This window comes from Cavia porcellus, unplaced genomic scaffold, assembly GCF_034190915.1.
Source record: "Cavia porcellus strain 051 isolate PalLab524CR breed Dunkin Hartley unplaced genomic scaffold, mCavPor4.1 scaffold_28, whole genome shotgun sequence".
Taxonomy (NCBI): domain Eukaryota; kingdom Metazoa; phylum Chordata; class Mammalia; order Rodentia; family Caviidae; genus Cavia; species Cavia porcellus.
The window spans coordinates 51,782,952-51,844,861 of NW_026947511.1; the positions used below are offsets into that span (position 1 = coordinate 51,782,952).

General features: G+C 55.6%; 4 protein-coding genes and 1 long non-coding RNA gene across 15 annotated transcripts; 1 reads left to right on the forward strand and 4 right to left on the reverse strand.

Annotated features, from left to right (window-relative positions):
• Positions 1-1,330: 1,330 nt before the first annotated feature.
• LOC134473767 (uncharacterized) lies at positions 1,331-5,286 on the reverse strand. The gene is made up of 3 exons (XR_010044196.1): positions 5,089-5,286; positions 3,483-3,683; positions 1,331-1,476 (listed from the first exon to the last, which is right to left on the reverse strand). It is a non-coding gene; the product is annotated as an uncharacterized LOC134473767 (long non-coding RNA).
• A 2,524-nt stretch (positions 5,287-7,810) lies between these two features.
• On the reverse strand, positions 7,811-17,009 carry Muc21 (mucin 21, cell surface associated). The gene is made up of 4 exons (XM_063239304.1): positions 17,005-17,009; positions 9,006-9,058; positions 8,395-8,951; positions 7,811-8,100 (listed from the first exon to the last, which is right to left on the reverse strand). The coding sequence occupies exons 1-4, from the start codon at positions 17,007-17,009 to the stop codon at positions 7,954-7,956; spliced, it is 762 nt and encodes a 253-aa protein (XP_063095374.1). The 3' UTR covers positions 7,811-7,953.
• Positions 17,010-20,339: 3,330 nt separating this feature from the next.
• On the reverse strand, positions 20,340-31,339 carry Mucl3 (mucin like 3). The gene is made up of 3 exons (XM_013156620.2): positions 31,087-31,339; positions 21,749-25,581; positions 20,340-21,322 (listed from the first exon to the last, which is right to left on the reverse strand). Exons 1-3 carry the CDS (start codon positions 31,211-31,213, stop codon positions 21,176-21,178), a joined length of 4,107 nt encoding a protein of 1,368 aa, XP_013012074.2. The 5' UTR covers positions 31,214-31,339; the 3' UTR covers positions 20,340-21,175.
• Positions 31,340-37,753: 6,414 nt separating this feature from the next.
• On the forward strand, positions 37,754-38,582 carry Sfta2 (surfactant associated 2). The gene is made up of 3 exons (XM_003473766.5): positions 37,754-38,056; positions 38,166-38,254; positions 38,359-38,582. The coding sequence occupies exons 1-3, from the start codon at positions 37,993-37,995 to the stop codon at positions 38,443-38,445; spliced, it is 240 nt and encodes a 79-aa protein (XP_003473814.2). The 5' UTR covers positions 37,754-37,992; the 3' UTR covers positions 38,446-38,582.
• Positions 38,583-41,050: 2,468 nt separating this feature from the next.
• Gtf2h4 (general transcription factor IIH subunit 4) lies at positions 41,051-59,269 on the reverse strand. Of its 11 annotated transcripts, none has more exons than XM_063239243.1 (42): positions 59,089-59,268; positions 58,394-58,536; positions 58,071-58,175; positions 57,485-57,616; positions 57,156-57,252; positions 56,979-57,067; positions 56,632-56,743; positions 56,468-56,536; positions 56,247-56,330; positions 55,934-56,066; positions 55,623-55,753; positions 55,012-55,059; positions 54,733-54,869; positions 53,957-54,416; positions 53,183-53,264; positions 52,975-53,075; positions 52,615-52,736; positions 52,438-52,504; positions 52,243-52,340; positions 48,148-48,229; positions 47,869-47,988; positions 47,320-47,431; positions 46,741-46,829; positions 46,278-46,368; positions 46,059-46,186; positions 45,858-45,961; positions 45,681-45,762; positions 45,407-45,483; positions 45,237-45,312; positions 44,886-44,991; positions 44,695-44,765; positions 44,498-44,623; positions 44,298-44,402; positions 44,129-44,197; positions 43,934-44,012; positions 43,708-43,835; positions 43,478-43,630; positions 42,668-42,874; positions 42,005-42,116; positions 41,694-41,869; positions 41,469-41,597; positions 41,051-41,372 (listed from the first exon to the last, which is right to left on the reverse strand). In XM_063239243.1, exons 2-42 carry the CDS (start codon positions 58,531-58,533, stop codon positions 41,277-41,279), a joined length of 4,725 nt encoding a protein of 1,574 aa, XP_063095313.1. In that variant the 5' UTR covers positions 58,534-58,536; positions 59,089-59,268; the 3' UTR covers positions 41,051-41,276. The 11 variants fall into 11 exon arrangements, 9 of the variants coding, with proteins under 9 accessions (XP_063095313.1, XP_063095314.1, XP_063095315.1 ...); XM_063239244.1 differs by having other exon boundaries at positions 59,226-59,245; XR_010044185.1 differs by lacking the exon at positions 41,694-41,869 and having other exon boundaries at positions 59,089-59,269.
• Positions 59,270-61,910: the final 2,641 nt, after the last annotated feature.

Consider the following 61,910-nt stretch of genomic DNA (forward strand, 5'->3'; position numbering starts at 1 on the left):
CACTCCTGGGCCGGGAAGCCAAGCCCAGCCCGGAGCACAGTGGGGAGCCCAGGGTGACCTGCTCCTGTTCAGTTGGAAAGGGGTCGGATGTGAGCACTAGGCTCTTCTGTGGCCTGTGGTCTGGGTGACGTGGTCCTCAGCAGCCCTCTGTCGCAGGGGGGCCAGTTCCTCTTGCCTTTAGGGCTGACCCGGTCATTTTGGCCTGTTCCTGTTCAGGACCATCTCATTTCCCATGTGTTGCTGATTCCCTAAGGCTCCTCCCTAGCTAAATGGCACAACTGCTTGAGGACTGTGGCTGGATTTATCTAAGAACCACCCTCCTTTCTGGATTTAATTCTAAGAAAGCATATTCCATGAGGAATCCTCTTAGCTCACAGTCTAGAGTACCCAGAGTTAGGTCACACCGTTGGAGCATCTGGTCACCCAGCCTTTGGTCCAGTCCTCCCAGGCCTGGCCTCTCCCTGACCCTGACTCGGCACCCCAAGCTGCTCTGGGAGCACCCGAAGGCCTTGGCCTCCCTGCAGTCTCCTCTCATCCACATGCCCCGGCGCAGGTGACCAAGGGAGGCGGGAACTGTGACTCACAGCAGAGATAAACTTCGGGGCACCTGGAGGAGCAGAACGGGAGGCAGGGGGGCTCCAGGCATGTGGGTGGAGCTGGGGGTGTGGTGTGGGTGCGGCCCGGAGGGGGCTGCCTGCAGCCGAGCTGGGAGTAACCAGCCCGCACCTGCCCGGCTTCAGGGCTGGGAGTGTTTATTCTCAGGACTCAAACCAGCCCACATAGTTCGGGCCCATCAAACCGTTCTTCCCTACCTGCTGTTGACTCCTGAAGGTGCTCTAGCAGTTCTCTCGCTTCTCAGCAAAGCTGAAATGCAGAAACTAATAAAATGTAAATAATCCAGAGCAGTGCATTTTTTTTCATTTTAAGTAGTATTTGTTTTTAAAATGTTTTATTTTATTTGTGCATGCTTGCGGTTCATGTAGTTTACAGTTGTGTCGGGAAAAGGCTAATGGTGCGCACTGTGGCTCACGCCTTTCTTCTCCTCCCCTTCCTCCCTCCCCCTCCTCCTCCTCCAGTTCTCTTGTCCCACTTTTCATTCCTGTTGATATCATTGATCTGGGCTCAGCTGTGGGGTGGTGTTTGCATAAATCGGGGTTATCAGGGCCCTGTACTGACGCATGTTTATTCCTCTCCCCTCCTCCTCTTCTCTCGCCCCTGTTCCCTTGGGTCACTTCCCTATTGCAAGAGACCCATCCCTTTGTCCCATTCTGTCGGTCCTTTATCCTTCTCTTTACCCTTTGCCTCCCTCAAATGAGAGCTACGCATGGTATTTAAGCTTCCGTGTCTGGTTTATTTCACTCAACATTATATTTCCCAGGCACATCCGTTGTCCCACAGATGGCTCTAATTTGTCATTCTTCAAAGCTGAGTAGAGTTCCATCACATACAGATACCACATTTTCTTTCTCCAGTCATCTGTAAAAGCAGTTCATTGAGGTGATGAGAGAGAGACAGAGACAGAGAGAAAAAGAGAGAGAAAGCACAGGACTCCCTTCCTGAGGCAGGAGCTGAGTACATGGCAGGGCCTGGAGCTTCCCAAGGTCACTGCCTGACCCACAGCTGTGCTTGGGACCTGCCCCCCACCCCCAGAGCGTCCTTCTCCAGGCTTCCCAACCCTGTCTCTCCTGGCCCTGGGGAACCTTCATCCTCTCTCCCAAATGAGTTGCTTGCCCTACTCCCAGCGTGGAGGCAGCAGCAGCAGCAGGAGGAGGAAGAGGAGGAAGAGGAGGAAGAGGGCAGAGGAGGAGGAGGAGGAAGAGGAAGAGGAGGAGGAGGGCAGAGGAGGAGGAGGAGGAAGAGGAGGAGGAGGAGGAGGAGGAGGAGGAAGGATGCGACTGAGCAGTTCCTTCTTTTCCCCTGAGAACCCTCTCCGCGGAAGCCAGGACATCTTTCCCTTCCTCCTCTCCTGCTTTTCAGCCTCGTTCAGCCTGGCTGGGATTTGTGTGCCGCTGCCCAGGAAGCCCAGGCTGCTGCAGGGCGCTCTGACCCCCGAGGGAGGAAGGGGTACCGGAGCCACAGGGCCGGGAGACAAAGATGCCACGGGCTGAGCAGGCTGCACTTCTGCCTCGGGCGCTTCTCAGGGATTGGAAGCGCAGACTCTCCCTTTCACCCCGGCTAATTTTGAAACTGGACAAGCCACAAAGGATGAAAACCAAATTTCCCGGAAGGAAAAATATTCTGTGATGTGTTCTTACAATGATCCTCGTCACCTAGATACAGACATTTTTTATTTATTTAAAAATTGTTTTCAGGAGGGGCTGGGGATTTAGCTCAGCGGCCAAAGCGCCTGCCTTGCACGCAGGTGATTGGGAGTTAGATCCCTGGTACCGATTAAAAAAAAAATTGTTTTGAGAAGGGCTCTTGCCATGCAGTACAGCCTGGCCTCGAACCTGCCTTAATCTTCTGCTTCCACCTCCTTAGTATCATAGAAAATTTTCACCTGATGCATCTTCGCAAAGGAGCGGCGGCCCTGTGGTAGGCTTGCCTTCCCCAGTCTCCACCTGCCTCCCTCCGAGCCCACCCGGGCAAACGCAGCGATCGTTAAGCGCAGGATCGCTGCACACGGAGCAGCTTCTGCAGCCGCCGCCCAGCTCTCCCTTCCCTCCCCCGCAGGACGCCCAGGAACGCAGGGTTCACTGAGGATTCCGCGCCCATCTGTCACTCACTGCAACCCGCAGGTGCCGGCTGCTCTGCGCCTTAGCTGCCGTCAGACCCCCACTTTTAAAGTGGGGAAACCGAGGCACAGAGCGGCCTCCATGCACCTCTCTCGGGCTCCTGAGCCCTGCAAGGAGCAGCGTTGGAACTGGAACCGGGCAGTCTGGCTCCTGAGCCCCGACCCAGATCTGCGGAAAAAGAAGCTCCGCGCGCAAACCTTGCCCCATAACCGGGCGATCCCCTCCAGGCCGAGGCTTCTGCACCTGCGCCCCCTCCTCCAGAGATTGGGGAGCCTCCCCCAAGGCTGAAGGGCTCCTCAGGGTCAAACCCAGAACAAAACGGTATTTCACGGGGCGGGATGCGGGGGGGTGTGCCAGGAAAGCAAGTGACTGAGACGAAGGTCCCCGGGGCACAGCTGTGGGCACTGCACAGGAGCGGGGAAGCCCGACCCGGGTCAGAAATTCTAGAATTCGAACGTGTGCTTATAAATAGAAAAATCACAGAGGCGCAGTAGAACTTTGGATTTTTTTTTTTTTTTGGATCCAACTTTGGTCAAAAAGATTTTTAAGAGTTCTTTTAGGAATAACCTATATTCCTGATTCCTTCGGCCCTGTCCTAAAGTTTCAGCGCGATCTGATTTGGATCGCTTAGGACCTCTAGACGAGGAGTCTGCCCACCCGAGCCGGCGCTGACCGCTGTCCCCGGCTTCGGGCACCTCACTGCAAGCGCCACCCTGGGCCCTGTAGCCGGACCCCGGGGACACCGACCTCGGCTGCTGTCCGGCGTGCCCCTGGGCCTGCTTCCCGGGAGGGTCTGGGGCGGCCCCTGCAGTTCCCAGGCGACCTGAAACCGTTAGCTGCCACCGACATCACCACCTCTGCTTCCCCAGCAGCTCCGCCGGCGCCTCCTTCCTGGATTCTTTGCCTTTGAAACAAGATCTCTGTGTTCGCGAGGGAAGCTGAGCCGCTCTGTAGAAAGAGATTCCGGGAAAGTGACCTTCCAAAGGGGACCTGGGAGCGGCTGACTCGAAGCCGGGGTGGCTTCTTACTCCTGTGAAGTGTGACATCTGCAAGCACCGGACACGGAGGGGCTGCTGGCTGAGAGGGATGCGCTGGAGGGGCCGGGAGGGAAGCATCCTCGGAGTCCAGCGTCAGCCAGGGAGGCGAGGAACCGGGTGCTGCCTCCGGCTACCCAGAGGACACGCCCACCTACGAGGACACGCCCGCTTACTCGAGGCCACACCCGCCCGCTGAGGCGGGGCTTACAGAATTTAGAAAACAAGGGAACTCTTGCCCCAAGCTCACCGCGGGCCCCGTCGCCAGACATTTCCCATGTTAAGTAGGAGCCACAGCAAAGCCTGAGGTTTATTTTTAGTAGACTCACTGTAGCAGAGCAGGGAGCTGTTTGAGGCTGAGGGGCCCTGAGAGGGGAAGCCCAGTGTGGCCCCCGAGCTGTGTGCAAGGCCTCCGTGAGTCCTCAGGACAAGAGACCAAAGCTCGGGTGTCCACTGCACCTGCATCCCCACCCTTTACCCCCCAGAGTCAGTCCAGCCACTGAGAAAGGCAGGCCCGGCCTCACGTGACTGAGGGTGGTTCTGCGCATTCACAGCACCACAGCTGCAGCACCGCCCCCCACCGGGGGAGCCCCAAAGGACAGCCCGAGGGGAGCACTCTGGGGCGCAGTGTTGACCCATAAGTCTGTGGGCCAAGACATGAGCAGCGTCCCAGCTTCCCTGGTCAGCGGCAGCTGCTGACGGCTCGGTGCAGAAACCGACGTCTACAAGCAGATGGTGGACTGGGGGAGAGGCCTTGGAATAGTGTTTGGGGAAGGGTGGAAGGGCGAAGGCCAGGCATTTCCTACGACTGGTTCCCCTGGGCGGCTCGCTCAGTGCATGTCGGCAGAGCGTGTTCTCTGTGGGCTCCCGCACAGCGCTGGCGGGGGCTGCATGCAGCTTGGGAAGGCGGCCTCCCCCATCGGGACCCCCTAGGAACCCCCCTGCCAACCGCGCAGACCCCACTGCAGGTGCTGTTTCCAGAAACCCGGGGTCAGGCCGGCCACACCGAGCCCCTCTCCCCCCAGGCGCTGTCCTGACATCCAAGTGGAAACGGCCTTGCGCTTCTGGCACAGAGCACCCCCACCCTGCATCCCAGCCACGTCCCCCTCCGTGGCGATCACGATGCTGTGCGGATTCCTTTTTCATGTTTTAAACTGAGGTGAAAGTTCCATACAATAAAATACACAAATACATATCTATCCCTGCCGTCACCACCCAGGAAAAGATGCTGCCCGAGCTCATCCCCGCTGAGACCTTCTCCCACTCAGTTCCTCCAAAGGCTGCCACAGCTCCGACCTCTAACCCTGCGGTCCCCACACCTGAGGATGGGACTGCACGGCGCCCTCCTTTGCTCTTCTTCCTTCTGCTCAGCGCTGTGTGCTGGGACTCACGGGGTTACTGCACAATGCGCTGGTCTGTGCCTGGCATCCCCGCACCGCACCGTGTGACTGTGTCACCGTGACTGTGATACCGGGCTCTGCCTCACGCTAACGCGAACGGACTCCAGTAACTCCCAGTGCGCGCCTGGAGAGTAAAGCGCCTCCCTGTGCATGGAGGCCTTCGCTGCTGCTGGGCGTACATTTATACACTGGGGGGGGGGGTGTCGCTGGCTTATAGGGGGTTTTAGTGTTGCGGGCCACTCTCCCAGAATAATGGTACCGGTTCCACTCCCACTAGTGGTGACGAGAGTCTCAGCTGCACCCTTGCCTGCCTGGCGTCCTCAGTCATTTAAATCCTTGTGGGTTTCCTGTGTGCACGTGCTGTGTCTCTGTAGGGTTTTAACTTCGTTTGTCCAATTAGCAGTGCTACTGAGTACTGTTGCAAATGTCTGCTATTTTGGTGCCATTTTTTGTTAGGTATCTTTCAACTGCTTTGCCTATTTTAAGTCACATTGTCTTTTCTGATCCATTGCAGTCCTTCTGTGCTCGGAAACGAGCTCCTGGCAGAGGTCTTGCTGCACGCGGTGCCTTCCCCTGTCTCTGAGTCCTCTGAAACACACAGCTGGACGCTGGACTTCAATGAAACCTCAGCATCAGATTTCTCAGTGCTTCTGTGTTAAATACCTGTCCTACTTCAGGGTCCCAAAGAGCTGTACCTCACAAGAGTCAGCTGAGGGTGTATTTAAGGGATCCTCGGACAGTGCTCTGGATGCAGCTTGCAGTTAAAAGAGAAAAACAAACAGGAAATGCACTAGCATGTGCCTCGGCCGTGCATTTGCTGTGTGACCTCATCCTGTTGGGGGGCTGTGGTGACGCTGACTCCCTGGGGGATGCAGGGAGGGAAGTGTCCCCAGAGAGAACACCATGGATCCCCATGACAGAGGCTGGGGTTCAAGTGGGCTCAGGGAAGCTCTGACCCACTTCATCTCCCAGTGTGGAGGAGACGTGTGCCCCCTCCATCTCGGCCCCGCTCCATCTTCCCTTCCTCTGAGGTCTGGGTGCTGGTTCTTGTCTGAACAGCTCCAGAAAAAGCCAGCGAAGGGTGCTGGGAAAATAGGTGTCCACGTAGAAGACCAGAATGATGTCTCTCTCTTTCCTACCCAGCTCCTCAAATTCAACTCAAAAAGGCCTAAGTATGAGCCCTGAAAGTCTGAAACTGCTGGAAAAGAGCAGAAAGTGAGAACTCCAAGACAAACACACAGCCAAGACTGCCTGAAAAGGACTCCAGGGCTCAAGAAGAATCAATAAATGGGATTACAGCAAATTAAAAAACTTGTGTGCAGCAAAGGAGAGAAAAAGCAGAGACAGCCCAGGGAACAGAAGAAAATCTTTGCCAGCTGCGCTTCTGACAGAGGAGCAGACTCTCCCATGGGGACTCTAGGTGAGGAAAGAGGACACAGAGCGGGGAGAGGACCCCCGGCGGAGGAGGCAAGGGACAGTGACAGGCGGGTGTGATGGAAGAATGTTACATAAACGTCACGTGAAGCACAGCAACCTGTCATTGATACGTGCTAATGAAAAAGGTTTTAAGAAGCTCTGCTGTAGGCATCTGAAGCCTAAGTTAGGGAGGCTTTCCCGTAGTCTCTCTACTTGATGTCTGATATTTCTCTAGTGCAGACTTATTTACGTATTTATTTAGGGTCTTTTTTGAGGCAAGGTTTCCCCATATGGTTCAGGCTGACCATTTTGTGGCCTAGGCTGATCTCAAACGCGCAGCTATCCTCCTGCCTCAGCCTCTCATTGTTATACTAAGATGCTGAAAAATTAAAATAATTGATTAAAAGATAAGTAGCAAAAATAGTTACTTAAAAGGATAGTTATTAGCAATATTGTCATTCTGTACTGAACTCGTTACCCTAGTAACCAAGCACCAACCACATAGTTATAAATTAACTGACCATGTCGTTCTGCTGTTCTGTAATGCGTCACCCCCCCGCCTTAGTAACCTGTGTGCTATGTCAACTTTTGTTCCCCTTGTAAGACACAAATGATGCTGTGTCAACCATTGCTCCCTTTATGAGAGACAAATGTCCCTGGAGTTGGCAGACCAAGGGCCATGAGTTGGCTAATCCCCCACTGTGAAATGCCTCTGCCCTCACGCAAAGGGGAACAAAGGCCCACCTTATTTCTGTTTCTCATCACTATGTACTTAATGGTCAATGACCTAATCATAAATGAACTATAAAAAGCAGTCAAAACTCTAACTCAGCCGCACAGCTTTGCAAATTCCATCTGCACTGTGTTGCTGGGCCTGCTAAAATAAAAGCGCTTCTTCCAAAAACGACGTCGTTCTGCCCCATCTGTTCCATCTCAGGGGTTTTTCCCATTTTTCATCTCAGGGGCCTTTTTGGGGAAGTGCAACACTCATGTGCTGATATGACCACCGCACCCAGCTCAGAGACCTATTTAATGAGACAGGGATTAGAAAGGAAGCCTGGGTTTGTAGTAAGTCGGTTGGCAGCGCGCTTGGCTAGCAGGCAGAGGGCTGGCGTCTGACCCAGCGCCACTGAAAGTAGCCGAGGATGTAAAGGACAGTCAAAAGTACGGCTGCCCCAGACCACTTATGAGCAAAAGAGTAGAAGGAGACAGTACAGCTCCCAGACACGGTGGTGTATTTACTTCTTAGGTAGGCGGCCAGTGCGTCCCCCCTTTTCCTTTGAAAAAGGCGTGGGAGGGAAGAAGCACCCTCCTCCGGACTCGGGGACCACGCGAAGTCCAGAGGAGCGAGAGGCTGCTCAGGGCCACTCAGGGCCCACTCATCTCCACAGCCACAGAGGCCGCTGGTCTCCTCCAGAACCTGCTGGGGCTCTCTGCGTGGCCCGGGCCGGTGTAGGCGCCATGGGGGCGGTAGAGGGCTGTGCGGAAGGGGTTCCTCAGGGACCGGAAACTTCTCTAGAAAAAAGTCAGAAGCTTCAGAATTACATTCCTCTGTCCCCTCCCTCAGGGCGGTGGAATTTCCTTCCCGGACCACACTCTCTCAGCCGGGCCTCCCTCCAGCCCTCACCCCTCTCAGCGCCCTTCCCTTGCAGGTCGGTAGTGGCTCTTTGGTTGCAGCTGCCACCTCTGGCATCTCGGGGCCTCCCTCTGGCCTTCTCCCCCACCCCCTTGACTCGAGGGCCCTGCAGGTCACATCCTGTTGTCCCCATTGCTCCTTCCCCAGGGTTTTCCTATACACTAAGCGCTCACCACGTAAAAGAAGAGCCCAGCAAAGAGCCCTGCAGCCACTAAGACCGATGCCAAGGTGATGAGGAAGGTTTCCCATGGCTTCAGGCCCCCACGGCGCTTCCCCGCATTGGCTGAAGTGGCTGCTCTCCTGCTGGAGGTTGTGTGTGTTCTGGCTGAAGCAGGTGTGCCAGAGCCCGTGGAGGTCCTGCCGGATCCAGAGCTGGGGGTTGTGACGGTCTCACCGGAGGTCCCACTGGGTGCGGTGCTGGCAGCTGTGCTAGTCCCAGGAGAGCTCGCACTGGAGGCAGCGTCGGAGGTCACACTGTGGACGACTGTGCTGGCCTCACTAGCAGCCACACTGGGCACAGCGAGGGAGGTTGAATTAGTCCCAGTATGGGTCAAGGTAGGGGCGGCGCTGGAAGCTGTGCTGGTCTCACTGGCCACACTGGAGCCAGTCCTGGTGACTGCGCTGGTCCTAGAGTTCACGCTGGCTACAGTTCTGGAGCTTATGCTGGTTCCAGCAGAGTTCGTGCTGGACCCGGGGCCGGCAGGTGTGCTGGTATTGCCGAAGGCTATTCCTGAAGAGGATCATAAATAATGGTAAGTGTATACTGAACATGTATGACCTCTACCTGCACTTGTGAGATCCATCACGCGGACATTGGACTTGGTGCTCCCTGCAGCCCTTTAACACAGACACTGTCATCATCACCAGCTGAGAGGCGGAAATCCAGGATTAGGGCTGTGGAAGGCTGCCCGTATTTACACAGCAGGTGAGTAGTCAGACAGGAAATCGAATCTAGGCTTCGGAATCTGTACTTCTAGGCACTGAGGAAAGCCACCCTCCCAACCCCGCCCCACACCAGGGTTAGGTGACCTAGTGTCACTGCTGAGTAAGCCTGCTCCATAGCCTGCTGGAGGAGATTCAACCCAGATAAAAAGTGTCATAAAGGGACCGTAAGGCTGGGGGAGCTCAGGCTCACTTGGCATGACACGGCCCTGGCTCTACCTCTGAAGAGGGGAATTATAAGACCAGGTGAAGGTGATATGTTGATTTGGTCTTAAGGTAGTAGTGCTCCCTTCTTAGAAAGCACTTCTCAGGGCTGGGGATTTAGCTCAGTGGCATAAGCGCCTGCCTTGTAAGCAGGCAGTCGTGAGTTCAATCCCCAGTACCGATAAAAAGGAAAAAGACAAAAAAAAAAAAAAAAAGTACTTCTTTATATATACCGAGAAGCTGCCCACATCCAAATCACTGGATGAGTTTGTGGAAATGAAGATTCCTAGACTCTGAGTGGGACTCTGAGTGGGTAGGGGTCTGAGAGGGGCCCAGGAGCCTGCACATTCAGCCAGAGCTGGGTGACTCCACACCATTAAATCCCAGGGCTCCCGGTCACTATGGCCAAGATTGAAAAACAAGTTACGTGCCACTCAGATCCGTAATGGCAAGAGGTGCAAGCCGAGGTGGCAAGATGCGGGAAGGATTTCCAGCCCCTGAGCGGCTCCGCCACAGCTAGGGCGATGCCTGCCTTGGCACCTCCCTACCCGGCACCTCGCCCTGACACCTCGCCCTGACACGTCCATCTTTCTTTCACCTCATCTGAATTAACTAACGTAGAGTTACAGTGGAGCTTGCTCTGGGTCAGGTGCCCCCAACTTCAGTGTGGCACAAATGACTGTTAAGATCAAAATTAGGAGTAAACTAAGTGAGTGAGTGGCCCAGAGGTGATGTGAAAGAGGGAGTGGAGGAAAGTCGTGGAGGACAAAATAAACTACTCAGAGCAACAGGAGACAGAATTTTGTTCCCCCCACGACTCCTCACAGCCGTGCTGCTCCCCTGGGCATCGTGAGGGCTGGCAGCCGCTTCTGGGGTCGGAGCTGCCGACTACCGGGGAGTCTGTCTGGTTCTTAGGTTCTGTTTGATTCTTAGAGTCTGTTCTCGGGCCTGAGGTGACTGATGTGGACTCGGGGGAGAAACTGAGTTTGTAGAACAGAGCAGTGGCGTTTTAAGAACAGCCGGCTCCTCTTGTTCCGGGCCCCACCATATCACACAGGTCACCCATTTCACAGACACAGAGCTGAGGCACAGGGAAGCCGCTCATGATGGCACAGATTTGGTAAGCAGGGCTCTGATTTGGGTACAGGTCCCTCTCTGCTGTCACCGCCTCCATGGTGAGACAGTGTTCCTCTGAGGTGAGGCAGTAAACTGAGGATTCTCACTCTACGGAGGAGAAGCTGAACTCATCCCAGAAGTGACTGCCTCTCCCACAACCTCTCGTCTGCTTTCAAATAACATCACTCACCATTCTCTAAAAGTAGGAGGAGCACTAGGAGCCAATACATAAGGAGAACATCTGGTTTCTGCATCTTCCCGTGTCCCCTTGCAGCTGGAAAGCAAGATGCCTGGGTCCCAGATGTAACTAAGACCTAGAGAGCAAAGAACAGAGGACTCCCGAGAAAGGAGAGCGCAGGCTGAAAAGATCCAGGAGTTTGGATCTCCTGAGTGCGTACTCTCCAGAAGAACCCGGAGCTTGGGGGACGGGTGGCTCTCTGCTTGGGTTCCCCAAGCTTCCTCTGCGTGAGATCCTTGTCTCTCTCTGCGGAGGAAGAGCTGCAGGGCTCCTTGGAGCTTCCCATGGGCTGGGGAGGGTTGGGCACTTGACCTGAGAGTCTGCCAAGCGTGAGCAGCTCACAAAGCAACCCTGAGCCTGGGAAGCCACAGACCAAGGATCAAGAGTGGGGTGAGGACCAGACTGACATGATCACACCTGGCAGGTCACTGGGCAGCATTAGAACAGGAAGTAGGTGGGAGTAAGGAGATCAAGGCTGTCAGAGCGAAGCGGATCCACCCTCCAAGGTGTCAAGATGTGTCTTCAAGCTCAATCAAGACTTTGTTTCTGGGTCAAGAAGCCAGGTGCTTGGGCTCAGCCTGGAGGGGCCCCTAATGAACTTGGCTGGGAGATAGCAGCCCTCATCTCTGAAGCAAATGACAATGTGACACTCAGAACAGTAGCCAGGACCCCGGCTTCTGGCTCAGAGGAAAACAGTGCTGCTGACTATGCTGCAGGCACTCACAGGGGCGCACTGGGCTGAAGGGAGGAGGAGAGGCCCAGGTGCGGTGAGGCTGCTGTGGGGAGTCTCTTTTACTCCAAGATACCCAAGGCTGGGCACTTCCTACAGAGAGGAGGTTGATTTAGCTCACAGTTTGGAGGCTGAGAATCCAACACTGAACCTTCCTGTCGCCCAGCTCTGGTGGGGCCTTTCCGGCTACATCACAAGATGGTAGACGACATCCTAGCAGGTACTACTGAGAGGGATAATCACATGGTGAGAGATGAAGAGAGAGTCAGTGGAGATGCCAGATTCTCTTATAGAAACTTGCTATTTCTGGGGCAAGAAAAGCATTAAAGTCTTTTGAAGACTCAGCACCCTCTCCCTGGGCCCCACTTTGTAGTGGCTGTATAACTTCCCGACACTGAGGCACTAGAGACCAAGTTTTAGCATGTGGACCTTCAGGACCAAATTCAAATTACAGAGCATTCAAATTACAGTCTCTGGGGCTCAGGGTGTGTGTTAAATATGCAGAAATAAACCGCCTGTCAGACTTAGAGTAGGGGAAGTAGCGCACAGCCCCCTCTGACCCTCAGCCACAGAACTGACCTGTCTCTCCGGGAGCTTCTCCACCCCAAGAGCCTTCCGATGACCCTGCTCATCACACCACAGGGAGAGCACAGGCGTGACTTCCTGGGTGACTTCGGGTCTAATGGGAGGAGAGACAGAGCCTGAGTCCTCTAGCAGCTGCTTCAGGCTTGGTCTGGACACTTGGATGTGACAGCAGGAAAGTAACCTAGCCAGCTGGACAAGCGTGACCAGTGAGCAGAGGGTGTGAGAGCTCGAGGGAAGGGTGGCTTGTGATGGGCTGGTGGGCGTTCTAGTGGTCGGACTGTGTTATCGCAGCAAGCGTCTCTCCTCTGCAGGAGGGTGCATCTCAGAGAGCTCGTGTGTAGGTGAACAGCGTTCTCCGCGTGCAGGGCCTGTTACGGGGCGGTGGCTGCAGGGGTGGCGGAAGGCATAGGGAGCTCGGAATGGATGCGACTGAGAAGAGTGGGGGCTGAGGAATGCTGGGAAAGGCTCGGGCCTGGGCTGCCTGGCCGCTTCGATGGCAGAGCCTGAGGCTGGGAAGGAAGGTCAGCTGTGACAGATCGGACCCTGGGCCCTGGTACTCCAGGCCTGCAGCTGGAAAGCTAACGGTAGTCTAAAAAAGGGACCCGCCTTCCCCTAGCCTCTAGAATTATTTGGAGCAAGAGATCCTGGATTCAAATCCAGATTCCACCTCTCACAGACTACCTGGACAGTTATAAAATGCTAACAGAGTCTAAACATAATTCATATCTCTGTTCTTCAAAACGACACACGGGCTTAGAAACTTTAATTCTCAGTCATCTCCCAGTTCCTACTCTCATGTCATCAAGCATTTTAATTCTTTTTTTTTTTTTAACTTTATGAGAGATAATTGTTGGTGACTTACACAGTATTAACCCCACTACAAGAAAAGGCAAAGGAGTCTGGACGTAAAATCTCTTACAGGTTGGACGTGTGCTTATTTGAAATTCAGCATCCTATTGGTAAAGATGGGCATCAGTGGGCAGCTGTAAAGCAACGGCATTTATTTATTTATGCTACAGTTAAAACCCTAAATCTTGTGCTCATCTTTCTGTTTTTCCTTTGCCTGGAGGGATTGCTTGCTTTTTATGTGCCAAATGCTATAGTGTGCCCTTACACCATTTGTCAAGGGGCACTTCCTCCCAGCTGGCACCGGGAATCGAATTCACGACGTTGCCCTTGCCAGGCAAGCACTGTATGGCACCTATTTAAACTCTGTGCTCTGTACTTACTAGTTCCAAAAGTTAGTCTTGTGCTTCTGATCCTGCTTTGCTTTTGTCTTTGCTTTGGTGTCTGTTTGTTTCCTTGCTGGCTGTCACTCACGTGTCATTTATAATTTGAGATTTACAACTATGAATTTATTCTTCTTGGGATGCTATCTGTAGACGTTGTCTGAATCCTGAGAGAGGGGTAATCTTCCACAGAAACTCCGCGTGCTATTGCCAAGCATGTGGAGGGACTGCCGTTAGGGGACGCTTCGAATTGGGTTGGCCAAGTGTGGTGGTGCACACCTGTAATCCTACCACTCTTTGGGCTGAGGCAGGAGGATCGCTGAGAGTTCGTGGCCAGCCTGGGATACACAGCGAGTTCAGGGCCGGCCTGAACTGCATAGTGAGACCTGTCTCAAAAAAAATTTTTTTGTTATTAATCCAGGTTACAGATTGAGGTCTCCTGAGTCACAGTCACGCCTAGGTACCTGACTGATTTAAAATTCATCGAATTTGGCTCCCTATAGGTGTTCCATCGTGACCACCCTCCCCAACCAAAACAGTTCAGACGGCTGCTCCTCCCAGAACCTATTAGTACTGAGTACCAAGGTCCCACTCCTCCCACAATGCATGATGCAGGGGTTCAACCATGTAAGACATCCCGTGGTTACCATTTATACGTCAAGGGGCACTTCCTCCACCCCCCAAGTGCAGAGGCAGGCGATTTGGAGCATGTTTTCTCAGAGGAGCAGTGAGTCTGTCTTCAGTTTACACTCTTAGTGGAAGCTCTAGATACAATTGGAAGCCCACTGATTCCTTGAAAAAGCTGGCTTCTTCTTCTTCTTCTTCTTCTTCTTCTTCTTCTTCTTCTTCTTCTTCTTCTTCTTCTTTTCTTCTTCTTCTTCTTCTTCTTCTTCTTCTTCTTCTTCTTCTTCTTCTTCTTCTTCTTCTTCTTCTTCTTCTTCTTCTTCTTCTTCTTCTTCTTCCTGTTCCTCTTCCTCTTATCAACCGTTTTAGTTTTTCAGGGTATTTCAGTTAGGACACCTAGTCCATGACAGCCAGAGGTCTCGTTCTCACTGGAATCTTTTGAGAGGGAAATGGTGTAAGGGCACACTATAGCATTTGGCACATAAAAAGCAAGCAATCCCTCCAGGCAAAGGAAAAACAGAAAGATGAACACAAAAACCAGAGTCTATAGATGTCAATTACTGGGGATGTGGTTGTTTTTGGTTTTTTGTTTTGTTTTGTTTTGTTTTGTTTTTGTGGTACCGGGGATCGAAATCATGACCCTGTGCTTGCCAAGCAGGTGCTTCTGCCACTGAGCTAAATCCACAGCCCCCAGATTTAGGGTTTTAACTGTAGCATTGTCCCAGTAAATGTGGTTGGGGGTGGTGGTGTATGTGAATCAAACTCAGGGCCTTGTGTCTACCAGGCAGGCTCTTGTGTCACTGAGCCCTGTCCTGGTAAATTTCTCCTCATTGTCACTTAACGTTTGGAGACAAGGAGGCGGAGAGGAAGACTCTTGCCCACAGATCAAGGAGCTGAGAGGACCCAGGATGGTTTTCAGAGCTGTCCCCTCGGAGTCTGTTTTGTGCTGCTGTAACAGAACCCCGTGAACTGTGGCACTACACAGAACAGAGGTGCCCTTCTCAGGGTCCTGGAGGCGGGGGAATCCAGTGTAAGCAGCAGGCAGATTTGGTGTCTGGGGAGGCCTGGTCTCTGCTTTCCAGATGGCGCCTTGAATAAGGCCACCTTCGAAAGGGGGAATCCATGCTGTCCACAGCAGAAGGCAGACCTGCTCCCACGACCCTTCAGGGCCACGTTCTGGGTGGGGTGCCCAGGGTGCGGGTGCCCGGGGTGGGGGGTACCCGCTAATCCTCTCCCCAACACTGTTGCTCTGGGGGTTAAGGTTTAACGGAGTTTTGTGATCAAATCGTAACCATTCAGTTTGTAAGATTTCAGGCTACAAACCCAAATGAAGGGTGCGCGTACCGACCGATTCCTAGGGGGCCGTCTACAGAGGTGTATTTTACCCTTCACCCAGAGCCAGGCTCATCAGCAGACATTTTTCTCAGTCTCCCACCAGTGTGGGGTGGTGTGGCTTTACCTTCACCCACACATGGAAGCCCGGTCACTCTCAGGTCTCAGGCTGGCTCAGGGCCTCCTCTCAGGCTCGCTCTGGTGCAGGCTCTGGACTTTGTCCCCTGTCCTCCAAGAACTAAGACCCCGCTGAGGAGGTAAGCTCAAGGTCACAGGCTCCCTCCGCCCTGGTCCGGAGCACTCCTCTCCACTCTAGGCTCTGCCTTCTCCCAGTTGGTGATCTAAATATTACTTGGCATCTATCTGACTATGGTGTATAATTATAAGGCATTTTTAGTATTTTATCCAGAAATATTTATTGCTTTCACATCCACCAGAAAGGTAGAAGTTCCCACAGAACTGTTTTGATTATCAAGTGACAGCGTATTTAAAGTCACCTGGTACAATGCTTAGTGCATAGTAAGAATCCATTAACAAATGGGGAAACATGGGGGAGAGAAGGCCCCAACAGATGAGCAAGGTGTGATCACGTCACCACCCACACCGAGAGTCTGGGCTTCCTTAAGCTGTAACGGGACCGCTCTTCCTTCTACAACTGCGATGCATCCTGAAGAAACAAGAAGTGGAAATCCAAAGCCTGCAGGGCATAGGCTCTGATTGTACACAAAGCAGCAAACTGAATTTATTCTGAAGTTGCTCACTGTTGTGCTAAAAAAAAAAAAAAGGCTAAAATGCAAAGTTAAAAAGATTGGTATTTAGCACAAAGAGCTTTGTCATTCTGTGCTATGCTTATCACCCTAGTAACCATATACCTGGGACACTCACCACATAGTTATAGATTAATTAACTGACACATCGCCATACTGTTCTGTATGCATCATCACCTTAGTAACCTGTTTGCTGTGTCAACCTTTGTTCGCTTTGTGAGAAACAAATGTTCCTGAAATTAGCAGACTGAGAAAAAAAAAAGGCTAACCACCAACTGCGAACTGTCTCTGACCCCAAGCAAAGGGAAACAAAAGCCTCCCCCATTCTTGCTCTCGTCAAGTCAGTGGTTTAATTGCTATAAAAATCTATCAAAATTCTAACCCAGTTGCACAGCTTTGCAAACTCCATCTGCACTGTGCCGCTGGCACCAGCTTAAATAAAAGTGCTTCCTTTTAAAAGATGTCTTGCCCCCTTCTTGACAACAGACGACATCACAGGGCTTGTTTTAGGGGTACAACAATCACTAGCCACCTCCTGAGTTGAGGTTTATTTCTCTAATGTCCCCCGAAGCTCCGTGTGCCTGCCAGGGGCCACACTGGGGACACTGCACTGTGTGTCCCCCATGGTGCATCCACACATGCACACACCGCACCACTTGGGCTGTTGGACTGGGGCACAACCCGGAGGAGTCTGTGCCCTTCCCATCTCTGCTTCTGGCTGTCTTGGGATAAGCAGCTTCTCCCCCACCACCCTTTGTGAACTGAAGAACACCTCTCTTTCTTCAGGTTGTGGTTGGGATTTGATTCAAGCACAAGAAAGTGATCGAAAAGTAACTCCAGGACAGCTCAGGACACTGATCACCGCTCTCCTTCCTGACCTGTGGACGGGGGGAGGGCTCCTCCCATGCACTCTGCTTTTCTGGCTGCCCTGGTGGCCAAGCTCTCTGTGGTCTTTTCTCCACGCCATTCACTGGAGACCTTGGGGAGCCCATCCTGACCCGGCTGATGGCCAGTACCTCATCCCGCCCAATGGCTTCCTTTCCCAGGCTTACATGCCCCCAGATGCTTACAGTTCCCAGCCATGACTTTTTCTCTCTGATTCAGTTCATCACTACTGCCTGGGCCTCTCCTGCACCCCTGCTCCCAGAGCCTCCACAGCTGTCCCCTGACTCATGGCCCTTCTGTGTCCTGAAGGTCTGCTCCCAAGTCCCCCTCCATCCCCTCCAAGAGCAGGGCTCTTCCCAGGCCATGGAATATTCCAGAGCCCAGCCCAGAGTCCAGGTCCAGACCAAGGCCAAGGCTGGGCCCCTAGGCGCCCCTAATTTACACAGTAAGCTTTCTAAGAAGTGCTCTGGGCTTGGACTGGCACCTAGCAGACAATCAGTAAAATGCTGGTTACTGTCGTTCCATCTGCATCTTAATCACTTAGAGGACCATCACAGCTGGGGAGCTGCATTTTTTCTCCCCAGTAGGAGGGATCAGAGAGGCTGAAATAAGAATCTGAAGTCAATTGCTTGCATCCAGTGGGTGAAATTTTCAGTTATGTATTGTGTATTCAGTCTGGCTTATCCTAAAATGTCTGAAGCCCTCTTATGGGAATATGTACAGCCAAAATGGGAAACTAAAATTTTTAAAGTTAGAAGAAAAGCCAGGGAGGTGTGCACACCTACAATCCCAGCTACTTAGGAGGAGGAGGCAGAAGGATCCCAAGTTTGAGGCCAGCCGAACAATTTAGTCTCAAAATAAAAAAAAATTTTTGAGACAGGGTCTCCCTATGGAGTCCTAGCTGGCCTTGAACTCACTGTGTAGCCCAGGCTGGCCTTGAACTCAAGGTGATCCAACCGACAAGTACAACAAAAGGCTGCTGGTCACTCAGCAGTACAGTGCTTCCTCCTGCTCACAGGCTTTGGTGCAGACCCAGCTGGCAGTGGTGGAAGAGGAGGAAGAGGGAAACCGTGCAGCTGGAAGCTGGCAGCCCACCAGCTCAGGGAGCTCTGGGGCTGGGAACGCACTGGGAACGCTCTGGCCCTGGCATCAGAACCGGGCCATCAAGACAGCCCAGGGGGCTGATATTCCTAGTGGCTCTGTCCTCCCAAAGGATTTTTCTGTTACCCTCCCTTAGTATGTGGTGAAATGTTTTAAAATTTCTGAGCTGTGCTAGAAAAGTGAGTTTCTTTTCATGTGGTAAAGTCAGACAGGGTGCGGCCTGGACACGTGTGCTTCCTGTTGGGGACCTCAAAGACCCACCGAGGCCCTGGATGAAAGATATTTTTCCAATGCTGCTTTATCATGTGCTCTGCACTACAGGCTGGGAACACACACACACACACACACACACACACACACACACACGCACGCATATGCACGCACAGGTACATGCACACACCCCTTTGACTGGAGACCAAATTATTTCTTTCTCTCCTGTTTATCACTCTGAGACCCTCATGGTGTTCAGAAAACATAAAGTCATGTAGGACTAGGCTGGGAGGCACGTGAAGATCTAATGCAAAGCCTGGGTTACGGGAATACTTTTTTTTTAGTGAATCAGGGAGGCTTTCTGTCCTACTGCTAAGAAACCCTAGAGGACAGAGGTTTGCCCTCCAGGCTCTCCACATCGTGAGCAAGGCTCCTGCTCACCCACGAGATTTGGAGGAAGGCTTGGCTGAAGGATTCCCATGGCTCCCAGTCAAGTTCCCCCTGCCCAACACAACTCCTCTACTGCAGCCCGTGGACCGGCAGGTGACAGCTACTTTAAGCATTAGAAATCTTCCTGAAGTGCTTCCGGGGTGTCTCAGATGCAAATGTAGCCCTTAAACAGCTCTGGAAGGAGCGTCACAACACCCTCTCCTGCGTGGGGTCAACCGAGCAACCCTGGGCAGGTGTCTCTCTCAGAACACTGATGTCTGCCTGGGAGAAGGCGCCACCTAGGATTATATGGGGACGAGGCTTTGAGGGCTGTGCAGAGGAGCCTGAGTCGGGTGGAGTGGACCCGAGAGTCCAGTGCAGGTTTGGGGATGCTGACGTGGGGTCTGTTGTGGTTTCAAAAGAGCCAGGAATCTTGGATGCAGGGAAATCCGGGTTGTCCTCCGGGTGGAGGCAAGGACCCTGAAACTGAGCCCTGGCCTCCTGGCCCTGCTGGGGTGGTGACCACCGGGCTGGGTGGGGACCAGAGGCAGAGCGCAAAGAGGCTCCTTCTCCACCTCATGAGTAATTGTCCCTAACAAGTGAGGGCCCAGGGCTTGGTTAGTGGTCTCCCCTGGGTTTCCCATGATAATCAGCAAAGGGGGCGTCCCGTGGGTAGGAAGAGGTCCCTGCCTCCTGCGTCTGTCCCTAGGGCTCCATCTTGGTGCCTGCAGGGAAGTAGGATTTAGGACTCTAGGGGGCAGAGGCACCTTTGGGTTTTCATTGCTGGTTGCTGGCTGGTTTCTCATTTTAAAAATTAAGTCTAGAATCAGGAAAATCAACAGCTAAAGGCCAGGACCAGGGTCTCTGCAGCTCCCACAGTGACCATGCTAGGTCACCCTCTGCCCAGACAGCAAAGCCAGGCCAGGCCCTCCACTCCTCTCAGGCTCCTTGGCGCTCACCCAAGACCCTGAGGCCTCCCGTGCCCAGTGGTGGGCCCCCCGGTTACTCGTGTGGGGTCACACTGGTGCCTTGGCATCTCCTTTGGGAGATGGACTCTGTCCCCAGGAGACACAGAGAAACCGTGGCCCGAGGGAGGCCAGCCAGAGCCAGAGAACCTAGAGATACTGCCATCAGGCTGGGATAGGCGCCCTGCTTTCCACACCTGGGGACGCCCAGGGTAGAAGACCAGCGGCTCTGCTCCTGGATTCACACTGGGGTCGGGGCTGGAAGGGCTGTGTGGCACCAGGCCCTGCTTGTCTGTGGCGGTGCCAGCCTAAGAGTGCACCCTGAGGCTGTGAGGGTGGCTGGCAGGGGTCTGCTGGGACCACTGTATGAGTGTGGGTAGCTGCAGGGTGGGGCTGTCCTCTCACAGACCTGGCTACAGAAGCACCCCAAAAATACCGGGTTCAGGGATAGGCATGCGTTATTCAGGGTAGGACATCCGTGGGGCCTGTTCTGGTTACTTCACTTTAATCCTCCCGTGTTCACGTCTCAGACAGGAACCATGTCGTATGCATCTCTGTGTCCTCAGTGGGCACTCCAACAGGCGCTGTGAGGCACTTAGGACTGTACAACGCATCCCTCCTTCCATGACCACACGGAAGAGCTGGCGAGCATGTACGGCCTGAAGGGGGACACAGAAGTGCAGCGGGTCCCCCCACCCCTGCCGCCCTCCTGCCCCCGGCCAGAGCCAGAAGCAGTCATCGCCTGAGCCCGTGCTTTATAAATAAGATGCACTTTATTTTTAAAAAATCCAACAGAAGGACATGTTCAGTCCTTTCCTCTCCACTTGTTGGGTCACAGGGGCCAGGGCGCCGCCTAGGAAACCTGAACAGCACGGGCAGAGGGGACGTGGGGACCTGGAGCCTGGGGCGAAGGTACGGGGAGCAGGAAGACTGGAAAAGACACGTGGCCTGGCTTCGGGAACAGCACCATGAGTGTGGGCCACCGTCATCGGGAGGCCTGGGACCACAAGGGCTGGCTGGGGAGACGTCGCTGCTCAGAGCCAGCAGGGAACCCAGCCTGACACTCGGAGAGCTGGGGACGTGGGAGCGAGGACCCCTGAGGACGGGTACTGATCGTCCGGGATCCCCTTCCTCCAGGGAACAGCAGACGCACCGGGAATCCTCTTTTCTGCCTCGATCCTGCTTAGACCGGGCTTGGCTTGGTTTCATTAAAGAAGGAAAGGCGAGGATCCTGGGCACCCAGAGACAAGTCTTAAGCTCTGGAAGACAAAAGCCCCAGAGCCAGGGAGCCCTGTCTGCATTCTCTCCACTTCTCAGCTCAGCCTGCACTTGGAGGCCTCACCCGCCCGCCCGCCGTGCATTGGCTTCTCTCTCACTGGGGTGCACATTTGTGTGTGTTCTTTATTCCTTCTGTTTCTCCGAAACTCGCATCCTTCTCAGTGATCTCTCATCTTCCACTGGTTCCTCAGCTAAGAGCCAGGCTGACGCTGGGCTAACACCGCGCCATGTTGCCATGTCCAGGAACGGGGACTGCGGGTCTAATGCCCCATCCGGGAAGGCTGAGTCTGGAGGGCTGGGCTGGGCACCTCCTGGAAGATCACTGTGGGGAAGGGAGCTGTCCCCAGCCCAAATTCTGCTGCTCCATCAGGTAGACCGGGTAGGAATTGGGGCCCTCCTCGTCCTGGAGGCCGCTGTCCTCGGGACTGTGGGTCAGCGCACGGCGCCGTGGGGTCAGGCAGAAGACCTGAGGTTGGGGTGAGAGGGAGGGATGAGAACCGTCATCTGCTGTGTGGCCTGCTCTCCTCGCCCCACTGTGTCTCAGCTCCTCTGTCCCAAGTCTCCGTCCAAAGCTCTGCCCCTCGTCCAGCCCCAGCCCCAGTTTCGTAGGCCCAGATCTTGTCTCCAGCCCCCCAACCTCCTGCTGTCCTCGGCACCCCTCGGCCCTCTCACACCCGCAACTCTTGCTCCAGCCCTCCAATGTTCTCTCTTTCACCCCTCTGGTCTCAGCCCCAGCCTTCTCCCCAAATCCAGCCTTCACATTTTGTTGTGTTCGCTGTCTCTTCCCTTGATGGTCACCCCAAGTCCCACCTCCGCCACCTCTTCCCAGACACAGAATTTCCTCCCTCCAACCCCTGCTCCCTGGTCACGGGTTCGTGTCTCCGTCCCTTACCAGGATCAGACCAATGAACAGCAACAGGAGAATCAGGGCCAGCAGGACCACAATCACTATGGCCCAGGCGGGGAAGGAGCCTGATCCCTCCGGCTCCCCAGTCTGAGTGCCCAACTGTGAGGCGCTGTCATTGTACTGAGGAGGACTCTGGTTGCCTGGGGCTTCTGATGTGGTATGATTCCGGTCCATTCCAGATATAGTCAAAGGACCAACAGAAGCTTGATGGGTGACCTTGGTTCCCTTTAAGTAAGGAGAGGTGACAGAGATCTGTTTGCCTCCTGTGGTCTTGGCTGTGTGCCTTGCTGTCTCTGTGATTGCTGCTGATGTTTTTTCTGGGGTTTTGGTAGATTTGATGAGGATTTCTGTGGTCTCAGTGGTCAGTGTGGTCTTTGGATATACTATGGGAGTTTTGGAAACTATTGTGGTTTTCTCTGGGGTTGATGTGGCATCTTCTGGGTGTTCTGTGGCCTTTGATAAGATTTGTGTTGTCTTGTGGCCTGATGTAGTCCTTTCTCCATGATCTGGAGGCGTTGTTTGGGTTGCTGTGGTCTCCTGGGTCAGTGTGGTCTTTCCACCATGTTCTGGTGCTGTGGTGTGGGCCCCTGTGGGCTCGTGGGCAGACACGGTCTCTTCTTCACGTTGTGGAGCTGTGGTATGTGCCCCTGTGGGCTTGTGGGCTGACACGGTCTCCCCTTCAGGTTGTGGAGCTGTGGTGTGGACCTCTGTGGGCTCGTGGGCAGACACGGTCTCCCCTTCATGTTGTGGAGCAGTGGTGTGGGCCCCTGTGGGCTCATGGGCTGACACGGTCTCCGCTTCATGTTGTGCAGCTGTGGTGTGGGCCCATGTGGGCTCGTGGGCTGACACGGTCTCCCCTTCATGTTGTGAAGCTGTGGTGTGGGCCCCTGTGGGCTCGTGGGCTGACACGGTCTCCCCTTCATGTTGTGCAGCTGTGGTGTGGGCCCCTGTGGGCTCGTGGGCTGACACGGTCTCCCCTTCATGTTGTGCAGCTGTGGTGTGGGCCCCTGTGGGCTCGTGGGCTGACACGGTCTCCCCTTCATGTTGTGGAGCTGTGGTGTGGGCCCTTGTGGGCTCGTGGGCAGACACGGTCTCCCCTTCATGTTGTGGAGCTGTGGTGTGAGCCCCTGTGGGCCCGTGGGCTGACACGGTCTCTTCTTCACTTTGTGAAGTTGTGGTGTGGGCCCTTGTGGGCTCGTGGGCTGACATGGTCTCTTCTTCACTTTGTGAAGTTGTGGTGTGGGCCCTTGTGGGCTCGTGGGCTGACACAGTCTCCTCTTCATGTTGTGCAGCTGTGGTGTGGGCCCCTGTGGGCTCGTGGGCAGATACGGTCTCCCCTTTATGTTGTGGAGCTGTGGTGTGAGCCCCTGTGGGCCCGTGGGCTGACACGGTCTCCTCTTCATGTTGTGCAGCTGTGGTGTGGGCCCCTGTGGGCTCGTGGGCTGACACGGTCTCCTCTTCATGTTGTGCAGCTGTGGTGTGGGCCCCTGTGGGCTCCTGGGCTGACACGGTCTCTTCTTCACTTTGTGAAGTTGTGGTGTGGGCCCCTGTGGGCTCGTGGGCTGACACGGTCTCCCCTTCATGTTGTGCAGCTGTGGTGTGGGCCCCTGTGGGCTCATGGGCTGACACGGTCTCTTCTTCACTTTGTGAAGTTGTGGTGTGGGCCCTTGTGGGCTCGTGGGCTGACACGGTCTCTTCTTTACTTTGTGAAGTTGTGGTGTGGGCCCTTGTGGGCTCGTGGGCTGACACGGTCTCTCCTTCATGTTGTGAAGCTGTGGTGTGGGCCCCTGTGGGCTCGTGGGCTGACACGGTCTCCTCTTCATGTTGTGCAGCTGTGGTGTGGGCCCCTGTGGGCTCGTGGGCTGACACGGTCTCTCCTTCATGTTGTGAAGCTGTGGTGTGGGCCCCTGTGGGCTCGTGGGCTGACACGGTCTCCTCTTCATGTTGTGAAGCTGTGGTGTGGGCCCCTGTGGGCTCGTGGGCTGACACGGTCTCCCCTTCATGTTGTGGAGCTGTGGTGTGGGCCCTTGTGGGCTCGTGGGCAGACACGGTCTCCCCTTCATGTTGTGGAGCTGTGGTGTGGGCCCCTGTGGACTCGTGGGCAGACACGGTCTCCCCTTCATGTTGTGGAGCTGTGGTGTGGGCCCTTGTGGGCTCGTGGGCAGACACGGTCTCCCCTTCATGTTGTGGAGCTGTGGTGTGGGCCCCTGTGGGCTCGTGGGCTGACACGGTCTCCCCTTCATGTTGTGCAGCTGTGGTGTGGGCCCCTGTGGGCTCGTGGGCTGACACGGTCTCCTCTTCATGTTGTGCAGCTGTGGTGTGGGCCCCTGTGGGCTCGTGGGCTGACACGGTCTCCCCTTCATGTTGTGAAGCTGTGGTGTGGGCCCCTGTGGGCTCGTGGGCTGACACGGTCTCCTCTTCATGTTGTGCAGCTGTGGTGTGGGCCCCTGTGGGCTCGTGGGCTGACACGGTCTCTCCTTCATGTTGTGAAGCTGTGGTGTGGGCCCCTGTGGGCTCGTGGGCTGACACGGTCTCCTCTTCATGTTGTGGAGCTGTGGTGTGGGCCCCTGTGGGCTCGTGGGCTGACACGGTCTCTCCTTCATGTTGTGAAGCTGTGGTGTGGGCCCCTGTGGGCTCGTGGGCTGACACGGTCTCCTCTTCATGTTGTGAAGCTGTGGTGTGGGCCCCTGTGGGCTCGTGGGCTGACACGGTCTCCTCTTCATGTTGTGCAGCTGTGGTGTGGGCCCCTGTGGGCTCGTGGGCTGACACGGTCTCCCCTTCATGTTGTGAAGCTGTGGTGTGGGCCCCTGTGGGCTCGTGGGCTGACACGGTCTCCTCTTCATGTTGTGGAGCTGTGGTGTGGGCCCCTGTGGGCTCGTGGGCTGACACGGTCTCCCCTTCATGTTGTGCAGCTGTGGTGTGGGCCCCTGTGGGCTCGTGGGCAGATACAGTCTTTCCTCCATGTCCCAGCGATGTTGTGTGGACTCCCATGGTCTCACTGACTGCTGTCTCTGTTATGTCTTTTGTAGTCCTTGGGAGGGGGTTCTCTGGGACAACTGTAGTCCTATTCCCTTCAGTTCCATCTGACTGTTCTGGGTTTTCTGTAGTTTTCTTTGATGTCACAGTGGCTTGTGTGGTTTTTTCTGGGGGAAATGTGGTCTTTCTATTGATCTCTGAACTGATGGAGCTGTGGGAAGCAATCGTAGTCTTGTGTGAGGTGATGATTGTATTATTTAAACTCGTGGCCGTCTTTTCCACAGGTCTGGCAGTTGTAGTTGTCTTTCTTGTTATGGATTTACAAGTCATAGTCTTGTGTGAGGTGATGGTTGTATTGTTTAAACTCGTGGCCGTCTTTTCCACAGGTCTGGCAGTTGTAGTTGTCTTTCCTGTTTTCCTTGTTATGGATTTACAAGTCGTTTTCCTCTTGGGTGCTGAGGTGGGCTGTTGTGTAGGTGATCTTTTGTGTTTGTTAGTGAAGTCCAGATTAGAGGGCTGTTGCTGGATAACTGACTCCTTTTGGTGGCTGCTGGTGTTCTGTGTAGAAGGGGGGGACGTTGTGTGCTGAGCTGCGGAGCTTTCCTTGTCTGTGCTTCTGGAACTATCTGTAGGCTTGGGAGTGGGCCTGGGGCTGCGTGTGGTGGTACAGCGGGGCTTCGATCTCTGGATTTCAGTAGATTTGGGGGGATCTGAAGGCTTGTGTTTGGAAGGCAGGGCAGTGTGGTCAGGGGGAGCAGTGTGGATAAGGCCTGGGGTGAAGGCAGGTAAGTGAGGAGATGTTGGAGATTCTCTAGTTCTCTGAAGTCCTTGAGATGGAGCACCTGGTCAGGGAGAGAGACAAATAAGAATCTTCAGGCCAAGTTCTTTCCCTCTCCCCTCCATCTCTGTGGTCCCTTGGTTCTCCCAGATACGCCTCCCTGGCCAGTGGCCACAGAATACCAGAACATCTAATCCCCATTTTTACCTCCAGCTTCTAGACTTTTTCTCAGACCACGCCTTCTGCAAAGATCTACTTCCCTCTGTTCCCATGCCTCCTCCTCAACCCCCAATTTCAGGTCCTTCTGGCATCTTCCCTGGTTCCACTAGGCAGAAAAGATGTAGCTTCATCGTGGTGCTCAAAAATACCTTTATTAATCACTCTGTCCTGGTACCTTCACCTTACTGTTACAGTTGTTCGTGTGCCTGTCAACATCAACTTCCTCCCGTGCCTATCACATTGTGAGGCTGTGAGAGCAGGGATTGCCCGGCATTTTGCTCTGCAGGGGCTCCTTTAGGGTTTAAGACGTGGCAGAGCTGAGAGGAAACGGAACAAATACCAGAATCTCTATCGTTCTGTGGCATTCCAGTTCCGTCCCAAATGTAATAGTGTGAGAGACTGAGGTAAGACTTCTGGCAGAATTTTCTATAGAAATGAGGTAGACGGCAGTTGTGAGAGGAGTCTGAGGAGAGAAATGGGGGATGGTGGGGAGGGAGACGGCCATCTTCCATTTTTGTGGTAAAATTTAGTCAGGAAGGGGAAATAGACAGGATGACTCCCCACCCGTGTGTTTCTCCCCTAGGTTCTTCACACCCAATGCCTTCTGGGGACGGGTGGAGGAGGCTCCCTCGACAGGAAAAGGTATCTCCTTGGAGGTTCTGACAGGCCTGAGTGAGGCAGCGGGATCTTAGGAGGAGCTACCTGTGTTTAAGGACAGGGTGTGAGGGAAACACCCCACTAAGAGACAGATACGGGCCTTAATTCCATGGGAAAACACTGGATAGGGCACACAGGCCACGCGCTGATATCTGCCCAGAGGAAGGAGACGGCCAACACGTGGGGAGATTGCAGGGTTATGTAACTGGCATTCCAGCTCCTGTTAGCTCAAGGTGGCAGCCAGAAAATGGACCCGTTCCCAGTCACGAGAAACCACGACCCACCCGCCTCTGTGCTGGCAAGGAGGGGCAGGGCTGGGCACACAGGCCTCAAAAGAAATATGGCTGGGGCAAGACGATGCCAAGGACAAAAGAGAGGCCACGTCCGTCCCTCAGGGGAGCAGAGCGTGGGGGACAGGGAAGGGCCAAATCCTCAGACCTTCACTCTACTCTGCCGGTTCTGTCCCCTTCCACTAACAGCTGCCACTTATTGGACACTCTCTCTAAGCGCCACGGCAGATCTGGGCTGTCCCCCGAGGGCTCGGGTTTTAAAGTGGTGGAACCTTCAAGTGGTGGAAACTAGTGGGATGTCTCCAGGTTGAAAGGGATAATGGGACACCAAATTTGGTTTATTTCTGACCATGGCTTTGTTCTGCCATGGGCTACCAGCATTATGGGCTTCCGTGGGCCCACAGCAGTGGTGCCAATTCTCATGGATTCTACCTTCCAAAAGCATGAGCTGAAATCAACCTTTCCTCTTTATAAGTAGATTGTCTCAGGCATTTTGTTACAGTAGCAATGCTAACACACTGCCAGGTGCCTGGTAGGTTGCCTCACAGATATTCTCCTGGATTCTCCTCTTGGGTGACTGTCACCCTAGAGACAAGGCTCCTTAGAAACTATCAACTTCCCCTTACTGGAGTCTCTTGGAGGAAAATGACCTGTACATAGTCCCTCGGCAATAGAAACAGCCAATCTTTCAGAGCAGTGACACTGAGGCAGGCAGGGCCTTGGGTGAGAACAAACACCAGCTCACTGAGTTCTCACAGGAGCCCATCGTGGCTGAGAAGTGTCTACTGTTCTCCCAACTTCACGAGAGAGGAAACGAGTCAGAGTGGTTAAGTGGTCTCCTCAGGGGCGACCAGCAAGCAGGAGGCGATGCCCAAATGTGAACTCGTGCTCTGGGCCCCAGGCACACTGCCTCACTGGCTCAGACCACAGTTAGCCCCGCGTCAACCCGTCCTGCCTCTGGGGGAGGAAAGGCACGTGGCCGTAGAAGCCCTGCACTGTGCTGTTGATGCCGCTGCTTGCTTCATCCTTTTCCCACACCCACGCAGCAGGAGTTCTGAACCGCTAGTTTTCAGGCAAGGCAAGGAAATTCAAACAAGCATAGTAGCAGAGTGTGGTGGTGTGTAATTGTAACCCCGGCACTCGGAAGGCTGAGGCAGGAGCATCACCACGCGTTTGAAACCAGCCTGGGCTACGTGTGAGTTCACGGACAGCCGGAGTTAGAGCAGGGCTCTGTCTCACAAAGTGATAACAACGATAAAAACAAAAGAGGTGGAGTAATTGACAAAGTCAGTTTAACAACCTGCCAGGTGCTCTTCAGCGTGCCAAGGGACAGGCGGGGCCGCCGAGGGGCGTGGCCAGCAGGCAGCTGGTCCAGGGCTGCACTTCTGCTGGTCTCTCTTGCAGCGTCAGGGCCAGGACTGGACCCGGCCCGTCGTCAGTGGCTCTGCACCCCTCACGATGCATTCTGCCCTCGTGCCCTCACTACCTCAGGGCTCTTTGATTTCTGCCACGGCAAGAATTTTCACCGCGTATCCAGTACAAATCACCCAGAGCAGGACCTGGCCCGGGGGCATTTACTGACTGCACAAGGGAGGGATGCGAGGCTGTCAGAAACGCTGGGGAAGCCTCGCTGACAGCCGCATGCTGACAGTCACAGTGCAAGGGAATCTGTGGCTTCCTGAGCTGCGGCCTCGTGAAGGGACTGAGGAAGCCACGCGATGGTCTGGAAGAAGGGTTCTGTCCTGCTGGGTCTGGGGGCCAGCTGTGGAGCCCCAAAATCACATTCACGAGCTGGACCCAGATATCAACTCTCAGAACTCAGGAGCGGTGCAGTTGCGGAAGCACAGAGCCAGAGACAGCAGCTGAAGTCAGGGAATTTCGTGGGCAGGGCTTAGAATCCAGGCTAAATCAGTGAGGGGCCCAGAGACCCTCTCTCTCCCCAGGGGATCCACCTGGTGCAGCTCTGTCCCCCTAAGAGCCTGTTGTCAGGAGAGCTTCATTTCTCTTACTGCGATAAAGACCCGGAAAGAACTATTGGGGCCACTTAAGTATTTGCAGGGGGAGCAAAAAGCAGAATGTGGCCTTAACGGGACACTCTAATTAGCCCAACTGGATTTAAAAGTGAAAACAAATCTCACATCATCAAACCTGTACAACTCCACGGGCCTCTGCCCTGGCTCCCTTTGTGTGTTTGAAAGGCAGACATCATCTGCTAAGTGGCTTGCACCTTGGCGACCCCGTCAGGGAGCCCATCAAGACAACATTCCTGGTGTTTCTGGGTCCCCCCCCATAAAGTGGCTTAATCCACTTGCAGTAAGGTGGGAAATCAAGCTGGGCACAGTGGCACATGTCTGTAATCCCAGCACTCCGGGGAGGCTGAGGCAGGAGGGATTATAAGTTTAAGCATAGCCTAGGTATTTTAGCAACTTAGCAAGACCCTGTCTCAAAATAAAAAGAAGACATGAAAAGTGGGGGTGTAATTCAGTGCAAAGGCCCTGGGTTCACTCCCCAGTACCTTACAGGATGATGATCAACACTGGGTAAAATGCCCGTGAGTACGAACTCACTGTGTGGGGCTTTATTTTGTTTTGTTTCCTGAGACAGGGTCCCTCGGTGTAGTTTGGGCTGCCCTTAAACTCACAGTGTATCACAGGCTGACCTCAAAGGCTGCAGGGAAATGTACCAACCACCCGGGGGCAAGCGGGGCATTCAGAAAGACTCTTCTCTATTTTCCAGTTTCCATGGTGAACATTCATTACTCTTGTCAAAGAAATGAGATTAAATAGCATCTGTGGTACGAAAATGTCCTTTCAGGATTCTCAGATCTTTCATGATGAGAAGGGGCTGTGGAGAGGAGGGTGTGGAGGAGGGAAGCGGGTGTGGATACACCCGCTCCCAGAGTGAGCTCCGTCCATCTGGTAATGGAAACCTCAATAAAATGCACGGCCCTCGAACCCTCTCAGGAGCAGCCAGTTCCCACCTCTGCCCAGCTCTGCACCTGTGCTTCTGAATCTGTGGCTGCGGCTGAGCTGCAAACCCTGGGCGCCAGGACTGGCAGCTTAATGGAGCGGTGCTGGAGACAAATGCCAGTGGGCCCCCAAAACTACACTGAAGGTCTCGATTCTGCAGGCTCCCCCTTCCCTTCCCCTCTTGGCTCCTCCCCACTGCACGCTGTCCTCACCCTGCCCTCCAGCCCAGACCTGCCTCTGCCCCACCGTTCGGGCAGCTCCTGTGCCCTCCACGATCCCCCTCCTCAGTGTGCAGTGGGGCCGAGGTGCCCGGAACCCCAGGGGAAGAGAAGGAGGGTGAGACCAAGTGGCTGGGGGCGCTGGGCCGCAGGAGGCCGGGGAAGCGCTGTCCCACCCTGTCCCCACTGGATCCAGACCGAGCTTAGGCAAGGTCTCTGCCATCTCCCTACGCCACACTTTGGAAGAAGGCGCTGCCCACAGTGACTCCAAACCACTCGGCCCCACCTGCCAGCTGCCACCCCTGGCTGGCCCTTGTGGATGTGGAGATGCTGAGCCCTTTACAGGTCCTTGTAGAGACCCCGAGATCACTGGACCCCCAGGTTACCCTGTCCTACATCTCTGCCCAGGTCCAGCCCCAGATCTGCCTCTGAGCTGAGTGAGAAGGCAGCATGGGCTCTGCGGGGCTCCTTGCTCACGGTCTGGATCTCATCCCAGGGTGGGCGTCCCAAGCCCTGCTGGATGGGGAGGGGGCACCCCGTGCAGAGCTACCCCGGGTCCTTGAAGTTAGTGCAGTTCAGTGCCCGGTGCACAGCCAGGGGTCCTCTGAGTACCTGGGGCCCTGGCCACGGTGCTGGCCAGCAGGCAGCCTAGAGTCCAGACCATGAACAGCAGAGAGGACAGAACCCAGGATCGCACTGAGAGGGGCTCTTGGGCAGAAGCCTGTCCCGTGCTCCCAGCCACGCAGCAGGTGTTGCCGGGCTGTGGTGTCCCCGTGAGCCCCTGTGCCAAGCCCTTTACTTCTCCGAGTGTCCTCAGCTGGAGGGCAGGGTATCACTGACCACCTCAGGGCACAAAGGAGGGAGATCAGGTGCAGTACCGTGAGCACCCATAACTCAGCCTATGCCAGGGCCTTGCCCTGCCTCCTAGGGTTACCAACCCACCCGTGCCCTAAGCAAACCTGAAGGTGCCCGAATCTGAGGCAGCCCAGCAAGCCACATCCTAAGGATCACCACCGGGGCTGGCCTTCATCTCCTGAGTGACCCCTCGATGGCAAACTCAAGCAGCGAACACCCTCGACAACTGCCCGAGGCAGCCCTCACTGCTACCCTTCACTCGTGTCTGACACTGGCATCCAACCCAAAAAATCCAAGGGAAAAGCCCCCCTGACTCCATCCTGGCAAGATGGCAACCCTTCTGCCCCTCAGGGCATCTTACCTGCTGCCCAAGAAGCCAGAAGGAAGACGAGGCAGCACTGGAAGCCAAACGCGGAACAGAGGCTGTGGGGCAGCTGAGCCATGTCGGGCCGGGTGGCTGATGCGGACCACGGCTGGGGACCCCGCATCTTATATGGGCCAGGTTTGACGTAATGGGGGCTGGGCCCTCACGACTAAGCCTTAAGCAAATGGAGCTGCCCCACCCCAATGGCCCTCTGATAACGGGGACCATGGTGGATGCGTCACAGAGCCAGGACCTGGGTGCCACTGCAGGGGTGGGTCTGGGAGAGGACGGGGAGGCGCAGGTTTCTGGCCCCCGCCCCGAGGGAGGGGCTGTGGCCTGCAGCAGGGCCGGGCTCTGGCGGGAGGTGGTGAGGGTGGGAAGGAGCACAGTTCTGGCCGCTTGGGCCAGTTCTGTCTCCACACCCTACTCACACAGGGTCAGGCTCTCCACCCGGGTGGGGCCCGTGGCCAGGACCAGGTGAGAGAGCGCGAGCAGGACGCACTCACGCAGGCCATGGCACTCAGACAGGTGCTGGCGTGGTGCGAGGTGACATGGGGAGCCCTGGGCCTCACGGGCGGTAACAAGAGCAGGAGGGACGTGCCCAGGGCCCCTGGGCCACTCATGTCCCAGGAGTGAAGCCAGGCAAGGGGACAGAGCTGAGTGCCGTGGAGAGCACGGCCTGTACCAGGGCTCCTGCTCAGTCTCCCCATTTGTCTCCCCAATAAGGAACCGCAGACCTCACTTTGCTGGGAACACCCACATCTCCCTTCTGCTTGTTTCATTTCCTGCCCTGGCCCAAGTCCTCGGACACAGTCAGGTCTCCATGGACAGAGGCTGGGGTTGGCGCAGGGAGGGTAGGACGCCCACCCGTACCCCAGGCCTCAAGGAGACAGCAGCCATTGTTTTCTCTGGTTGGGCTGCAGCTCTGGTACCATGATGGAGAGGAGACATCCAGGTACCCACCCGCCATCGGGCCACTGCCATGCAGCACCTGAGACTGCACCTGGCTCACCAAAGCTCCCTTCCCAGAGGGGCCTCAAGCAGAGGCAGCAGGAGGGCGGCCACACCTCGGGGCTCTGCAGGCTGGACCCCAGTTCCTTTCATCATACTGGCATGCAGTCCCTTGGCCCCAGCGGGGCCGGGCTAGGCAAGCAGCGGTGGCAGCTGCCCATCAACTCCGAGAAAGGGAGATCAAGGAGGCTGCATGGGGTCAGGCTAGAGCGGCTGCTCACTGCCAGGCAGCCCGCCAGCTGCCTCTCGCAGCTGGACAAGGACTTGGAGCAGAGTCAGCCTTTCCCCTGTTCCCCTGTTCCCTCTGACCAGGGACCCCAGCCACCAGGGCTGTGGTTCTGAGTGAGGATGCTGGGTGACTCAGTCAGCCAGAGAGGTAGGCTGCTGCTGGGACCGGGCTGCAGGGCACTGCTTGACGACACAGTGCTTGGAACAGCGCCCACGTGGGAGCGGCCAGCACAGTGGGTCAGTGCGGCCAAGGGCACGGATATCTGCGGGGAAATGAGCCCCCACTCGCTCCCCTTATCCTTGGCCTGCATGGAGCAGAACATCCTGGGTGCAGCAGCCCGAGATGACGTCTGCAGAGCAGGGTCATCCTAAGTGAAGGCCGAGGGGCGGTCCTGAGGGCCAGCACCTCAGCATGAGTCACGGCTCGGGAGTGTGGCATCATCACTGGCACTGACTCGGGCAGAGGCCAGACGCGCCCACATGCCTGCCCTATGCAGTGGCAGGGAAGCCTGGAAAGGAGTGCGTTTTGCTGAGCAAGGATCTCGACCATGGCTCCTCCAGAGTGGTTCAGGAGGGTAGCATGGGGCTGGAAGAGAGAATGGGGGTCTCGGGGACTGGGGCAGGGCTGGGGCCAAGTGCCCTCAGCCAAAGGTTCTGTCTGAAGCCTCTCGAGGGTGGTGGACGAGGGGCAGAGCTCGCCACACGTGGCACAGGCTCCCAGGGATGAGTATCTGGGTCTCTCTGCCAGAGCTGAGAAAGCTGCAGGGGAGAGCTCGATGCCAAGCGGACAGAACCCCAGCCATCCACTCTGTGGTGGGCAGCGGCCCTGTGCAGTCAGAGCTGCAAGGAGAACAATTACATACAGGACACAGAATTTATGATATTATTTTATAATGGTCACCCAGAGTTAAATACAAGAAAGTGCAGGAAATCTATCCACAGCACTAAAGACCTAGAAAATCCAGCCACGGGCCTAGATCCCACAGCAATGTCCTGCATGGGTCCAGCTGAAGATCTAGAGCCCATGACAATGCCTCCCACAAGTCCAACTAGAGACTTAGCACCCACAACAAGGACTCATGTAAGTCTGTTTTACGGATCTGCGCTGGAAGCTTGAAAGTCTATGTCACTGGGGTGAAGGAGCTGAGCTAGGCTGAGGGTTCCACAAAGAAGCCAAAAAGTGTTGCTCAAAATGGGAACCTGGGCTGGGGATTTAGCTCAGCGGCATAAGCGCCTGCCTTGCACGCACGTGGTCGTGAATTTGATACCCGATACTGATTAAAAAAAAAAAAAGAACCAGGGCTCCCCTGAAAAGCACCACAGTCGTCCTCAGCAACAAGGAGGTCCCAAGCTCCTCTGACAATGAGAACAGCCGGGTTCATATCAGGAAGCCAGCGTGACAAGCTTCCCCTGGGGATTGCACAGCATACATCTTCTCCTCCAGAGCCAGGAAGCGATGCTCCACGTAAGGACAGAGCTCCCCCAAAGTGAACTGCAGCCATCCTCAGTGACAAGGTCCAGAGCTCCTCCGATGATAACAGCTGAGTGCACATCGGGGAGTTGGCATGACCAGCTCCGCCAGGAGAATCACCGGCTCCAAACAGCTACACCTAGAAGAACCCACAATGCCACAATTTTCCTCTCCACGTCTCCTTTTATGCTGGCTACTTTCCTACACTCAGCACCAACAGGCTCCCTCCCCTGCACGGAAGACAGAGAGGGATCTGCCTTGGGGACCAGGAATCCACCTGCAGGAAGGGGCCCACCAAGGCAATGGGATGGGAGGAAAGGAGCCACTTCTGAAGAAGACAGAGAGGACACTTGGGCCTGTGTCTGGTGCCAAGCATTGTGGCAGCCTCCGGCACAGCTCAGGGGCCAGAGCCACAGTGGCACCCAGCCTCACCCCCAGGGTGTGGGCTTGTGCTTGGGCAGGGGGAAGGGTGGGTTACCCACAGGCCGGGCCCTCGACTCTCCCAGGACTTGCAGCAACCCAGCTGCCCAGCTCAGACGCATCTTGCTCTGGGTAAGAAGAGACAGCACATAGGGGCTGGGGATTTAGCTCAGCAGCATAAGCGCCTGCCTTGCAAGCAGGCAGTCGTGAGTTCGATCCTCAGTACTGATAAAAAGGAAAAAGACAAAAAAAAAAAAAAAAAAAAAAAGAGACAGCACCCCAACCCTCCCGCAGCCCTCTGAGGTGGGGGCCACCATTTGTGTTTCATCCAGGATGCGGTGATCACATCCATCGCAGCCCGTGTCACCAGGTCACCATGAACCGAGACCAGCAGGCCCCCAGCACGTGGGCAGTGGGGCTCACAGTCGTGTTTGGAACAAAGTCTCTGGAGCAGAAGTGGCAGAGCCAGGGCTCGAGGCTCAGGGTTGCACAGCTCAGAGCCGACTTGCTGCCTCTAGGCGCTGCCTGGCCTCTCTGCGCCCCTCACCCTCATGTCTGCCGCCTTCTCCCGCCTCCTCCTCGCTGAAGCACAGCAAGTGTCACCTCCTCCAGCCCCACACAGCAGGGCACAGTCTCCCTCTCTCCTTTCTTCCTTTTTACTTCCCCCTCCTGTGCTGGAAATTGAACCCAACACGCCCTGGGTGACCTGCCCAGTCCTCTCTGTTCACCTAGTTCAAGGCCAGGTCTTGTCACGTTGCCCAGGCTGGCTCCTTGGCCTCCGAGTGGCTGGGCTCACAGGCTTGGTTTCCAGTGCATTCTCCAGGCTGTGACAGCCACCACCAGAGGGAGGGTGGCCCGGCCGGGACAGACCCTTCCCCAGACCGTGTGCGAGGAGCAGAGGGAGGGACAACACTCAAGAAGTGGGGCCCGCAAGCCTTCAGGGCTGCCAGCCAGTGAGACCTCAGCACCGAGGCCCCTGTCCTCTGAGCCCCGGCCAGCCCCTCCCCACCCTGGATCCGGTTGCTGCAACTGAGGGGACCCGAGCTATTGTCCCTGTTTTGTTCCCTCCTTTCGTTTTCAGCCCTCAGAGCACCTGGGTTGGGAGCAGAGAGCTCCCCAGCCAGGCCCGAAGGGGAGGGAAGCCGAGAACAGAGTGGGAACGAAGGCAGGTCTCTGCCAGGAGAAAAGGAAAACCTTTCAGGGAGCAGACCTGATGCTGGGCTGGGCAGAGGGACCCTGAGGGCCAAGCCCCTGAGACGCGGGGACAGACTGCACAGGTGATGGAGTGGCGGAGCTGCGTGTGCCCTGCTCCCAGCACCTTGGGCACAGCCAACGTCTTACAGACAGGCAACCTGTGACACATGCTTGGCCGAGGGCGGACCGGGATTCCGACGGTGGACCCGAGACTCTAAGGGCAAAATCCTCGCGCTTGGGCTCGCACGCTGCACAGCGCACTGCTTGTGGCTCAGCAGTGGCAGCAGAGACGGCAGGTCCAGCGCACAGCACGAGGAGTCACGCACAGCACAGGGCCTGGCAGTGGTGAGGAGCAAGGGCCTGCGTGCTCAGGGGGCTCTCCTCACAGGGGTGCCCGCCGACTCAAAAGAAAAGGCCTGTCTATTGTGGCAGCCCTTGTGGGGCTGAGGCCTGAGGACTAGAAGTGGACACCCACCCTGGAGAGCCTGCCTCACAAGAAAACTAGGGCAGAACAGAGCCCAGAGACCCACACGGTGTGGCTGATTTTCAATCAACTGCTCACAGCCTGAGGGGCGTGAAGGGAAGGTTTTTGAAGTACCTGGATTTTCAGAAGAGGGAAATGATTAATCCTGACTGTTGCTTTACTCCAAGCACAAAAATTAATTTGGACTAGATCATAGGTTTAAATTTGAAAGCTAAAATGGTAAAACTTCCAGAAGAAAGAGAATACTTTCATGACCTTGAAGGAGGTTAAAAAAAAAAAAAAAAGCCCCCCGCCAACCACCTCACCAGAGAGGCCAAACACTGAAAACCAGAGAGGAGGGCTCTCCTGCCAACCCCAGGACACTGCATCCTGTTCCACTCAGCACGAGGAGCCCCACCCGAGCCCCAAGAGGAGTCCAAGAGCTCTCCAGGGAGGGACACAGGAGGAAACAGCACCCCACACTGTGGAGGGGCTCTGAAGTGCTCCCGGTAACAGAGGAGCCAGGACCCCTGAGGACCCTCCAGAGAGGGGAGATTCCGCACAGGGAGGTCTGCTGGACCGCTGGACACAGGAAGCTGGCAGTTTCCCTGCCCTGGGCCCCCACTCGGCTCTCATCTCATCTGGAGGGCCTGTGGTGGGAACAGCCTGGCCTGGTGTCTGTCAGCCCCCTAGATCACCGTCCGCAGGGCGACATCACCTGACCGTCCTGGCCTGACCTTAGGCAGCCTGGGGAGTGAGTCTGAGGCCTCCCCAGGACACAGGCAGTCCCAATAACCTGGGAGACCCTGACCTCCAGGCACCATCAGGGCAGAACAGGAGGCTGGACTCAGCCTGCTCATCCAGGTAGTGCCAGTTTTTGGGGGCTTCCTGTTCTTCGGCAGGGAAAGGCTGAGGCCAGGAGAGGGGCCAGGGAAGACACGTGTCATGTTCAGAGGCAGTGCAGATGGGCCTGAAGCTCAGCACGGGGCTGAGGGTGCCGTGGCCCAGCGGCCCTTCTCAGCCAGCCTCGAGGTCCACATCTGACATCCCACCTGCAAGCGGGGTGCTCTACGACATGCCCTGAGGGCTGCTGTGAGGGCCAACATGCAGTGTGTGTCAGGAGCCCAGCATGCGGCCACCTCAGCTGTGTGCACCAGGAACGGGAAACCAGCCAGGAGCGGGGCCCTCCATGCTTGCCTTGGGAAGACTGGGCCCCCGGCTCCTGTGCCCTCCCTGTCTCGTGGGTCCTGCTTCTGCTGTCCTTTCTGCCCATTTCCCTTCGCCAAGGTCCTGCTGCGCCACCAGCAAGCCTGGGTGCGCCACCACGAGCTGTAGAGCGCCCTGCTCTCCCCGCTTGCCTGCACTTCGCTTTCAGCTTCTGTTCTGTTCCTGGCTCTGTGTCTGGGTCCCTGTCGCAGGTGCAGGCAGGGCCCGTGCCCTGCAGTGAGCAGTCTGGGAGTGTGACCCTGCGTGGCCAGCACCACACCAGCTGGGTTCTGAACGCTCTGGATGACCTCAGCATGCCCTTGGCGGTTCCTGGTGTGTAACGCGCAGTGAGCCGGGCCCCGCACTCCCACCGCATGCCTGCCTTCCCCCTCTGCCCTTCAGCGGGCCTGACAGCCCTCGATGGGGAAGAGGGGGATGTCTTTAAGTACCTAGGACACCTTAGAGCAACTAAAAGGAAGCACCCAGAGCTGGAGCTCCCCACTGCCAGGCTCCTCACTCAGAAAGCCGCTAGAACTGGGCAGCAGGATGCTGGGGCCTGAGCGGAAGTGTGGCCTGACCCGCCCTCCCTGCAGGCCCACATTCCACAGCTCTTTGGTGGCAGCAATGGCAAGTGAAGCAGTTAATAATTAACCCCCGGGGGCACTAAGAAGACCAGGCTGGGTCAGGCGGGCACCTGCAGGAGACACCGCCCTGGTCCTGCTTGCCCTCCCTCCCCTGGGGGGCAGGCCTCTCCCCACTGCCTGTAGACCTGGGGCCTCCACTTTCCCCAGGAGCCCAGGCTGGGCCTCTTGTTGGGGGAGAACTGGCCGTCCGGCTGCCAATCCTTTCCCAACATCGGTGCTGAGGACCTGGGTCATCCCCTCACCAAAGAGCTCTTGGGGGGTCCACCATGGGGCGCCCATTGCCCCTCCTCCTTCTCCTCCTGGCCCTCCTGGCCAGCTCAAGAGGAACAGGTGAGTGCCGAGAAGGGGGCTCCGTGGCCTGCGCGGTGAGGGAAGGGGCAGGGGAGGCAGCGGGCGCCCAGTCCCTGCCAGGGCCTGAGCCACACTTTCGGATCCCCAGGGCCAAGCCTGACTCTGCAAGTAAAGCTGCAGGGGCCACCGCAGGCCAGCGCCCCCCATCACCCCAGCTTCCCAGAACTGCTCCAAAAGGTGGCTCTCAGGACGGGTGGGTGGGGTCGCCCCTCTGAGTCATCCAGGCCTCACCATCTTGGGGAGGGACCTCCGTGCCTCACTCTCCACCTCTCTGCCCCCAGTTCTGCCTCCTCCTACACCTCCCATCAGGAGCCAGAGTCACCGTCCATCACCAGGGACCCCGCCACCACCTCACCTGCAAGGCCTGAGGCAGCTGAACCCGTGTGACCTCACCCTGACCATCCTTACCAGGTCCCTGTGCACCAATAAACATGCTGACCTCCGAGGCTGGCCCTATTAGGGGTCCGCACACAGGGCCAGCAGGGAAGGCCAGCCAGCTGCCCAATCCCCTGGCTGTCCCAGCACTGAGCGGTGGTCGGGGAGGGGACGCTGCGTCTCAACACCACGCACGCACGCACGCAGGTGGGAACAGCCTTCCCCGAGGCCCTCAGGCAGCCCGGAGTGAAGTCAGTGAGTTGTGAACCCTGCCTTGTCCAGCCTGCAGCCCCACTCTGCCACCCGAGTGGCACTGACTACAGCCTGACTGGGATCCTGACCGAGCTCCAACCTTGACAGAGGTGATGGAGGCGGGCCCTAGGTGCATGCCTTGCTCTGCACACGGTTTCCAGTTCACCCCTCCCGACCTAAGCCTGGTGGCCAGGGAGTCAGAACCCCACAGGGACGCCGACAGGGGGACACCCTAGCATGCAGGCCCTGGCCCACGGCCACAGGGGCAGGCAGGGCAGAGGGCAGGGCGGGGGGCTGGGGACAAGCAGGGGCGTAGGTGTGAGCAGCCTGCCTGGGCCAGGCGAGTGGGCAGTGTGGACACGGTCACTCGGGTGTGAGTCTAGGGCGGGTTTACTCCCTCCCGCCCCGCATCCTGCAAGCCATGCCGTTCTCAGCTGCAGAGAAGACCCTGCCCGCGCCTGTGCCCCAGGCCTGCATGGGGGGCTCCTGGGCCAAGCTGCGGGTGCCACAGAGCCTGCCACACAGTGAGGCGGGTAGAAGGCATGTGATGTCCCATCCTGACACATACCTTTAAGATGCTGCCAAGCTTCTCCTCAGCTCTGAGCACCTCTCACACCCAGCTCCCTTCATGGAGCACTGAGCCCACCTCGGGCTGCCCGCCCCCAGCCACTCGGGAAGCAGGGGAGGTGAGAGCCATCCCCGAAGCAGAGGGGCACAGAAGGCCAAGAGGGCAGACATGGAAATCTACCTTCCTCTCCAACCCTCCTGGGACACTTAGCCTGCAGAGGTGCTCAGGGCTCTGGCAGAAATCCAGATCCATTGCTGGGGATTTAGCTCAGCAGCATAAGTGCCTGCCTGGCAAGTGCAAGGTCACAAATTCAATCCCAGGTATCGGAAAAAAAGAAAGCCAGGTCCATGATCTGCCCTGGTGGGCACCATGAGCAAATGACCTCCTGGGGCCAGGGTACAGGTACTCCAGACAAGTCAGGGGATGGACATCTGAATCCCTAAGACGGCAGAAGCAGAGAACAAACCACTCTCAGTCTGGTCCCCAGTGCTCAGGATGTGACCCAAAGATGGTATCCGGGCTTCCCTGACCTGGACAGGCCTTGTGGGGACAGCAGGGAGGGCAGGAGCTGGGGCAGCAGGAGCTAGGGACCATGGCTCCTCCTCCTGGGTGTCACGAGCCTAGACAGGGGCAGGGCTTGTCGTATCCTGTCTCCTGCTCCTCCCTTGCATGAGGCTCACACAGGTGGGCAGGAGGTGGGCACTGCCTGGGGAGAATCCTGCAAAGGGTAGAGTGCCCGCTTCCAAGGAGAAATCCAGTTCTTGCAATGCCCATGAGGTGTGGCCATTTTCCAATGGAGTTTCTGTGACCACAGCAGTGGCCTATAATGTGCTGGCCACGTGTGGCCGTCAACACTGGAACATGGCCAGTGTGTCCAGGAGCCGCACATGTCCTGTTGCTTCACTCTCACTGCTTAGGCGTCAGCCCGCACAGCCCCAGGGTGCCCTGTTGTTCCCTGTACTGGGAACTCTTCTCCCAGACATCTGCAAGGCTAATTCCTGAACCTTCCACAGGTCACAACCACCTTCCAGGCTCTCAACAGACCCCCACGATAGTAACCCTGCCCCCCCCCCACACACATACACATAAAACACGCGGCCCTGTTCTGCTGCTCCCCTGGGCTGAAACCTGGAGGGCAGAGAACTCTGTCTCCTTCACCAATGGATCCCCCAAACAGGACCCAGCATAGAGCGGGAGCTGAAGAAACACCTGCTGAGCCCAGGGAAAGCAGCAGGGTCCTGCTGACCCCCACCACGTCCACTTCCGAGACAACGCACAGACCCAGCACAGACTGGAGCAGACACTGCACCCGATGCTGGGAAGTAGGTCAGGCTGGCAGGGGAAGGTCACACGCCCGCACTGCCCAGCAGGACAGGCACGCGTGCACCATGGTTCTGCACACCAGTGGGGACAGAACATGTTCCAGCCAGAGCCGCCTGACAGGAGACACACAGATCAGCCTGAGATGAGACGAGGGCCGAGGGGAAGTGGCCACGCGGCCCGTGTAGCTCAGAGATGCCCGATTCCTAACGTAGCCTGCAGCCCCTTCTCAGCGTCTCCAGGGACAGGGCAGAAAGGGGCACAGCCAGGGCACGCAGGCCTGGGAAGAGGGTAGACAGAGTGCGCCCGCCCCCCGCCCCTGCTGTGCACGGGAGCCTGCAGCCAGGAGGCAGCCTTCCTCCCTTCTCCTCCTCCTCTCTTCAGACCAGGCCCTCCCAGAACCATGGAGAGGCAGGAAAGCCACCACCGGGCGAGTGTGGCGTGGAGGACCACAGACATATGGTGGGACCTTAAGTTTATCTGAGTCTCCCATTCCCAAACCTCTGGAGGGGAGCACAGGAATGCGGGCAGGAGGTAACGCCCATCTCCAGGCCCCTCACGGCGGTCAGTCCTGCATGCCTCCTCCCCACAGGACCAGGAAGGCGGGCTACACCCTGAGGTCTTTGGGCCTCTCGCAGCCCACAGCAGACAGCACCGTCCATGCAGTCAGGTCTGAGCCAGAGTTCAGCGGCCCCCGGGGCCGGGAGACCCATCCATCAGCTGCTGCAGGTGTGAGGTCGCCTGTTCCAGCTTCGACAGCTCCAGGCGGAGGGAGGAGAGCTGGTGCGGAGGTGACACAGGGCGGTGAGGAGCAGGGCTCAGCCCGCAGCCCATACCCCAGGCTGCGCCCCGTCCTGTGTGGCCTCCCGGACTCACCCTTTGCAGCCTCTGTGTCTCTGCCTCCCCTTCTGATGGAGTCTGAGCTATGAGGCCATCGAGCTGCTTCTGTAGCTTGTGCCTTCGGGCAGCCAGCAGGGGTAGCTGGGCCTCAGGGTCTACCAGGCCCTGGGAACACAGGAAAGCTAAGCTGGTTCTGCCTCCACCCGAGGCCGCCTCCCCTGCCCTCAACCCCACTCCCCAGTCCCCCATCATCCTGGTCACCTGGATCTCCATGTAGACCCGAGTGCTGTCACTGACAGGGGCCTGGGCCCAACCAGAGGGAGCCGCTGCTCCTGGGAGCAGGAGGCCCACGGTCCCACAGTGGCCCAGGGTGCCCAGGGGCTCTAGGAAGGCCTGGAAGAGGCCCTGCTCCTCTGGCTCTGAGCTCTGCAGCAGTGCTGGGGATAAGGGAGGGCGGGAGAACCAGGCCTAGGCATCAGGACCACCTCACCTGCCTTCCTGCACCAGCCCAGCCTCCTCCAGCCTGCCCTCCCCAGCAGTCTCTCCCCCTGCAGTTTCCCAGGCCCCCTCACCTCGAGGCCTGGCCTTGGTGAGCTGGTAGGTGTCCCGGAGAGCCCGCAGCGTCTGCACGGCCTCCTGGACCCGGGAGAAGCGCCGCTCCAGCTCAGGCTGGTGCCAGTGCTCCTGCCAAGAGGAACCTGAAGCTGGGATCTGGGATTCGCATCAGCGCTCCTGGCCCAGCCCCAGCCTGTCCAGCCTCAGGCCCGGGACAACAGATCTGCCCTCGGTAGCACCGGAAATGGCCACACAGGGAGCCAGCTAGGGAGGCCCGAGGAGACACCTACTCAGCGACTGACTAAAGGACACCAAGAACTAAGGCTGAGTTAGAATTTCAGCGCTACTCCAAATTCACAAAACTAAGTATCGAGGAAACTTGCTAAACTCTCAAGTAATTTTTGCATGCCTTCTGTATCATTTATTCTTATGAGGTTATTAAAATCCCTGAGATTTTGAGGACACCTCGTTACAAACTTGCCTAACCTTCACAGCCACTATGATGTTTGGTATCATTGTTCTCATCCCGAAGATGGGGGAAACTGAGGCACAGTCATATGGCCGGGAACAGCAGTCTGGCCAGAGCCAGCTCCTGCCCGCTACACATCACTGCCCCAAAGCCTAGTGACTGGGGCCCTGCGGAATAAGCCCTCCTCCCAGGTCCTGCACCTGTGACTCACCAGGCTGTAGGCACCAGGGTAGGGGGCAACACAGATGCTGGGGGCGGGGGGAGCCCCGGGCCTGCGGGGCAGCCTCTGCCAGAGCTCCTCAGCCAGGAAGGGCATCAGTGGGGCGAGCAGGCGGAGCCCAACGTCTGCGCAAGAGAACAGGACCTGGGGGGGCTCTGGGGGGCGGGGCACACGGGACAGCACGGGCTTCACGGACTCCTGCGGGGAAACGGAGGACTGGAAAGCCCTGATGCAACCATCCCCAACGGGGCATGGCAGGCTGTTCTGGGGAGAGGGCAGCAGCACCTGCAGCCTAGGCCACCTGCCGTCCCAGACACGGGTCCCACAGTATGAGGAATGGGGACCTGGGCGCAGGGAGCCTCGGTGGGGGTGAGAATGAGGAAGATGCGCGGCTTGGGGCAGAATCAGTGCTCTGCTGATCACAAGGGACAAAAATGTCAACAGAATGGAAAATTGGTGAGCAGGTGTCAGCCAGCAGCACCAGCACTGCTGGGACAAAAAAGCCACCACCCTCCACACCTGCCCCACTGGAGGAGCCGCCCAAAACCCTGGGCCCCACATGGTCAGCAGGCGACTCTGACCCCGTGAGGACCCCGTCTGCAGTGCCCTCTGCCTCGAGCCTCACCCTCTCTGGCAGGGGACAGAAGGCACCAGCCCCTAGGACAGGGGATGGGGACCTCCCTGGCTCTGTCTGCTTAACAGGGGCAGTTGGGGGCGCTAACTGCAGAGCTCCGGCTCGACTCCGGAGCAGGTGGCAGCCCCAGGCAACAGGACAGAAATGTCCAGCCTCCGGCCACATACCAGGTAGACATCACAGAGGTTGTGGAGCCAGAAGTGATGCAGGGTGTGGGTGACCAGCGTGAGCTCCCGGGTGAGGAAGCCCCGCTCGCACTCGCCGGTGGCCCGGGCCAGGCAGCTCAGGATCCAGGCGTCCATGGGCGAAGAGGGGCACAGCTGTGGCCAGAGGGGTGTCAGGGCCCAGCCAGCTCTGCCCGTGGGCCTGCCTCTGGGCCCTGCCCTGGCTCTCTCACCTCCTCTGGGGGCTGGGGTACGAAGTTCTCCCCTAGTGCGTTGAGGATGAAGCGCAGCGCATTCCAAATCTTGTTGCAGAACCGGCGGCAGCTCAAGACCTCAGGGATAGAGAGGTGCAGGTCGCCCCCTGCAGGGAGAGGAGAGGAGAGAGGAGGGGAGAGAAAGGAAGAAGGGGAGAGGGGAGGGGAGGGAGAAGCCTGGAGCCCATGCCTTCTCAGGGCTTACCCTGCACCCCATGGGAGCACAGTGTGAACCTCAGGGCGTCTGTCCCACACTCAGGGATCCCATGAGGAAAGTCCTTTTTCTGTAATTGAGAGGGAATAGAGGGACAGATGCCTACCCAGCTGTGGGCTCAGAAGCCTGGGGTGCAGGGGAAATCAGAGGCCTGAGCCAGATGACCAGCAGGTGGTGCAGTCTCACCTGTGCTGCAGTCGCAATGGCCAGCTCTGTGGGGTCCAGGTTCCCAGCTCTCAACTTCGCCTGCAGCTCCTGGGTTGGGTGACGAAGTCACCAGCCAAGGTCATGGCGTGCCTAGCGGGGCTACATGCCCACCCCTCATCTATGCCTGCCCAGCGGCACCCATCCTCACCTGCAGCTCCACCCCATGGGTGATGTCCCTCGGGTCCAGCACGTTCCCCAGGGACTTGCTCATCTTCCGGCCCTGCCCGTCCCGAACCATGGAATGCAAGAGCACCTGGGAACACAGAGAGGGAGCTGGGACCTCACCTCTGTGAGGTCCAGGGCTTCCGGGAAGTAAGCAGGAAAAGAGGGCTGCCGGAGGGCTGGTACCTTGCTGAAGGGGAGCTGGCCAGTGAGCTGGTTCCCCAGCATGACCATGCGGCCTACCCAGAACAGCAGAAGGTCGCTGCCTGTTTCCAAGAGTGACAGCGGGTAGAAACGGGCGAGGTCTGCGGTCTGGGGGAGAGGAGGCAGTGAGGGCCTGCTGACCACCACAGCCTGTGTGCCCCACCCCTGAACCATCTCACCTCTCGGGGCCAGCCCAGGGCAGAGAAGGGAAAGAGCGCCGAGGAGAACCATGTATCCAGGACATCAGGGTCTGAGGACGAGGACGGCATTGGGACACGCTCTCCTGGCCACCCCCCCCAGAGACGGGCACCCCGCTCCCCTAGGCTTCCCGACCCCACAGCCTTCACCTGAGTGACGGCTCCCCACGCACCCCTCTCGAGGCTCAGTTCAGCCCCTGGCCTTCCAGTGAGTGCTGCTGCGGCCTCTCTGGCCTCGGCCTCCGACCGCCCGACCACCCAGCAGTCCTCCCCGCTGCCCTGCAGAGTAGAGGGGTGATGGAGTGAGGAGGGGCTGCGGCAGCAGTCGCAGGGCAGCCTTGGTTTCTGTGCTCTCCTGTGGTCTCAGTGGCCAGCCCCCGGCAGTGTGGGGAAGGCCCTGGGGCCCAGGAGCCTTTGCCACACAGTGGGCAACCAGCCGAGGCTAGTGAATGAGACACCAGGCAGGAGCTGGACGGGGCCCTGCAGCTCTCCAAGGCCTACACTCCCAGTTTCCTGCCACCAACCTTCGAGTGCTCCCCAATGACCAGGTAGGCAGGAATCTGATGGCCCCACCACAACTGCCGGGAGACGCACCAGTCCCTGGTGAGAGACATGAGTGCAGCTCAGCACCCGAAACACTCCCTATTCTGCAGGCAGCACCCCCTCACTCCGCGGGCAGCGCCCTGGCCCTTACCCGATGTGGGCAAACCAGTGCTGCCAGCTCTTCTGGTGGAAGGAAGGGTGGAGCTCCAGGGCCCCCGACGCCACAGCCTACAGGGATAGGGGCTGCAGCCAGTTCTCCTGACTGTGCTCCTGCACCCCCAGTATGCGGCAAGGGGTCTCAAAAGTGCCCCGAGAGGACTTGGAGCCACCCACCTCCGCCCACAGCACTCCCTTGAGGGCCGCAGTGGAGCAATGTGAGTGCCTGGTCCTCCCCAGGCCTATCTCTCTCAGCGCAGAGGCCTCACCTGGGCAGCCCGCTCCCCCATCTCCCGGCAGCGGACAAACCACTGGCTCTTCAGCAGGTGCTCGACCACATCCCCAGAGCGGCTGAAAGGGAGCCAGTTGAGGCCCATGGCCATGTACCCCAAGCACAGCACAGAGCCGGCCTCTCCCTCTCAGTGAACAAGTTAAGACGGGGCTACCTGCAGATGGGCAGCACCATGGGGTGCTCCCGGAGGCCCCGGAACAGGCCCCGATCCCTCAGTGCCAACACGATCTTCTCCCGGGCCTCAAAGCGCTGGACACCCTGGGGAGGCAGCGAGGGGAAGCAGTGGGCCTCAGAGGACAGGAAGGTGCGGGCGGGGCAGGGGGCCCGGGAGAGGGCGACCCAAGGCTGCTCCCACCTGCAACCAGGCCCCGCAGGGCGACGCCATGGTCCCGTCCTCAGCAATGACACTGATGGGGGGCAGGCCATGTCGCACCCCCATTTCGGCGTCTGCAGGGCTGTGTGCTGGTGTCACCTTCACAGCCCCTGGAGGTACGAATGGGTGAGCAGCCCCGATCTTCCTAAGTGTGTGCAGCCTCTCCACCCCCCTCGCCCTCCCAGGGCCCTGACCACTCACCTGTGCCCACGTGTGGCTGAACGGCAGCATCCGTGATGAGGGGGAGAAGCTGCCCAGTCAAGGGGTGACACAGCTGCCGCCCGTGCAGATGCTGTGGGAAGAGGGAGTCAGGGACCCCAGCACGGTGTGGGGGAGCCGGAAGGTACAGAGCAAGAGGATGGTAGGCTGACGTTTCCCTGGAGGCAAGACCTCGGGTGAAAGACCTGAAGACCACTCAGGCATGGGGCTCACAGGTAAATTTGGTCTCCGTACAACCAGGGCACATGGACAGTACCTGAGCTCAGCTCCTGCACACAAGGGCCCTGATATGGGAGAGAGGGACAGAGGGCTGCTGGGCAGGGAGTGCATGAACAGAGCTAAGCCCACTGCAGAGCTGGATGGGGGTTTCAGAAAAAGCAGGAGCCAGAAACTTAAAAAGAAGGAAGATGCAGCTGGGCCCAGGCAAGCGCTGCACATTAATTACTGCGTAGCGGGAGTCAGCAGGGTGAACCGCCACAGCCACATCTCCAGGGAGCGTCTCCGGCCTCGTGGTTCCCACCACAACCTCCTCATCTGAAAACAAACGTATGCCTGGCTCTCACTTCTCCCCACCTGGCCGAAACTGGGACAATCAGGGCAGGAGGGGCCAAGAGCAGCCAGCACTGCACTGGCGGGAAATCAGGGTGGGGGCACCCCAGCAGCTTGCACAGAGAAGGGAACAGCCCTGCCAGTGCCGAGGACTGGGTCCTCGGGGTCCTCATCATGAGTGCGCTCTGCACACTGGGGGGCTGCCCTGGCCTTTGGGACAGGTCCACCCCTCTCCCCTCGGGACCCTGGATGCCTACAGACCACACTGCAGAACTGCTTGCATTTTTGTCTCTTTCTCAGGGATGCTGCAGGATTTCACTGAGCCTCAAGAGCAGGGCCACATCCCCAGATGGGGGGGTGCATGATGCACACACTGCCAAGGTCCCCTTGGGAGCCTGACACGGCCCCAGCACTGGCCAGCCTTGGAAATCACAGGGCACGGGGTGAGCAGTGACTACCTGAGGACTGCACTCACCAGGCTCTCCGTCCACTGGAAAGGCAACAGAAAAGAGGAGCCCAAAAGGCACAGGACTGGAGCAGCCGGGCAGCTGGAGCTCCGTGCGGCCAGACAGGGCCCGGCTCTCCACCTGTGGGGCGTGGAGACGGTCAGAGCTGCTGCTCTGCAGAACTCGCATAGGGCACCACTGCCAACACCACCCTCCAAACACCCTGAATGCTCGGTGTCCAGAGGGCTCAGGAGCCTTCCTGTTCCCTTCTGGCAGTGCGTACGCAGCCACAATCACCGCAAACATTTACTCAGTGCTGAAGCCATGGCGAGGTGCCAGGCCAAGCACTGACAGAGTCTCACTGCACCTCCCAGCCTGCACACAGTAGCATCCTGTCATTCTGGTGGACAGGCTGAGGATGCAGAGGTCAAAGAGACTAAGCATTTCTTGGGAAAGTCATGCAGCTGTAGCGACAGCGCAGGGACGGGAACCCAGCCAGCCTGGCTCTAGAGCCCGGGCTCTCACCCTCGGGCAGCCTACTCAGGGCTTCAGTGCCAGCTCCCTTCCCTCCACCTCACCTCCACGTCCGAGATGGCTGATCTTAAAGCGCACGACCAGTTGACAAGCTGACGGCTCCGGTATAGCAACCCCAAGTTGTACAGCCGCACAAAAGCTTCAGTCACGGCTTCTGAGGAGCCCTAGAAGCACCTGAGGTCCACATCTAAAGCTCTCCTCAGCCACACTGTGCCCCTGGAGGACCCCATCACTCCCACTGCCCCTTCCCAACACACCTAGCAATCTCTGCCCAGCCAGATCTGTAACGCCCATCACCCAGGGCCCTGGCGCAGAACACTTACGGCATCCATGGTGAAACACTCTCGGTCCCAGTCCAGGGAGGAGCCCAGAGCACGCAGCTGCTCACAAATCTCACCTCCTTTCCTGCACCCAGAGGGTTCCTGTGAGCAAGCACGTCTCCGGCACCTCCACGGTCCCGACCCAGGGAGGCCCACAGTGCCGCAGGCTGGAGGAAAATGAAGTGCGTGTGGCCCTGCCCAGCTTCTAGAAGCTGCTGGCGACAGACAGAAAGACCCAGTCGGGGCTTCCTATGACATCAGAAGAAGCATGAGGGCGGCCACCACTTCGGGGACACTCTGTGAAAGATGCACAGAGAAGCCAGCAGGTGCTAACGGACCTGGAAGGATGAGGGTAACTCTGCGAGACTTGGAAGAAAGGAATGGTTTGGTGGGTGAGGTGATAAGCTCTAAGCAAGGAAAATGAGACAGGTAAAATAAGAGAGAAAAGAACAGAAATAAATGTGTATGTACCTACACACTTAAGTATATGTATCTCTGTGTGTGCACTCGTGCGCATGCACACCCACATGCACGCACACAGGGATGGAAGCCATCCCACACCCAGCCAGCTCCTCACCATGGATTCTGCACCCTGCACCTGCCAACCTGAGCCACTCTGCATCTTGTTTCCCCTCACCACCGGACGGCACACGTGTCAGCCAACCGACCTACCGACCTGACTGTGGCTGAGGACAACTCCCCAGGAGACTTGTAGCTCCAGGGAGAACCAACAGGCAGGCGGGCCCTAAGAAAAGCCCACAACTCCAGAGACAGCATGGGGTTTTACCCCGACAGTGACTTCTTTACCGCAGTCCAGAGCTGGTATGCTGGTACCCCATGCATACCGTCCTGCCGGAGAGGGTGGAATCAGGAAAGGCTTCCTGTTCAGGCCTGAGCCACAGAACACTACACAACCTCACTCCAGGGTGTCCAGTGTTACCCTTCCGCAGTGCCCAGCGGAGAGACAGCCACAAGAGACGGGCACAGAGACGGTGCAAACGCCCTGAGAAGTCCAAGCTCAGGCCAGGACCGCACAAGGCCACCCTCTCCACAGTGAGAAGCAGGCCTGGCAATGTGGCTTTCAGAGGTGGCTGGACCCAAACACGCTGGCATTACGCGCAGGGGTCTGCCTGAACCCTGCCCCGACGAGAACAGCACAGAACTGCACTCCGACTGCTTTCCTTGTCCACCAACATGTGTGCGGACACAAGCTGTCCACAGCAAGGACAGCTGCTACAGCCTGGAGTACGTGGACAGGGGGGCTGTGGGCAGGACAGGCACCTCACAAGCCCAAACTCAAAAAGCTAGCCAGAGAAAATGTGACTGGCTGGATTTCAAGACGGCATATCCTAGGAAAAAATACCTTTGTTCAAATATATAGAGCTACTGCTTTTATGGAACTGGATATTTTTCTTTTTCATTAATTTTTGGAGGGGTTAGGTTTTCCCTTTTCTTTTCCTTCTAATATTTCTTTCCCCCTTAACTTCCTATTTTTTCTTGTTTGTTGTTTACTATCACTTTTATCTAATTGTATTAATTTTCTTTTATTCCTTAAGAGTATACTTTATCTCATTTTGTATTTTATCTCCTTTGTCTCATCTTCCATTGATTAATTTTTCCAATTAACTAAATGGATAATAGATATAAAAAAATCAGTAAGTTTACAGAAGACCCCATTAAAAAGCTAGATGATCTAAACAAAATGATTTTTACCAAAAAAGCAGTCAATGAACAGGTATGAAACAGAAATCCAGGAGATAAAAAATTCTATTCAGGGACAGGGATTTAGCTCAGCGGTGTAAGCATCTGCCCGGCAAGTGCAAGGTCATGAATTTAATCCCTAGTACAAAAAAAAAAAAAAAAATACTATTCGAAGTATGGACAGCAAAAGTGAGGAATGTCAGGACAGAGTGGCAAAACTAGGAGACAAGGCTGACATGCTTACAGTGATCAATTACTCAGAGATACTTTAAAAACCATAAGAGAACATGAACACTGGATCCAACAGCTACAAGGTGACACAATGAAAACTAATTTAAGATTAACCGGAATTAGTGAAAAAAATCAGAAGATCACATCATAAAAGACACATCATAAAAAGCCTGTTTATAGAAATAGCAGAAAACTTTCCAAATACAGGGAAAGAATTAGACAACATAAAATCCCAAACAGCCATGATCAGAAAAGAAACCATCCATAACACATCATTTAAAATCACAGAAGTCCAACACAAGGACAGACCTTAAAAGCCACTGGAGAAAACCGACAAATTAGCTAGAAAATTAAACCCTTAGAACAACAGCAGACTTCTGAAGAAATATCTTAAAGGCCAGAAGAGGCTGGAGTGAAGTGTTTCAAGTTCTAAAAGAAAACAACTTCCAACCCACACTGAGACATCCTGCAAAATTATCTTTCAAAATTGATAGAGACAAGGTCTTTCTATGACTAACAGCACCTTAAGAAACCAAAGAATTCCCAAGAATATCCTAGAAAGAGACCATGAAGGTTACAAGTCCAAAGGGAGTAACAAAATGAATACACTAGGGAGGGTGAGCAGGGAAGCAGAAGGGAGAGCGAGGAATCAGCAACAGCAAAGAACGCGTCAAAGGGTTAAGTCAAGACCGTTCGGTACTAATTCTCAGGGTGAATGGTCTCAATTCCCCAATTAGAGATGCAATTGGCAGGATGGATCAAGAAAAAAGTACTAGTATGCTGTACACAAGAAACACATTTAACCTAAAAAGAAATTCATAGACTAAAAATTAATGTAACAGGAACCCAAAAGCAAACAGAAATGGCCCCCCTTTTCAGACAAAGTGAACTTCAAGCCAAAACTGATCAGAAGTGGCAAAGGTCACTATATATTGGTTAAAAAAACAATCCAACAGGAACAGATAACAATTTAAAACACGTCACTGAACACTGGCACACTCAACTTCATGAAACAAATATTACAGAACATAAAAGGTGAGATAAACAATACAAATATAGTGGGGGACCTCAACATCACACTGGCAGAAACAGATCAACTAGATTTAAAAAACCAACAAAGAAATATCAGGGTTGACCCAAACCTTGGAACAAAGGGACTTAGCAGATATCTAAGAGTGCTCCACCCAATAAAATATACACATTCTTCTCAGCAGCACATGGGACTTTCTCCAAAATAGACCGCATACCAGACCATAAAGCAGGCTTAAGATAGGATAAGAAAATCAAGATTATCCCATGCCCATTTGATAATTTGTGCAGTGCAGAGAAATTTTTAAAAATCGATAGCAAAAGAAACCAGACATATGGGAATTAAATACTGTATTCTTAATCAGTGGGTCACAGAAGAAATCAAGGACAAAATTAGTTGCTACAATTAAACAACAATGCCAGTACAACATACCAGAACCCATAAAAGTAGTCCTAAAAAGGTCATTTACAGCTGTGAATGCCAACATCCAAAGAACAGTGAGCCCAAATAAATAACCAAATGATGCACCACACCTTAAAGTCCAAAGAATCCAAATTCAGGGCTTGTACAGGGAAGGAAATTATAAAGATCAGAGCAGTCAGGCATGGTGGTACACACCTATAACTCTAGCACTTAGGAGGCTGAGGCAGGAGGATCACTATGAATTTGAGGCCAGCATGGGCTACATAATGAGTTCAAGGCCAACCTGAACTGCATAGTGAGGCCCTGTCTCAAAATAAACAAACAAAGATCAGAGCAGAAATTACTGCAATTGAGACTAAAACAACAAAACATATACATAAAAGAAAAATAAAAGCTAATAAGAAAAACATAGATTGTAAAAGGGAAGGGACCAAGAAAGAGAGAGAAGGGGAAGGTGATGCTAAAAAGAATTAAAAAGTGTTATGTACATGCACCAACTCTCCACACAGGAAGTAACTGTTCTCTGCTCCAAATGTGTACTACTAAAAAAAAAAAAAAAAAAAAAAAAAAAAAAAAAAAAAAAAAGAAAAAGAAAAAGAAAAAGAAAACTAAAAGAAAAAAAAAAAAAAAACTTGGAGACCTGAGCCGAAGGAGTGGGAGGCCAGGACTCCGCAGCTGTCCCTGGTGGCCTCTTGCCCTGCCCATGTACTCACGCCTCCTTCCACTGCCACACAGCCCTGAGGAACTCCTCCCGGCTCAGCTCGTGTCTCCTCACACCCCGCTCCCTCCACAGCTGTTTCTCCACCACAGCCTGCAGCAGGATCAGGGGCAAATAACAGTGAATCGGTTCACTTTTGGGAAAAAATACACTTTCAACCAACCAGAGGAAAATGTGAGAAAAGACCCACTTGTGTAGCAATTCCAGCGTGATCTGAGCCAGGGACCCACAGCACTCGGTCCCCACGCATGCGGTGCCTACAAGAGAAACACCTGCCCATGAGCACTGGGCTCACAGGTTTATCCTCACCCAAGCCCATACTTTCCACCTGCCCGCTAAGAACTGCAGCAGCCCCCAAGCCCCTTACCAGCGCACAAGGGCATCCTGGATGGCCACGGTGAGTGCGTGGCCGAGGTGCAGGGAACCTGTGACATTGGGAGGTGGTATACACATGGAAAAAGTCTCGCTGGTAGCCTGGGGCAGCTGTGCCTAAAAAAAACAAGGGAAGTCGAAGGGCACGGGGAGAATAGGGAAACAGCACCCTCTGGTGCCTCCAAGACAGACAGAACTTCAAGGAAGAATCCTGGGCAAGGAACAGGAACATGGGGCTGTGGACCACCAAGAGAATCCTCCGCAGAGGCCACAGGAAGATGGGCTCTGCAATGTGGGCTTGACTCCAAGTTCTGCGGAGCCCCTGCAGTACCCCTCTCTGCCAGGCTCCACTAACCTGATATTCTGGTTTGAAGAAGCCCTCTCGCACCCACCACTGGTACCAAGCAGCTTCCACATATCGGGGGCTGTAGGCAGGAGGCAGGGGACCGGAGACGTCTGTGCAAACAAGCAATGCTCCACTAAACATTGGTTTTCACTCCAGGCTGCATTCCAGCAACCCAAATAGACAATAAAAATATGTAGCCTCCAGGTTCCCCGGTTACCTTTCTTTTCACCAGGTTCCGTAGGAATTTCATACAATACTACCTCTTTAGGACTCCAGGCCTTCCTGGCTTCTGTGAGTGACTACGGGAGAGGGACAAACGGGGAGCCTTGAGCTACCTTGATACCTCAGCCACCCGGATCTCAGCCTAGTGCTCTCTACCCCCTCCCAGTCTGAGAGACCCCAAAGCGAGCTGTCCCACCCCAGCCTTGCTCTTCTGGGCTATTCCAGCCTGCAGCGCCGCCTGCTTCTCCCGCAGGCGCTTCTGTTTGGCTTCTCGGTTCCTCCGGGAGACGGGTGACCCATGGGGCTCTGACTGTGTAGAAAGGGGCTGAGGCCTGGGGAGGCTCCGCGAGGGCCTCGGCCCCCGAAGTGGCCGTCGAAGAAAAGCGGCCAGAGGTAAATGAGGCATCAGGAGTGTTTGGGAAAGGGTCAGACCTGTTCCAGACAGACAGCGCATTAGCAGCACAAGGACGTGCAGGGCATCACAACCCCAAACCGCCCCACTTATTCCCTGCTTCCTGACAGCACGAGTCTGATTCTATCACCCTGCACACTTCCTCCTTGAGGGCTGAAGGGCAAGGTGTTGGCAGGGGTGGGCCCCTTGAATCACAGAGCCCAGGCGCTTCGCTCCGCGCCGCCGTTCCCGACACCGGGACGGGACGCGACGAACGCACGGAGAGGCAGCAAGGGGCCCTCCTGGGGCCGCCCTGAACCCGCGTGGCCCGGCCTCCCCGCCAGCCCCAGCGCCCGCCCCCACGACCCCGCTGCTAACCCGGGGCGCCCGGCGCGCACTGCAGCCCGGAAGGCGGCCAGCGTCGGCGCGGGGGCGTGGCCTGCGGGCGCATGCGCGGTAGCGACGCTGTCGCCACCCAGCGGCCGCCGCGGCGTGGAACACAGGAGAGCGGCGCCTGGGCCGCGCAACTTGTTTTGACAACTTTATTAAACAAAAATTCTTGCCGTATAAATAAAAAACACCTGAGTTGTGAGGCCACGCACGCGGCCAGCTCGCCGCCCCACCCGGCCCCGCCCGCTTGGTCCGGTCCGGTCGATCCCACTGGATCAGGAATTGTGCTTCTGCCGCTTCCAGAAGCGCTTGACATCGCTGTGCCCCGCTGGTGTCACCACCATGAGCCGCTTGGCCGAGTTCTCGAACACCAGCACGCCCAGCTCCCGCGCGTGCGCCAGCAGCAGCTCGAAGTCCACTTGCGACAGGAACTGGTTGTACAGGACGCCTGGGTTGGGCCAAGGGCAGGCCGTCAGCAAAGCAGGCGATCTGACAATCTCATTTTCTCAGCCTGTCTGTTTGGGCTCCCTGGACGCTGCTGTGATCGGGTCCCAGAACGGCACTGCTGCAGCGACCCACTACTCCACCCAGGTGCTCGACGCCCTGCCTGGACCTCGGGAAGGGACTAAACCACCACTCCTCCCTCTCCTTGCCCAATCCAAGGGCACCACTCAGTTTATCAGTGCTCCTGCCTCACCCTAAGTAAAAGTCCCACCAGCTTTTCCGTCCCCTTCCAAGGAGTTAACAAAATGGAATGCACAAACCCTGCTGGCTCATCAGGACCCGAATGGCCTGCCCAGGAGCAGGCCCAGGAGCGCTCACCCTCGGTGAAGCGGAGTCTGTCGCGTTCTAGTTCCCACAGCCGGATCTGGTCAGTGATGGTGGGGGGCAGCACAGGAGTCTGCAAGGCAAGAGTGGCTACACTGACTCTGGGAACCACCCCACACAACCAGGCCCACGCAGGCAGGCATCTTTCTCTTTCCTACTATCTCACTGGCTGGGACGTGGGCACCGGAGGCTGGCACCCTGGCACCTGTCCATACCTGTTTGAGCATTACTGGGTGGGCCCTTGTCCTCAGGAAATGGATTATCTAGGAGAACAAGAAAACAGTGAGGCCTCCAGGGGGAAGGCAGGAAAAGCGTCGGAGCTGTCCCCCTGAGGTCAGTGGAACCGCAGCTTAAACTCATATCCACAGCTCTGGCATCCGTTCAGTCCTGGTCCCGCTTGCTCCTCCTACCAGCCCCTTTTTGAGCACTGGTGCTTAACATACTCTGAGCTAAATGCTTTACCTCTAAGCTCCCCCTGAATCCTACCAACGAACCCGTGAGATAGGATCTGTCATTTACCACCAGGAAGCTGCGGCAGAGCAACCAGACTCTTTCCACAGCGAGGGACCTCAGTGCAGAGACAGACAGAGCTGTGCCCACTTCCTGCACATATCGACCCTCCATGTGGATTCCCTGAAGAGGCAGGCTATTTCCTCTATCCTTCCCATACCTAAAGCTTTGCTTTTTCCTCACGTGCCTGCTGCTCATACACCAATGATTCACCACAACAACCACGACGGACTGAGTGTAGCCTTCCACAAGGGGCCACTTTGTAACCTGTAGTCCAAGTAGTGCTTGTGTTCCCACCCCTGCCAAGTGGACATACCTGCTGGGCTGTGATGCCACTGGCGATGGCCTGCTGCACGCTCTCCCGGGTTACCTGTGCCACCACCATGTTGGGGAAGCGATAGAGCATCTCAGAAAAGAGGGCAATGAGAGCGATCTGCAGCTCCGACTCTGAGTGGGCACAGGAAGACAGGATGAGAAGGTAGCCCCCTACCTTGCAGGCGCATGGAAAGCTGTCAAGAGTGCCCCGGGCCACTGGGCAAACATCAACACGAACTGCCTTCCCCCTGCCTCCCTCCCTCCCCACTCCCACCCATCTGCTGCCCCGGGGGAGCCCCTATGCACCCTTACCTGTGTAAGCATACAGTCGGTAGTTGGTTTCCACAACAATGAAGCCTGGCTGATGCACAGTGCCCCCAGCCCCAGAGACACCTGATGAAAGGTTGATGGCCAGGCGGGTGGGGTAGTAACGCCGAGATTTCCTCTGGAAACGGAAAAGACAGACCCTCTCTCAGGTGCCCCACATCGTCCTGCCTGGGACAGCAGATCCCTGCCAGCACTGAGAACCCAAACCCTCCATGTCCTCCCCTGCAGGACTCAAGTACGCAGGCCTGGCCTCTGCTTCACGCTACTGCCCTCCACGCCAGGCACCTGGTGTTCATACCTTCCTCTGGAAAACGAGCCCAAACTCACGCAGATGTTGCAGGAAGTTCAGCAGAGAATCACTCATACCTTCCACAGAGTAGTCCTAGGGAAGAGAAGGCCAACTGGGGTCTAACCCAGCACTCCCACCCCCACCGGCCCACGCATACAACCATTCCCTCCTTCCCTTCCTGGCTTGCTCAACTTGACTTCCCCATCCCCTGCCCTCCAGCTCCTGCTCACCTTGCCCAACGTGGAAAAGCTGAGCTGGAAGAGGAAGGAGAGGATCTCTACCAAGTCCATGCCACGGCTCTGGGGAGAGGGAGACCGAGGAAGAGACAGGAGGTTACAGGAGACGCAGGCAACCGAGCAGGGTGCATGCACCTGCGAGGGGCCTGGTGCCTCACCTGGGCCGTCTGTAGGTACTGCAGCATAAAGTACCAGAGCTGGGCAGATGTATCCAGCAACAAGAACTGGAAGCCAGCGGAGGTAATGCAGGGGGGCTCCCCTGGTTCAGTACTAGAGACAGAGGATGACAGTGGAGATAAGCAGAGAAAGTCCACCATTCCTACTTATCTTCTCATGCTTCTTCTAGTATTTCTGGCTCCCTTTTCAATTCCCTCCCATCATAAATTGCCGCCAAACACCTAGTCTGTTGTGCATGCTAGATGAAGACTTTGCCGCTAAGCCATACCCCAGCCCCACATCCAAGGGGTGGGGAAGCAGGGAGCTGCTGCGGCTCAGGCTTCCTCACCTCCTCATGAGTCCAGCCTGGCTGAGGAGCTGGGCCAAGTCCTGACTGACAGCTGCACTGGGGGAGCCCACCATAAAGTGCAAGACCACCTAAGAACAGAAGAGTTTAGAGAGACGGAGGCTTCCAAGGACCACAGGGGAACAGTGTAACCGATACACAAATAGGCCACATCCTCACCTCCCACCGCTCTTCAGCGTACTTGTCAAGCGAGGGAACATCTCGGGCATGCTTGTCTGGTCCCAACTGACTTGTGTCATCAGACCAGGCCTTCCCCCTATGGCCAGGACAGGTCCTGGATAAGTATGTCTGTTCCCCACCACTCCTCAGCCCTTCCCACCCTCACCCTGTAAGTAAACACTGCATCCTGAAGCCACATCTGGTCCTACTTATTCCTGACAGTACTTCCAAAGTGGGGACCAAGGTTCTGGGGAAGCCCCTCAGGAGCTCCCACTCCAGTTTATTTAGCAGTTCCCCAGCTGAGCTTAGGAAGAGAGGAAGCAACATACCCACCCAGGAGAGCAATGCGGAGGTTCTGGCGGAAAATGGGGTTGAGGATGAGGCCCTGGAGACCACCAGGGAGCAATTGAGTGTGCCAGATCCGGAGCCCACTCAGCAGTCCTGTACTTTCCTCCTGAGCCCTAGAACAGCAGCAAAGAGATGAGCGGCAAAAACGAGCAAGCCCAGAGGCCACTGTTTCTGCCTTTTCTGAACTGGTAATCTTAGGAACACTCCCACAGGGTCAGAATGTGTCTTCTTAAATGCCTTTACCGCAACGCCTAGCGTCACCCTTGCTATGGATAAGACATCGCAACTCTCCAAGAAGGAAAACGTACATTTCCTAAACATTTTTAGTTCACATTCTTTCTCAAATATATTTAATTAAATTTTGTGGCATACCCATTAATATTTCCTGGAGGAGCTGGGTGTAGCTGAGTGGTAGAGCATGTGTTTGTGTTCCATCCCCAGCACCACCCACCAGGGGAAAAAAGAAATCCCCCCCCCCACACACACACACAAATTTCCTTGAAGCATTCCAAGGAATAGCATTTTAGGACACCCAGCAGTTGAAAATGTGGATCAGTAGGGACTCACTTGCTGAATTCCTTTTTCACCCACAGGGCTACAGCAGCTTGAGGCAAAGGCTGCTCTAGAAATAGCATCCGCATCACCCAATTCTTAGCCAGAGATGGGAGCTCCCTGCAGGTGGTAGAGGCCAAATATTAATATCAGCAGCTACTCCACACCTGCACCTCCACCCTCAGCTACCTCTTACATCTCATCTCATCTTTCCCGTTCCTGCTGCCCCCCACAAGATCCGACCAGGCTGCAAAGCTTCCACCCGTGATAAGTGAAGTGGTACACAGGCCCCTAATTTACACTCCCCACCAGTCTCTGCTGGGAAAGATGCCCCTCACCTGAAGACAGCCAGACACGTGGCGGGGTGCCCATATAACCGGTCCAGGACCCCAGGGCTCAGGCCCCCTAGGAATTCCTGCAGATTCCGGCACTGCAGGTGCACTCGGTTCAGTCCACCCCTTGTAGGGGTGCTCTCCATCACCTGAGAGATGCTGCTGTTAGATCTGTGCAGTGGAACCCCAATCTTTCTCCGTCTGTCCCACATCCATCAGCCCCACAATAATCCTGTCTTTTCCGGGATTTCCTCTGCCAAGCCAGTCATCCCCTCTCCTTTCTCACAAATCTCACCAACTTCCCCTCCCTTCCCACTTCCTCATTTCAATTCCCCTCTCCACTCCAGCTTTTTCTTGATTTCCAAGCGACAGAATTATGTATTTGTAGGTCATTTCGTATTTCAAGGACCGTCCCAAGATCTCATCTCTTGCTCGAGCCAGTCCTGCGCCCACCCCTCCTGGTAAGGTCAGGTTACAAGTGCCCGCTCCTTCCAAGCTTCTCCCTCCTAGCCTACCTCTGCCCTCCATGCCTCCCGATCCAAACGCCTCTGCCGCGTCGGCCAAGCCTCCTTCCCCTATCCTCTCGCGGAGGCCCACGCCGCCCGCCCGCCTTCTCCTCCCGTTCTGCCCCTCGCCCAGCGCCCGCTCTCTCATGCCCTCCTGGGTTTCCCCACCACTCGGTGTCGATACCCATCGCGCACCCCAGATCTCGAGCTGTCCAGTAGGAGCCAATGTGTCTCTCTGGCTCCGGAGATAAAAGATGGTGAAAAATACGACAAAAAAAAATGGGAAAGCGATGAAGTATTTCACAAATAAGAGACCCGAGTGGAGAATTTACCAGAGAGAAGGGAAGAAGTCCAAAGAGGGGAGGATGCGCGGCTGTGCTGCACCCGCCCGCCGCGAGGCATACTGGGAATTGTAGTCCTCTTGGAGCCAGCCTTGGAGCAGGCTGCGGTGCGTCTAACTACAACTCCCGAAAGGCATCTCGAGGATGCCGGGCGCAGAGAGCTGAGTTTTCTTTCATTGAGCCCTAGACGCCAGAAGCCAGGCTATTTTGGTTCCGCGGTGCTCTCTGACCTAACAGCTAACTGCAAGTTAAACCGGCTTAGGCAGCAGGCCGACAAGAAAGTGAAAGTGCCCGAGGGCTTTAAGGCAAAACTGGATTCCTGGAGCTCAGCTCTTCCCCGTAAAATCCGGGCGACGCACACCGCTGGGTGTTTGCACGAGTTAAGGATCGACGTCCCGGGGCGCCTCCCGAGGGCGGTCAGTACCCGACAGATTTCCCTTCTGCGGCCGCCGCGGTCTGGCCCCATGCAGATGGGAACCTCAATCACAGTTTTTAAAAGAAAGCAAATGTCTGCTCTAATTCGACCTGGGAATTTCTCAGGGAAAGGCAAGCCAAGGCCAGAGCTACACTGGTCCCCCAGATTCCACGCTTCCCTCAGATTCTCGAAGGCAAACTGTTGTTCTCACTCCCAGAGAAGGAGAGACTAAGAAATGTGACTGTGGCGAGACAGAGGTGTCCAGGTTGGCATGGCAGCAGGGCTGCCAGAGGCCAAAATGTAAGCATGGCACAAGACTGTCATCCAGCACTCAGGAGGCTGAGGCAGGAGGATCCTTGGTAGTTTGAGACCAGCCTGGTCTACAAAGCAAGCTTAAGGCCAGCATGAATGGCACAGCGAGACCCTGTCTCAAAGAAACCAAAAAAAAAAAAAAAAAAAAAAAAAAAAAAAGCCTTTCTCATGCTCTGTAACTCCCTGGCAAGTGCAAGGTCCTGAGTTTAATTCTCAGTACCAAAAACAACAACAACAAAAAATGGCATTCAACTTTTAAAATTATTTGAGCACAGTACAAAACTGCCAAGGCCTTGTTATGGCATCTGCTAAGTAAGCTTAGTAAGACCTCATAACTTGGGAAGAAATGTTTCATGAAGACAAGATGCAAACAACTTTTACAGAGCACTGAAAGAAAAAGAAACATAATAGATTGGCAAAAGAAATAACAAGCAATCACCAAAAATATAAATATCTTAAAGGGATGAAATAGCGGTCAATTTCATTTGAAACTAAAGAAAAACAAGTTAAACAAAAAATCAGAAATTAAACAATAAAGGATATGCGAAATAAGTTAGAGCTCGGCAGTTTTATGTGGCCGGCAGAGAGCATATGCAGCACTTGCTGGAGGATGACATCGCCATCCCTTATTGACACCCTTTTGGGACGACACTTGAAATAAACTATAGCTCTACCCCATTTGCAGTTTTCTTTGTACCCACAGACAAACATTAAATAGAAAATTCTCCAAGTAAATAAAGATATAAAGTTATTATCATATATTGTTATAGTTGCTTCTTTTCATTACTAATTATCATTGTTAATCTCTTACTCTGCCTAATTTTTAATTCAACTTTGTCACAAATATGTACATATGGAAAAATACTATATATATATATATATATATATATATATATATATGCATGATTGCTATGCCTAACAAAATTGCTATGCCTAATGATCTTTGTCTTTTTGTGACAAAGTTTCACTATGCTGTTCAGGCTGGCCTTGAACTCAGGTTGTAGCCCAGGCTGGCCTCAAACTCACAGCGATCCTCCTGCCTTGGCCTCCCAAGTGCTGGAACTACAGAAGTGCTCTACCACACCCAGCCTATGCCTAGCCATTTTAAGGTGATGCTACCTTAACCTACCTTTGAGAATGCATCATGTTGGAATTCTCTCACAGGGGTACAGAAATAGCTATGTGAAAATGTTCACTGAAGTGTTTTTGTGGTTGTGTTACGCTAACAGCCCAGATGTGTAACACTGGGGATTCCTTAGGTAAAATATGGGCGATTGTAACAATGTAGAATACTGGGCAGTCTTTAGGAAGTCCCTGTGTGCATACCTGAGCTACCTGTGACGGTCAAAGGGAGAGAAAAGCACACTACAAAATGGTATTAATGGCCCAACGCTATCATTGTAAGAAACTTTTTGTGGTTTTTTTTAAAATTGTTTTTTGTCTTTTTCTTTTTTATTGGTACCAGGGATCGAACTCACGACCACACACTTGCAAGGTAGGTGCTTATGCCGCTGAGCTAAATCCCCAGCCCCATGAAACTTTTTGTGTTTTTGAGACAAGGTCTCACTATGTAGTCCAGGTTGGCCTTGAACTCATGGTAGCACTCCTGCCACAGCCTCTGGAGTGCTGGTATTGCAGTTACAGCTCTGTCCCACTACACTGGACTTTGTAAGAAGCTTTGTGTGTCTATAACCCTGAAAGAGCCATGTGCTTCATTTTGAAAGTAGCTGGCCAGGGGGAGCCAGGCAGATCTAAAGTGGTGATGGTGAACCTTTTAGAGATGAGTGCCCACAGTGCAACCCCAAACCCACTTATTTACGGCCAAGCGCTGGCACTGCAGTGAAAGCTGCACACATTGACACAGTGAGAGTCCCGGGAGTCATTGCTCAGCACCACCCCTCCTCTCTGTCTGCATGCAGGCCGTGTGCGCTGTCACCCAAGACAGCTGT

What these genes read in the sequence shown, in the direction of transcription:
- Muc21 (XM_063239304.1), bottom strand. An exon ending in GATGGATCTCACAAGTGCAG is followed by an intron (nt 8,952 to 9,005) that starts GTAGAGGTCATA and finishes GATCCTCTTCAG; the next exon opens with GAATAGCCTTCGGCAATACC. An exon ending in CTGGGCTCTTCTTTTACGTG is followed by an intron (nt 8,101 to 8,394) that starts GTGAGCGCTTAG and finishes ACTTTTTTCTAG; the next exon opens with AGAAGTTTCCGGTCCCTGAG.
- Gtf2h4 (XM_063239243.1), bottom strand. Translation starts at nt 58,533, where the DNA reads ATGGAGAGCACCCCTACAAGGGGTGGACTGAACCGAGTGCACCTGCAG. An exon ending in AGTACCTACAGACGGCCCAG is followed by an intron (nt 56,537 to 56,631) that starts GTGAGGCACCAG and finishes CCCTCTCCCCAG; the next exon opens with AGCCGTGGCATGGACTTGGT. An exon ending in GTGCTCCCATGGGGTGCAGG is followed by an intron (nt 43,836 to 43,933) that starts GTAAGCCCTGAG and finishes CTCTCCCTGCAG; the next exon opens with GGGGCGACCTGCACCTCTCT.
- Sfta2 (XM_003473766.5), top strand. Translation starts at nt 37,993, where the DNA reads ATGGGGCGCCCATTGCCCCTCCTCCTTCTCCTCCTGGCCCTCCTGGCC. An exon ending in GGCCAGCTCAAGAGGAACAG is followed by an intron (nt 38,057 to 38,165) that starts GTGAGTGCCGAG and finishes TCGGATCCCCAG; the next exon opens with GGCCAAGCCTGACTCTGCAA. An exon ending in TCCCAGAACTGCTCCAAAAG is followed by an intron (nt 38,255 to 38,358) that starts GTGGCTCTCAGG and finishes CTCTGCCCCCAG; the next exon opens with TTCTGCCTCCTCCTACACCT.
- Mucl3 (XM_013156620.2), bottom strand. Translation starts at nt 31,213, where the DNA reads ATGCGGGGTCCCCAGCCGTGGTCCGCATCAGCCACCCGGCCCGACATG. An exon ending in TCTGGCTTCTTGGGCAGCAG is followed by an intron (nt 25,582 to 31,086) that starts GTAAGATGCCCT and finishes CTCCCTGACCAG; the next exon opens with GTGCTCCATCTCAAGGACTT. An exon ending in TGTTCATTGGTCTGATCCTG is followed by an intron (nt 21,323 to 21,748) that starts GTAAGGGACGGA and finishes CCCCAACCTCAG; the next exon opens with GTCTTCTGCCTGACCCCACG.